At 39.5% G+C, this 72089-nt stretch overlaps 2 protein-coding genes across 2 annotated transcripts; both read left to right on the top strand.

Moving 5' to 3' along the window:
- The first annotated feature begins 8759 nt into the window (after nt 1-8759).
- On the top strand, nt 8760-18246 carry PTGDR (prostaglandin D2 receptor). The gene is made up of 2 exons (XM_033108635.1): nt 8760-10084; nt 16258-18246. The coding sequence occupies exons 1-2, from the start codon at nt 9152-9154 to the stop codon at nt 16492-16494; spliced, it is 1170 nt and encodes a 389-aa protein (XP_032964526.1). The 5' UTR covers nt 8760-9151; the 3' UTR covers nt 16495-18246.
- A 28537-nt stretch (nt 18247-46783) lies between these two features.
- PTGER2 (prostaglandin E receptor 2) lies at nt 46784-60367 on the top strand. Its single transcript, XM_033109692.1, has 2 exons — nt 46784-47832; nt 57963-60367. Exons 1-2 carry the CDS (start codon nt 46990-46992, stop codon nt 58182-58184), a joined length of 1065 nt encoding a protein of 354 aa, XP_032965583.1. The 5' UTR covers nt 46784-46989; the 3' UTR covers nt 58185-60367.
- Nucleotides 60368-72089: the final 11722 nt, after the last annotated feature.

Raw genomic sequence — 72089 nt, 5'->3', positions numbered from 1 at the left:
CCTGCCTCACTGCTGATCTCCGGGTGTGTCTCGGCAGCTGCACCCACCCCACCCTAGGCAAGCCAGGAAGGGTGGGGGCTGGAGATGGAGGGGTCTTCACTCTCCCAGCCCAGCCGTGCGTCGCCCTCTTCCCGCAGGCCAGAAAAGGTGGTGGCTGGGGGTGGAGGCGTCTCTTCTCTCCTAGCGCAGCCAAAATCACGCACACTGCCCAGTCTGCCTGGGTCAGGGCTGCCCGTCAGGCTTCCCAAAGCGTGAGCGTTAGATACCACTTCTCGGTTCAGGGGCCGGTTTAAGTCTCTGGAAGGGCGGGGTAAGATTGGAAGAGCGGGGCGGGGGAGGGGCCTAGGTATGGAGACTGCGCCCCCGTCCGCCGCAGGGCGGGCCGCCTTCCCGGCTGGAGAAATCAGCCGCGGGACGCAGGGAAAGAGCCGCCTCCCGGTCTCTGCGCTCTCCGCTCCGCCTGGGCCCCTGTGCGCGCCCGGCACCGCGGGGCTGCACCGCGGTTTCCAGTCCCAGTCTCTGGAAGGGCGGGGTAGGATTGGGAGAGCAGGGGGGGGGAGGGGCCCAGGTATGGAGACTGCGCCCCCGACCGCCGCAGGGCGCGCCGCCTTCCCGGCGGGAGAAATCAGCCGTGGGAGCAGGGAAAGGGCCTACCCCCGGTCTCTGCGCTCTCCGCTCCGCCTGGGATCCCGCGCCTGCCCGGCTCCGTGGTTTTCGGTCCTCGCCCCCGCCAGCTGAGGCTCCGCTGGGGGCTGGGCTCTCCCGCCGCTGCCGGCCGGGCGCTCCCACGCCGCTTCTCCTCCTCCTCTCCTTGCTCCGTCCAGTTAGCTTACCCCCAAGAATTTCTTAGCTTCAAGCAATCCACGAATCTCTCCACTATATTGTGTGGTGAGCGAAAATTTCCTCGATGGGTTATAGTTCCCGTTTGCAACAAGATCTGGAGGAGAACTCAGAAAGTGCGCCCTGCTGCCGCCATTCCTATGACGTCCACAGCATTATTTTTAATAGCCAAGATATGGAAGCAACCAGGATGTCCATCAATGGATTAATGGGTAAAGAAGAGGTGGTACATAAACACAATGGAATATTACTCAGACATAAAAAAGAATGAAATCTTGCCACATGGATGGACCTAGAGGGTATTGTGCTGAGTAGAGTAAGTCAGACAAAGATAAATGCTATATTATTTCACTTATATGTGGAATCTAAAGAACAAAATAAATGAACAAACAAAACAGAAACAAACTCATAGATATAGAGCACATTTTGATGGTAGCCAGTTAGAAGAAGGGTTGGGGGATAGGTAAAATAGGTGAAGGGATTAAGAAGTACAAATTGGTAGTTACAAAATAGTCATGGAGATATAAAGTATAGCATAAGGAATATACTCAATAACAGTATAATAGCTATGTGTAGTGTCAGGTGGGTACTAGATTTATCAAGTTGATCACCTGGCAAGTTATATAAATGTCTAATCACTATGTTGTATACCTGAAATTAATATAATATTGTATGTCAACTGTAATTGAAAAATAAAAATTGTTTAAAAAATAATTGGATTCATCAAAAAAGTCTATATTTAATAATAATTTTGTTTTTTGTTAAACATGAGCTGTTCAGATATCTAATTCATTCAGAGCAGGACTGAGTGGCAAATGTTACGACAAAGGGGCCAGGATAGAAAATAGATGCTATCTGAAGAGTGACTCGGGCAAATCCCACTCATACGTTCAGTGAACATTTATGAACCTTCTTGGTTTCAAGATGATGGAGCAAAGAGAGTAGAAGACCTAGCAAATAATTAGAACCCCTGCTAAAGCTAGAAATCAGGCTGCCTCATCTAAAATAGTCTTATAATCCTGACCCACAAGATACAAACTTTTTAAAAATATTTCTTTCTTTATTTAAATCACTTTATTTATAGACATCGGGCTCCACAACAACAAAACTGTCATTTAAAAGTAACTCTTGCAGTAAGTTTTGACTAAAAAAAGCAGAACTTGATTTTTCCAAAGCAAATTTGTGATTATATAATATTTTCCATGAGTTAGTAAATTACTGTAAATGATATGACACAGAAAAAGAAAGGCGCTGAACCCTACATTGCATTTTCCCACCATTTATTTTCAGGAAATATTTATAGACAGTGTCTAACATGTATGCTTGCACACTTATAAAAGTTTACACCAGTTTAGAGTAATTTATGAATTTGAGTCATGTTGGTGGTCACTGTCAACAATAATGTTTTTTGCCAAGTACAAAAAAAGTGCAAATGAGGTTTATAAGACATACAGAGGTCACAGTGCCTCACTGCCCAAAACAACAACCCTCCTGTTAGTTTCATTCACTCCGTAGACTCGAAAACAAAGTTCTTCCCAGCATTCCCTACCGTGTTGACTGATGTAGACGATGTTTGCTGTCTAACCTTGATCCACTGGTTAAAAGTGGCATGCCTGTGGATTATCCTTTTTTCAGTTCAGATTACTCTCTAATAGGGAGACATTTATCTGTATGTAAATTCAAGGTGATCACATAAGCATTTGAACCAGATAATTTCTCTTCCTCTCTCTCCAATCTTATTAATAGTAATAATAACAGTTCCTTTGAGGGCACCCAACAGAGTGGGTCACTTGTGTTTGGGGATGAGGGTGAGGAACTTATGGGAAGAATCTGAAGAAAACCATTGCATGATCAGAGAAATGAAATAAAAATCCAAAACTTTGCTGAGGAAAGCTAGATCAAAAATGGTATGTGGGGACAGAGCCAGGAGTGCAGTTTTCAGGCTCTCGCCCTCACGTGGAAAGGTGCTGCTCAGGGAGTAAATGGCCATCAACTGTGATTGGATGGCCATCAGTTGTGGCTAGTTGGCCGGCAGCTGTAACCAGTGAGCTATTGACCACTAATATAACTGCCGTGGCTACGCTAGCAGAAAATGGGGGTAGCAAGAAGATGGTGGCTGAGCTAGCAAGAGCGGATTACAGTTAGCACGGCGGGTTGCAGCTAGCAAGTGAGGTGGGTTGGCAGAGAGAAGTGGACAGCAGGCTGTGGATAGTGTGTCTCCTGCTTCCTATGTCTCCAACCCAGCGACCAGCAAGAATATGGTAGTATGACTCCCCTACCTATGGCTCCGTGGGTGTTCCTTTTTGGCCTCACCATATCCTGCGTTCTTATGCAGGGAGCGGGACTAGAGACCCCAGAAGAGACCCCGCGTGACTCCCTGCATGACAAATGATGCAGCGAGCAGGGTCTCCCGCACGACATGATATAAATAAAAAAGTAGAATTGGGAAGCTGTGACCCAGGCATTGGCCTAACTTGCCTGGAATCACCAGAAAGGTGTTTAGGGAGGCTCCTTTAATCTCAAGGTAAGTACACATGGAGCTGAGGGGCCCACTGCCTCTGGGTCTCAGCTGAGATGCCCCCAGCATTGTCCTAGTAGTGGATGATATAATCTAATGTGCTACCCAGGTCCCCTTCAGGACTAAAAGAGTTATTCCTCCAGCTGTCGGCACACAGCCCTTAGTTGATTTCTCAACAGAAACTTTACAGGCCAGAGGGATTGGTATGAAATATTCAAAGTGATCAAAAGCAAGGACCTGCAACCAAGATTTCTTTACCCAGTAAAGCTATCATTTAGAATTGAAGGACTGATAAAGACCTTCCCAGACAAGAAAAAGCTAAAGGAGGTCATCACCAGTATTACAAGAAATGTTAAAGAGACTTCTAGGAGAAGAAGAAGGAGAAGGAGAAGATTGAAAATATGAATAATAAAATGGCAATAACTACATATCTATCAACAATTATTTTCAAGGTAAATGTATTAAATGCTCTAATCAAAAGGCATAGGGTAGCTGAATAGATAAGAAAAGAAGACCCTTATAAATGCTGCCTGCAAGAGACTCACTTCAGATAAAAAGACACACGTGGAAAAGACATTTCATGGCCAGCCCAGTGGCTCAGGTGGTTGGAGCTCCAAGCTCCTAATGCTGATGGCTGCTGAAATGACATGTGTGTAGACTTGGCCACAATATACGCGACCAGCAGAAATGTGGGGAACTGTCATCTTCCTAACCCTGGTGGTAATTCTGCCTCCCGACTTCTGAGCAAATACAGGAAATCACAGGATCTCGCCTTTCTCACTCTTTTGCTGTCTCTGCTCTTCTCTTTCTCCAAAGCAGAGTCTTACGGAATCCAAAAGACCTGGACGCCATTCTATCCTCATCACTTACTAGTTATGTGAACTTGGAGAGATCACTACCCTGAGTCTCATTTTCCTTATCTGAAAAAAATGGTATGTGAAGAAAGAAAACTTTGCTGGTTCAGTTGGCAGGAATAAAAACATTAGTTAACAGCACTGACGGAGCCGTGCAGAGCTTGTCAGAGCACTATGCTTAACATTCTAGTTCAGTGGTTCTCACCTCAGCTTAAAAATTACTGAAGCCTGGAGGCCACTCACAGAGAATCTGATATAATTGGTTTGGGATGCTGAAGCATCAGAAATGTTTAAAGCTCTCCAGGTGATTCTAAAGTGCAGCCAAAGTTGAGAACCTATTGCTCCATGCAGATTATTTTATTTAAGCCACATAACTATCCTATGAGTTTGGGACAATTATCGGTCCTCCTCCCACCCCCATTTTTACAGACAAGGAAATTGAGGTTTACAAAGGTTAGATGACTGCTCAAGGGTACAGAGCTAGCAAGGGGCAAGGCTGAGATTTGAATTCATATAGCATGACTCCGTCCCATCAGCGTCATCATCACCACACTGCTGAGCAACCTACTGGATGTGAAGAAGCATCTAGCATGGCCTCTAGCATGCAGAAGATGCTCCCAGATTGGTAGTTAATTTTGTTCTTGCTTTGTAATTTTCCTCCTCTCCATTATCTGCTCTTCACAATCCCCAGCCTAAAAATAGTGCTTGGAGTTCAGTAGAAATGAGGGATGGATAAGATTTAGAAGCATAGTCAGGATGGATCCAGGAAAAACTATTCCTTTCTTTTACTCTTCTCCCTTCCTACAATCCGGCCACTTGCTTTCTGTGTAAAATCTTTTTAGTTAATAATTACAGATACCATACTGAAAATATCAGAAATCCAAGAAGAAATATTTCTGCCATCCCCTCTCAAGTTTAAGTCAATGTTTCATTTGCCTATGTCAATCTCTAGGTCTTTTCCATGAGTATATATATGTTATACATTTACATAAATCACAATAGAATTATATATTCAAATTTGTCAGTTCACATTAAGCCATATATATTTTTCCAGGAGATTAGTCTTATAACCAAATTAAGTACAGCTCTGCAGATAATGAAGATAACTTTACCATGTAACTGGGCCCAAGATGTTTTCATTAAGATTCCCTCTTAATCATATGACCCAGCAGTCCCACTTCTGGGTAGCTATCCAAAGAAACCCAAAACACTAATTTGAAAAGATACATGCACCCCTATGTCACTGCAGCACTATTTATAATAGCTAAGATAGATGAATGGATAAAAAAGATGTGATACATACATATAATGGAATATTACTCAGCCATAAAAAAGAATGAAATTACCATTTGCGACAACATGCATGGACCTAAAGGGTATTGTGCTGAATGAAATAAGTCAAGAAAGACAAATACTGTATGATTTCGCTTATATGTGGAATCTAAAAAGCAAAATAAAAGAACAAAGCAGAAACAAACTCATAGATACAGAGAACAAATTGATGATTTCCAGATGAGAGAGGGGTCGGGGGGCTGTGTGAAAAAGGTGAAGGGATTAGGAAGTACAAATTGAGTTACAAAATAGTCTCAGGGATGTAAAGTACAGCACAGAGAATATAGCCAATAACATTGTAGTAACTATGTATGGTGTCAGATGGGTACTAGACTAGTCAGGGGGATCACTTCATAAGTTATATAAATGTCTAAACACTATTCTGTACACCTGAAACTAATATAATACAATAGTACCTCGGTTTTCTAACGTCTCCGTTGACGAACATTTCAGTTTACGAACGCCGTAAACGCTTCGGTTTTTGAACACACCTTGGAAGTCGAACATGTCACGCAGCTTCCGCTGAGTGCAAGATCCTGAGGCCTAGCTGTCAGCTGTTTTCGAACATTTCAGAACTCAAACAGTCTTCTGGAATGAATTAGGTTCAAAAACCGAGGTACCACTGTATTGAGTGTCAACTTTAATTGAAAAATTAAAAAAATTTAAATTAAGTATAAATAAAAGAAAGGGGAAAATATCAACCCACAGTTTTGCCATCCCAATTAAAATAAAAATCCCTCTGAAGAAAAAAACTTAGTCTTGTTACTCTGAAAGCTGATATACAGTGGCACCTGGGTTTTCAAACATCTCCACTGACGGACATTTCAGTTTACGAACGCGTAAATTTTATGGATCTATGGTATCATTAGATAGTAAAATTCATGCTAAATTTGCAGTTTTAGGGGTTGATTTTAAAGGTCTGGAACGGATTAATCCATTTTGCATTACTTTCTATGGGGAAATCATGCCTCGGTTTTGAAAGGTTTCAGAACTCGAATGGTTTTCCGGAACGGATTACGTTCGAAAACTGAGGTACCACTGTAAAATATATAAGCATGTAAAAGTCACATGAAATGACATTTGCCTTCCTTTATTTACTGTATACTCCTCAGTGCCCACACTCCCCACCCCATGCCTGGCACAAAGTAAGAGCTCAAAACACATACTTGATGTATGAACAAATGATACTTTTCTTGGCTGAAAAGTGAAGCTGTAAAATAAGATTTCTTAGGAGGAGGCACACGAGACCCCAAACTTAAGCCTGAGAACAGAGCAGGGTGAACAAGAGCAAAGCAGGCAGGAAAGCAGCCGGAAACCCATGGTAAATGCCAGCTACACTGACCAGGAGGAAACACGTGGTTTCCTGAATTGCACCCGTTCAAGACCACTAACTTTGAAGCATGACATGTATAAACCATGTCAGAGAGCCACAGCTGTCCCTTCAGTCACACTTTGGAGTTATTTTGAAAAAGTTGTTTACAGTCCTGGGCTCCTCTCTCCCTGTGCTGCTCTTAGAAGGAGTATGGAGGTGAGGTATCTGTAACACAAAAATAAGGGTGCAAAGAACTGGTGTAGGTACACTTCAGAGAACACCCCTACAGTGTCCTTAGAGGAAGATTCTTAAGCTAGAGTCTACTGGGCCTTTTCTGGGCACCATAGTGGGACTTCAGGAAATAGTGAACATCCTGTAATTGGTGTAAGTTGTAAGCGTGTGTGTGTGTGTGTGTGTGTGTGTGTGTGTGTGTGTCTGGAGAGATCTCAGATCCTGTGTCTTTTGGTTATAGGGCTTTCTCTTTCTTTCACCTCATTAACTCAAGTGGGATCTTCTGAACCCATCATTATTCATTAGGGGCTGGAGGCGGGGATGAGAGGGAGAAGATAGAAGACAAGGGAACTGTGTGGAAAGCCTTCTTAATTGAGCGAATAGATAGATGTGCACGGATTAGAGAATGCCCAGCATAAGGGCCTATAAATTTTCACTTTTATTATTACTATTACTCTGTAACACTTTGTGCTTTCTCAACTTCACAACACTGTGAGATCAGCATAAGTCCCACATCCTATTTATGAAGAAACAAACTCAGAGGGATTGCAGGGTCACACAGCTCGTGGTAGAGTTCAGAACTATCTAATTCCAAAGCTTGGATTCTTTGTCTCCACCTGGTGGCCAGAACTACTGGCTAGGCTTTCAGTCTGGAGGCAGGCTCTCTGGCTACCCTTAAAGCTTTCACATTCAAAGCTCAAGGATCTTTTTCTCTCCCTGGGTCTATCCATTAGAACAGGTACTCAGCCTAGAAATGAGCTTCTTCAAGCCAAAGCATATTCTATTTGCTCACATACTATTGCCCCAGTCATTGCACTCAAATTCCATGCACAAAGCTATTTTCTATCCCAGGGTATCAAGTGATAATTACAGAAATAAATCAGACTTATCACAATGAACTCCCTTGCCTCTGTGGCACAGCCCAGTCAAAGGTGAGAAGGGAAGAAATGTATTCTAGGAGTCACAAACCTAGAGCGTGAGAACGCTGTAAGTCGAGTCTACTATTTTCTGGCTTCAAAATTTATGCTAAAAACTGCAGTTAAACATCCGCTACTAAAACAGCTGTCGTAAAACTGGTGAGCATCCTGACAATTGCAGTGTACTGAGCACTTCTTATGCGTCTGCACTTTACATGTTATCCCTATGCCTCGAAAGAGCCAGTCGGGTTAGCTAGAGGTTACTTCTTGAGAGGTTAAGCAAGGCCCTCAGGGTCACACAAGCAGTGAGTAGCAGAATTAGGACTTGAGCCCAGGTCTATTTGATGACAACATTAGAGCTCTTAACAACACTCCTCCCACTGTAATTCACGTACCCAGAGCTAACATCTCCCTTGGTTTTCCCCGCAGCCACTTCCCTGAAATCTGGCCAACCTTTTGGGAGGAGAAGCCAACACTGACCGACTCTATAAATATAAGATCCGGGTTTCTGGTCCAGCTTTGCCACTGACTAGCTTTGTCACCTTGGGCAGATCACTTAACCTTCCAAGGTCTCGGGTTTTCTCACCTACGCAATGAAGGTCATTTTTCATTGGTGCACAGATCAAGAAGAGAGTTTGAGCTAAGGCTTAAGTGTTATACAAATGTTAGTTACCTTTATACCCTCCTTAACCTACTAATTCAAAAACTAGGTGGTAAACCTTTCCCAGCCTCTTCAATGCCTTCATCTTCAGCGTTCTTCTTGGACACCACCAGAGTTCCTCCACCACTTCTTTGCACCACCCTCCTCCGTGGTAGCTGCTGCTTCATTTCCCCTCCATTTCAGTAGTTCTGTTGCCTCGCAGAAAGTGCTGAGCCGGGGTGCTCGGACTCTGGCCACTTTCCTTCTTTCTCTCCGACTTTGGGCATGAGGGTCTGCCTCTCCTTAGGACCAGAAGCTTCGGGGTCGAGCTCTTCGCTGGGCTGCTCCGCGCTCCCAGGGCCGGCGCCGGGTGCGCAGCGAGCAGCACGTCCCGCCCCTCCGGGAGGGGTGTGACCTGAGAGTTTAGATAGGAGGTGCCGGCTGTCGGGCACACCCGGCGGCCCGCGGAGCTTCCTCAGCGGCGCAGCCTCTCCGCCCGAGGCGCGCATGGAGCGGCGGGGTTCTCCTCCGCACCCGGACGCCGGCGTCCTGGCCCTCCCGCAGCCTCCACTCTGGCCCACCGCGCCGCCCACCATGATGCCGTCGTTCTACCGCTGCCAAAACAGCACCTCGGTGGAGAAGGGCTACGCGGCGACAATGGGCTGGGTGCTCTTCAGCGCGGGCCTCCTGGGCAACCTGCTGGCTCTGGGGCTGCTGGCGCGCTCGGGGCTGGGGTCGTGCCCGCTGCGCTCACCGCGCCCGCAGCCATCCGTCTTCTACGTGCTGGTGTGCGGGCTGACTGTCACCGACTTGCTGGGCAAGTCCCTGGTGAGCCCCTTCGTGCTGGCGGCCTACTCGCAGAACCGGAGCCTGTGGGGGCTGCTTCCCCCTCCTGGCAGCTCGCTGTGCGAAGCCTTCGCCTTCATCATGTCCTTCTTCGGGCTCGCCTCGACGCTGCAGCTCCTGGCCATGGCCATGGAGTGCTGGCTATCCCTGGGGCACCCCTTCTTTTACCGACAGCACATCACCCTGCGCAGGGGCGCGCTTGTGGCGCCCGTCGTGGGAGCCTTCTGCTTGGCTTTCTGCGCGCTGCCCTTCGCGGGCTTCGGGAAGTTCGTGCAGTACTGCCCCGGCACTTGGTGCTTTATCCAGATGGTCCATGAGGAGCGCTCGCTGTCGGTGCTGGGCTACTCAGTGCTCTACGCCAGCCTCATGGCGGTGTTGGTCCTCGCCATCGTGCTGTGCAATGTGGGCGCCATGCGCAACCTCTACGCGATGCACCGGCGGCTGCAGCGGCTCCCGCGTTCCGGGACCAGGGAGCGTGCGGAGCCCAGCGCCGGCGACAGGAAGGCGACCCCGCAGCCCCTGGAAGAGATGGATCACCTCCTGCTGCTTGCCTTCATGACGATGCTCTTCACCGTGTGCTCCCTGCCTTTAATTGTGAGTCGCCCCTCGCCAAGCCTGCGGGGTACTGGAGCGCATCGGGCAGCGGGTGCCCAGGGGGTGCCCAGCGGGAAGGGTGGGGCGTGTTGGACGTGGCGCAAGAGAAACTGCGCCCAGGGCCTGGAGGGTTTGTTGCTGCGCTCCCCAGATCCGGTTCTTTCCCTTCACAGCCCCAAGAGGTATAACCCAATATGTTGAGCGAGAAAAGGGAAAGTCAGAGAGAGGAAGGGAAAGACAGAGTTCAATGGTGTCTCAACCCCCTCCTCTCTGCTTCCCTCCGTTAAGATTTGTTAGTTTTGCGCCTCAGAACGCTGAGGCGCAGAACTTGGCTCCTCCTTTGCAATATGAGTCCTTTCCTACTTCCCGATGGCTAGTTCTTGTTTTGTTTCATTATACCTGCCCATGATTTTAGTGGGGTCAGAAATGGGTGGATGGCGTCTGGAAGTTCTCCCAGGTGTTGGTGTGGAAAGGGAATAAGGGAAGATGTAATCCTACCAGAGTCATTTGCAGAGGTAAATGACTAAACGCATAGATCTGGTTTTTAAAACCTCGTGCGTAAAAAACTTTGAGGATTCTGGATGCTGTTTCTGGTGCTACTACCGCGAAGGGCAGAGGTAATAAAGGCGGAGAGGCTTTTTGGACAGGCAGATGTGCAAGTACGTTTCAGCCACTGGTGTCGTTTCAATAACTTGTTTTGACAGGTTGGTTTTGTTTCAATGTTGGCAGGCAGGGTGACATGAAAGCCATTATCTCGGGGTTTCAACTTACCTCATGGTTTTGAAGATATTTCCTTGTGGGTTCCCCGCCAAGACACCTACGAGTGTGGCTGAAGTTTGAGAAAACTTTTTTAGTATTACTCCTCTCCCTCTCACCTAACTCCCATCCCTAGTGTAGTTGTTCAACATGAACAACATTTTATAAATTCATTGTCAATTCAATGTCTTTGGAGTCCTGAGACTTCTGTGAATAGGAAAGTTAAGTTTCTTACGGAAACATAGCAATTTTGGATGTTACTGTCAAGGGGGATGAAGGTGAAATATAATGAAATTTTCCTTTAAATGAAAGCCTCAATGTGGGAGGGGGATGAGTGGTCTGTAGTAGCATCATCATGCAGAGTTAGGATCAGAACTCCTCCAAATAAATAAACAAATCTGTATCTATATAAATAGATATGGGTATAGGTATAGATATTTAGCAGTGGTTCTCAAACTTGACCATGCTCAGAATTATCAGCAGGACTTTAAAAAACACAGATGACAGGGCCCCATTCCCCAGAGTTTCTGATTCAGATGATTTTGAAGAATTCTCATTCTTAACAAGTTACCAGCTGACCTGGGGTCACATTTGGAGAACTACACTGTAAAGCAGGAATTGGCCAACCACAGCCCACAGGCCACATCCATCCTGCCTGCTGTTTTTGTACAGCTCTGGAGTTAATAGTTTTCACAAATGAACATTTGCAATCAATGTGATGACAGGACACACAAATTCGGAAGCCAAATTAAGCCAAATATTATCCCATGAAAAAAAATACTTTTATTTTTCTCCTTAGTATTACAAAATTTGTAGTTAATTATGATTATGATTACATTTTTAATCTCATTAATGAAAGTTGTGGAAATGTGTTTTCTCTTATCATATAAGTACCTACTGAATAGTCACTATTTTCCTCTTAGCCCATAAAACCTACAATATTTACTGTCTGGCCGTTTTTACAGAAAATGTCTGCAGTTCCTGCTCTAAAGTAACAGCCTTCTTTACCTATGCTGTGATAGAAGCAGACAAGAGCCAACTGCATGGAAATCATGTCCTGAGTTTGAGTGTTTTTAGTAAGAATAATAAAAAATCACAGTATAATACAGTGGAAAGAACGTTGCATTTAGAGACATCTCTAAGGGGATTTAAATAACTCATATGGGATTACGAATATTGAAGGAAATAATGCATTTGAAAGTGATTCCCTAAAAAAGTTGTAAAGTTCCAAAGATATGCAATGCAAACAGCATTCTTACAGGAACTGTCATTTTCTAGAAAGGATAAGGGCCTCAGCAATAGACATAGATTTTTGATCAGGCTGCATCACTTATTAATGATGATAGTGGCTTATTTACCCTTTCTGACCACAGGTTTCTCATCTGTCAAATGAGGATAACCATACTTGTTCTGTAAGATAGTTATGAAGACTTGAAGTAATATATACATGAAGTTTTTTTTATATATATATATAGAGAGAGAGAGAGAGAGAGAGAGAAAGAGAGAGAGAGAGAGAGAGAGAGAGAGAGAGAGAGAGAGAGAACCTAACCAGGTGCCTGGCCTAAAAAAATGAGTGTCACTACTATCACTAATCATTATTTCCGGTTATTATTGCCGACTGGACATGGAAAATTAATTTAGAAATATGATCTCCAGAGGAGATAGCTTTATATTCTAAGGCAGTGGTTCTCAAACTTGTTTTACTTGAAGAACCCCTTTTTACTCTTAAAAATAATTAAGGACCTAAAAAGCTTTATTATATGCATTATATGTATCAGTATTTATCATATTAGAAATTAAAAATAAGAAAAATTTTAAAATTCTATTCCAAAACAAATTAACAACATGTACTTCTTGTGTTTTTGCAAAGGTGAAAGGGAAACTTTGGGATTTCAAAATGATTGATAAATATCAAACTGAATGATAATAAAGTTATAGAAATAATAGCAGAAAAAACAGAAAAAAAAAGGATATTAAGAGCTCAGAAGTACTGAGAACAGTCTGTGAAAATGCACATACGTATTTCCTGAACCTACTACATTAGAAAAGTCTAGAAAACACAAGAACACACAAGCACATTAGCCATGGTGGTGCTGATGTCATCACGTCACATAGCCTCTGTAAAACTGTTCACTTGTGAGAAGATGAAAGTGAAAAAGGCAAATAACGTCTTTTTTAATGAGTGTAGTTTTGACCCAACAGACACACTGAAAGGGTATTGGAGACCCCCACACTTTGAAAATCACTTTTTTAAGGAATGGATCTAGTGACTGGAAAAAATAAGGCAGTACGTGAAGGGGGAAAGACTTAAAAACAACAACAACAACACCTTACTCATAGTATAAATATTATATTTCGTTAAGCCAGTGGAAAGTTTGTTGCAGTATGATTTTAAAAAATTAACTTTGCTGTAATGCTGAATTAGAGCAAAATACTTAACTAGATTAAGTTTTCAAATTTCCAATTTGATACAGTAGGAAGAAAGTATAGAGAATGTGGGGTGAGCTTCAGAGGCAATTTGAAGCATATTCTCTAATGAAGCACATTCTCTAACATATTTTCATCAAAATTATTCTTACCTTAGGAAACCACAGTTTGCATTGAGGGTTGTTGATAGGGGACTGAGGGTGGACGAGAGAGGGTGTTCATGTATAGATTAAATGTGTTAGTTGAGAGGCCTAGACGCCAGGCAAAGATAAGTATGAGCTTGTGGGATTGCATTTACCAAAATCCATGGAGTCAGAGAAGTGATAGAGGATATCCTACATGTACTGATAACGTGTGTGTGTGTGTGTGTGTGTTTCATTTTGCTGTAGAAAGAATGGGCAGGATGCTCCTGCCAAAGGAGATGGTTACAGGCAAGTAAGGGATGGTAAGCAAAAGATGGGCCCAGGGGACAGGGTCGGAAGTGGATTTAAAGGGCTAGAGCAGGGGACAATGTTTAGCATATTGTGATGGATGGACTGGATAGATGACGGCGTTAGAATCCAGAGAGCCATCTGGAACAAAAATATCCCAGCAAGATCAGTCTCCAGTGAGTGGGCAACAGCATTTTCTCATGGACTCCTAAATCTAACAGAGGGCGTTCTTCTCACAATGATTTTCTTTGTGTAAATGGAACTACTTAAAAAATGCCAGGTACATATTATGAGGTGTGTCGCTTTAGCATCTCTTATGGGAACAGTTTATGAAGTATGTCCTCAAGAATACTATTGATTGACAAAGACCTTTTGAAAGTCTAAATTGTGTTCAAATTGATATTTTGTGAGAATTAATAGAATACGTACTTCGGGTCACTGTCATGAATGAAGTTATGTTGTGTTTTTAGTAAACTCAAAAAATAAAAATAAATTACATTAAATTGAAAGGCCAGGTATAGAGCAATACACTTCTAACACAAATCAAGTGACTTGAAAATACAAATAACCTAGCAATATGCAATAGAATTGACTTGGAGAAATACTGCATAGAAATAAAATGGTTTGTTTTAATTACATAAGTACCATTCAGTTACCCAGATCCCAGCTAATCAAATATTCTGAAATAGCTGGAGTTATATTTTGCTGCACTGCACTTTGAGGAGAAAGGAGCAAATCTAAAGACAAAGTCACATAAAGCTTTGTTTCTTAAACCAGCTTAAGTGCATAACTATTGGCATCATTTATCCATTCAGCACATATCCGTTATCTACAACATTCAAGACACTGTCATTCATTGTAGGGATCTAAAGTGAGAAAAACATCACATCTGCTGAAATACCAGGGGTGGGAGGGAGTTTAGAGAAGGAAAGGAGTCACTCCTAATTGACAAAATAATAATATTTAATTATTGACTTCTTTGATATGGTAGGACCTATGGTCAAGGTTTCACTCATCTTATTCGAATTTCATAACAATCCTGGAAGGTAGGTACAATTCTATAGAGGAGGAAATGGAATAACTTGCCTGAAGTCACACAGTCAATGAGGAGATTCCCTCTAACCCAGATAGTTGGACTCTAAAGCTGATGTGCTTAGTCACTACCATAAAGGGGCTTCCTGAAGGGGGTAACATTTGAGGTCGACCTTGTAAAGAAGTAGGATTTGGGCACACAATCAGTTTCCACATCTGTAAAATGGGGATAATGATCATACTTCATAGGATTTTTGTGAGGATGAAATGAAGTTTTCAAAGTACAATGCTTAGAACAGTGCCTGAAAACATGGGCATTAGTCATTATTATTACTATTAATATTATTAAACAATGATGATGGGAGCGGGCTTCCAGACATGGTATAAGTATATCTTCTTAAGTGCAGTAGATGCGAGTAGCTGAGCCTACTGAAGTGCTCTGCAGAAAAGAGAGTGAAAAGATAAGGAAACAATTATGGGAAAACACATCTCCTCCAGCAGATATTCCTTGATTGCCCTAAATGGGTCTGGTGTGTCCACTTATTCATGTCCCCTCCCACAAATGTTGAGTTTGCATATTCCATCCCATTAGAGTCCATTTTGTCCCATTATGGATTTAGACTCTCAGTAGGCAGAAGGAGTATAATAGCATCAAGAAAAAGTGGCTGGCCTCCAAGGGAGTGGGAGGCAGTGGTGGTGCTTGTCCAGTCAGCAGTGTTGGCTGAATGGCAGGAAAAGCCACGGGACAGGTAGTTTGCAGGGCTCTGAGGAGGCCACAGACACCCCAGGAAGGGTCAGGACAAGGGGAGTCACTGGGCACAAGAAAGTAGGCTTGCATTTCTATGTGTGGTGTTTTTTTTTTCCTAGTCTGAAAAGAGGATGTTGAAAGGTAACCATCTATGCTAAGATGCTAAGAATAAATAACTTACATGAATTGAACTGGTCCTTTTGCAAATCTCCTGTCTTTTCACTGGAGGATTTCTTATCTCTTCACATCGACTAAAAACTTCTGTTTCATTGATGTCTCCATACATGTGACATGTCACAAAAGTGTGACTAATTTCTGAGCTAACTAATCAGAGAGGATAGGAAGCAGGCAGAAGAAAGTAAGGCGAAGTGAAGAGAATATGGAAAAGAATCTCTGTATTTATGGAAGTGGGGTGATGTGGTGACCCTGTTTGTAAAAGATTCAGTGACTGGATTTGTCCCACCTCAGCCCTTCCTCTGCATAGCCTGGCAGGGACCTGGAAATTCCAGGGTTCACAGCAGATAGAACAGCCTCCAGGGACTTAGATGAGGTCTCTCACCTCCACTGAACCTCCCAGGTTGACCCTGTGACTTCCAGGCACCTCGCTTGCACCCATCAGCTGCAGCGGCCTTCGCTGCTTATAAATTTACCAAAACTGAACATTCCAAACTGAGCTGCAATGCTCTTACAGAAAAGTAATGTGTCCTAAGTGAAGTAAGTGAATGTATTGCTGCCACCAACCTTTCGCTATTATAATGGAATGTTTTTCTTTAAAACAGTATCGTGCTTACTATGGAGCATTTAAAGCTGTCGACAAGAAAAATGAAACTTCTGAAGTCGGAGACCTCCGTGCCTTGCGTTTTCTATCTGTGATCTCAATTGTGGACCCTTGGATTTTCATCATTTTCAGAACATCAGTATTTCGGATGTTTTTCCACAAGATTTTTATAAGGCCTCTTATGTATAGAAATTGTCACAGCAATTCCTGCCAAACTGAGATAGAATCCAGGCTATGACAATGTTTTACACTCTCTGGTAAGCTGAGGAATGTATCACACTTGCCGTCAAAGAACCACGACAAAAAAAATCTTACAACTTAAATCCTTAAAAGTTATCTCCCATAACAAAACATCTAAAGGTATTTTCAAAAGTATTTGATATCTTAACTATGTATTGTCACTCTATATCCATGAACCAGTTCAGCAGATTTTTTCATTTCAGGTTATTAATAGCGACTAAAATTTCATGTATTGTAAACAGTGTTATTGGTCTTAAAGAGATGATATTAATTGTTATGACATTTGTACTCGGTGTACCTAATTTTTTATTTAAACCCAATAGAAACATCACTGTCTAGTTACGTGATGGGTGTTAAAATTTCTTACCTAATTCATTTCTAGTGAAACCTGATGTGTTTACTTTGTATCATAATTACCCATTTCATTATTTTCTTTGCCAATTGATGTAAATATGCGTAAATTATAGAGACTCCTCAGAGGAGTGAGGTGGGAAATATAGCCAAATCAGGAGTTCGGAGGGGCCTTTCCACAGCCACCATCTGGAAGGTGTTCACTGCCTCATGTGGAGAGGCAAAGCTATAAATAAGTAGACACAAAGCAAGATGTGACTATGCCCACAACCCAGAGAAGAAAAATTAATTTTTATCTTTTAAATTACAGTTTCTTGTGTATTGAAACAGGAATGTCAGTAGGAATCAAAAGTTTAGAGTGGGCTACAAAATATTGTTTCAATTTTGGCACCTCCATTTCATAAGTTTATCGTGTTAATGAATTCTTTAGGGGAGGGATTTATGCTTCTTTGAAAAACAGTGATGTGTGACTTACCAGAGAGCCGTGTTCACTACCTGTGGTTGTGTGAAGCAGCAGGGCATTCCACACATCAAAAAGCCCAGCCAGGTCTCAGGCAACCTCACCTCAGGGTGGTGGCAATGACCTTAACATCTACCTATTAACAATCATATTCTGCTCTTTGTGTAGGAAGTAAGATTTTACGGAGGTTCCTGAGAGCTATGCACTTTCCAGACAGGCGCAGGATGGGCTCAGATGGAGCACAACTGAGCACTTTAATTGTACATTTAAATGTTTACAAAGCTTAGCAACACTATGATCCAAAGGGAAAAGTGGGGAAAATACAGCTGCAGTTCTTAAAACAAACAAGAGACTCTAAACCCAACTCAAGTAAGAACTTTCACCTTTAGTGAAAGAACAGACTGGGGACATGAGCGGGGGTTTCAGCATCTCTAGAGTCCCTTTATACCCCAATACATGCAGTGGAGAGCCGACTACATTTGAGTAGACCTGAGACCCCCATTCTGCCATCTGTTCCAAAGACAAGAGGATTTGCCTTTTGCCTTATTTCCAATTTAGCAGCAACCCCATTTTTCACCTCTGGTTTATCTCAGTGATTGTATTAACCTGGGTACGTATGTGTGAGGTATTTTTGTATAGCAACACTGTGAAATGGGCAAATTAGAAATATGTGAATTATAAGTTGAGAGTACGATGTGATGAAAAATGCAGTCATTTTCAAAGTTTAACTTTCGTTTGTATATTTATTGTGTAAGTACATGCGTGTTTTATTGTCAGAGGAAGTGCATCTTTGTGCTCTCCTTTTGGGAGGTGTGGTATGATAATTGTCGAGGTAATTTGAAAAGACCCCAGATGAACCAATAAACATAACTTTATAATATTTTGCAGAAGATTTACTTTTCTCCAAATAAAAACAAGAAAAAGTTTTAGTTTTCTTTTTTGAATAAACAGTTTTCAGCAGTATTTCAGTCTCTAACAGTTTAATCATGTGGATTGTCATAGGCTGTTTGATTAGCATTTATATTACTTTAAACAAGTTTGCATAGGTTTATCCAAGGACTTAGTGATCCTTTCTGTTTCATACAAAATGTAGATATGCTATCCTGATGAAATCCATGTTAAGTTAAAAGTCAACTCTTCAATTATCTTCACTGACTTATTCATTAGTTCATTAAATAAGTCTTAATTGACACATACCTTTGCCAGGCAGTTGGTTAGGTACTGAGGAAAAGAATACATAAGACTCAGTGCTGGCCCATAAGCTGCTCATTGTTCAGTGGGGAGACAGGCATGTAAATAGTTACAGTAGAGAATCAAAATTTTAGTAGTTAATGTGCACATGCAATCCTGTTAAAAAAAGAAGCCTGGATTAGGGGTGATCTGTGCGGTTGTCAGAACTGCACCATGAGATACTTAAGTCAAGTATCAAAGATGAGTAGGGATTTTGACTCCAGTTGAAAACTGGACAAAGGATACAAGGAGATGATTTACAGGAAACACATATGGTTAATAAATGTAGAAAATTTCCTGCCTGATTAGAGAAAGGGAAAATTAAAATCAAATTATTAAGGACCAAACAAAAAGATTATGACTCTCAACAGAGTCACCAGTCTCTGTCTCAACCAGTCACCAGTCTCAACAGAGTCACCAGTCACAACCCTGGTGAGTTTGTAAATTTGTTCACCTTTTCTTGATAGCAACCTGAGAGTGCATTGCAAGAGTCTAAAAGTGTTCTTTTCTACTGTTCCAGCAATCCCACTCTGGAATTCACTGCCAGAAAATAATCAGGGGGGCTGGCATAGTTATGTGCAAAACTTTTCTTTGTAACATTATATATAATAATAGCAAAAAAAAAAATGGAAAGGTAACCATCTATATGACCAAAACAAAGATTAAACAAACTCTTCAACTCAATCATATATATATATATATATATATATATATATATATATATATACATACACATATTCATATATATTCATATATATATATATATGAATACATACACACAGGGGGTGCCAAAAATATATATACACATTTTAAGAAAGAACAAAACTATTAAAATTGTAATACTCAATATATACCGATAACAAAAGATGAATACAAGTCATGTTTGATTTCTGCAATTACAAGAGGTGCTCAAAGTGGTTACTATCAGCATCCAGACACTTTTGATTATGGCGAACTACTGTTTGAACAACGTTGTATACGTTTTTGGTACTCCTGAGATATATATATATATATATATATATATATATTATATATAGTATATTATATATAATATATAATATATTATATATAATATATTATATATATTTTTATATAGTATAATATATATATTATATATTATATATAATATATATATACAAACATGAAAATTATGCAGTCATTAAAAGAAGATGTTTTCAAATCATAAAAATTGATAAGAAAGCTTACAAAGTAATACTAGGCAAACAAAGCATGATACAAGCTATTTTAAGATATGATCCATAAATATACATGCATAGAAAATACCTTGAAAAAATAAAGTGTGAACTACAGTTACTTTTTTTAATGGAAATGTTTTCCATAATTCTATGTATTTTCCATGTTTTAAAATAAGTTCATATTGCTTTCACATGAAATTATTTTTTTTACTGAATAAAAATGGACCGGACAAACAAGGGGGAGAGGCATAAATGAAAAGCTTTCTGCCCTAAAGGAATAATATGTGCAAAGCCACAGATGTAAAGGAGGATGGCATGTCCAGGCTTAGTAGCTCCATTTGACTGATTTGGGGAATTATGAGCAAAAGTGGCAGGAAAAGAAGCTGAAAAGAGAGGCAGGTTTCACATTATAAAGGGTGTTGGTACGGCAATTGGAGCTCTGTGAGGCCTGGATACTCACTGGAAACTTTGAAACCAAGATGCAGTCAGAATGGAGTTTGAGGAAGATCATGTTGGTGGCAGGGATTGTGGATGGGGCAACTGGGGGCGCCAGATGTGGAGAGAGTGGGTGTGCTGGGGCCTTGTGCAATTGTGCAGCCTGTGCACTAGACCAGGGTGCTGGCGAAAGAAGTGAGTGGGACTGAAACACAGCCCCAGCCCTGCTTTCCTGGCTGTGGACTATATCAGCTCAGAGGAAAGGGCCCCTTTTTAGGATCTTTCTATATGGAGGGCACACAAAGACACCATATATTAGGCCCAGAAGTGCACTGCTGTAAAGGAGGGAAAGAGGTGAGGGGGGACTGAATTCAAGCAATGGGGAGGGAGAGATGGATTACACAGCTTTTTAGAAGGTAGAGTTGATAGGAAAGATTACAATTTATGACTCAGCCATGCCTTTTCTTCTTTTAGTTGCATATATTTGAGCATTTTCTGCTTCTTAGTTTCAAAATATCCAGGAACAAGTTAGGAAACGGAAAAATTCTGAAAAAAAGTCTCTCTCTCTCTCTCTCTCTCTCTCTCCCTCTCTCTTTCCATTTCCAAAAGATTGGACACTGGATTAGACAAAAAGATTGCAGCATTGAATCCAGTGAAGTTTCTGGGTTATCACAGGACTTTAATTATATACTACCCAGCTAAGTTCATAAAGGGCCAACTATTAGGAATGTTCATTTCATTCCAGAAATCCATCGAAGGCTGATTGGGCCAGGTATGCCTGTAACTTTAGGGGAGAGAAGGCATCCCACAAACACCAAGCACTTAGATGGCCCCAGGACTCACTAGCCAGGCAGCCTCCTTGCTCAGTTAACTGAAGACCTCCACGCCCCATCCAGTGCTTCTCCAAGTGCTTGTTCTGCACTAGCAGCATCAGCAGCCCCTGAAACTTGTTAGAAATATACATTCTCTGGCCCCACCCAGACCTACTGGTTGAGAATCTCTGGGGGTGGGGCCGTAAGCTGTCGTTTAACATGACCTGCAGGTGATTCTCATGCAAGTTAAAGTTTGAGAACCACTGATTCATGCCAAAAAAAAAAAAAAGACAACGAAATAAAATATACAATAAACTTCATTCATAATGTTTCTCTGACCTCTGGTTCTCAGATCTTTTCAGCTTCAGGTTAGCACTCACACCTGACTCCCAATAGCATTTTATCTGTAATGTTCTTAAGGCAGTTCCAGCATTTACATACGGGCCTCCATCACTGATTCTTTCACATGCTCAAAGCACTGATGGCTGGGAGGAGCCTTTGGCCCTTGGAGGGAAAGATGTGCCCTGAGATGTGCTGATTTTTCTTCAGCCTCCTGGAGATGCTTATTGGGCCTCAGCCTGACAGTTGTTCTGTTGTAAAAGAAAACCAACTAAAGGGCATTCCCTCACAAAATCATTATCAGAGATTATGTTTAAAGGTGAGCTTTCATTAGGGATTTAATAATACTTTTTAGCTCTCTATAGAATAGAAATCTCCATTAAAATATGTAAAGCTGTTTTTAAGCTTTTGTTATTTGATCTTTTTACATATTTTAGAAATATATTTCATCTTCCTTTCCAGGCTTTAAAAGATTTGAGGGCCAAGTACTGAACTATTTCTCTCTTTTTTTCTCTAATAACTAACATGTACTGTAGAAGGGCTATAAACACATTATAAATATGTAATGGATAAAATGTTTTCTCTTCCATAATCTTCTAAAACATAAGTATATTCAATAAGAGGCTGCTATAACTTGGTCAGAGATTCCTTTGTATCTGATGAAGAATGTTCTTACTCCAGCATATAAAGATTTTTTTTCTTAGGCCATCCAAAGGTAAAAATAATAAATGCTGGGTGGTGAACACACAATGTGAGATATAGGTAATGTACTACTGAATTGTACACCTGAAATCTATGTAACTTTACTAACAATTGTCGCCCCAATAAACTTTAATTTAAAGAAAAAAATGCAGGAGAAAATATTTTTGTTCCATATTTTTCCTACTGTCATAGAAATTACAGAATTTAACATGTGTTTCAATTTTATCCAGGAAATGGTAATTCATAATTAACAAAATTAACAATATAAAAAGGTTTTTATTAGGCAATTTTAACATTGTAAAAACAACCTTGTTATTTTGGAGCAGTGTTTCATGAGTGAGGCTTGAATTGCCAGTCTGGGTATTCCCAGTACAGCATCTAGGTGGGGGAAAGCTGATTTCATAGGTAAGGGGTGGGACTGGAATTAGGGCTTGCTCTCCCTGCCTTTCCACAATTGCCTAATTCATTGAAATAAATCAGCAGATCTCACCTGATATCACTGAGGTGAACATTTCAATCTTCCAGACATTTTAAAAACTGCAGTTACTCAGGAGTCAGTCCAGTCTTAAAAATATTTGCAATGAAGGTGTTTCGAATCCATTGTGCTCTGGTTACAGAATATATGAACTCAAATACAAGGAAAGGAAGAAATAAACTTGATTTTATTTTCTGTTTGCTACCTAAATGCTAAAACCAGTAAGAACAATAAAGCATAATCAAGTCAAATCTGATAAGAAAGTATATTTTAAGTTCATAGGGCCTTATAATGATTCTTAATTAATAGAAAGTACTTAGAATCCAATTGGAAACACAGGACAAATTAGATGTTAAAAATAATACGATGTAGTGCAAATGTTACCAAGTGCTATAGTATGGGGCATAGATTTTAACATGGCAAAGCACCAAATTAAAGATAATTGATGTTTAAGATTAGTCTAGTAGCTCATTGTATAGACACCTGGGCATAGACAGCTGGGCAAACAATAATGTCTGTAACTTGCCAACATCAATTTCTTATCGGTACAAAATAGATTATAGAAACAGTGCCGTGCAACGAAATTAATAATGAAATGGGGAAAACTTTAATTTCCTCAAATTTAAAAACCACCCAGCGAGTTCTCAATTAGGTTGAAAAGACAAAGAGCAATGATTTACTGATTATAATCGGTAGCACATCCAAAATAAAACAACCCCCCAAAAAGCTACAAAGGAACCAAAGATCCATCCTTCAAATGGGAACAAAAAGTAATATCAGGCAAAGTAGAATTTAAGGCAGTAAGTTTTGCATGGTTAAAAAGTCAGTCTGGGGGGCTTGGGTGGGGTGGGAGATGAGGGTAAGGGGGATTAAATATGTGGTGATGGAAGGAGAACTGACTCTGGGTGGTGAACACACAATGGGATTTATAGATGATGTAATACAGAATTGTACACCTGAAACCTATGTAATTTTACTAACAATTGTCACCCCAATAAATTTTTTTAAAAAGTCAGTCTGTGGCTATAAGATACAATCAGTAGTGAATATCATACAGCATGGACTTATTCTGACCAAATAATAGGGCAATTAAAGTACAAAGGAAAAAGCATGAGAAACATGAGGAATGGAAAAAAACCCCTATTGTCATGGATGGTTTTCATGCCCCATCATCAATCAAAGGTAGATCAAAAAGAGATAAAGACATTTTTAAAAATATATTTTTGTTTTCATATCATTGAGAACTCAGATGGATTTTTACTCAATAGGCAGAGTGTAATGTATTTCAGATGGTCTATTTTTAAGCATAGGCTAAAACACAGATCTGCAATTCACTTTGGCGGCCTTAGAAGCACCTCATGAAAGACATGCAGTGGTCCTCCTGAGCAGCTCAAACAGAGGTTCAACAAGAGGCATGTCTTTAATTATTTTAATTATTATTAGAATCTAGTTTATTAAGCTTTTTTTTATGGTCAAGCTTTTTTATGTCTTGTCTGTGAAGTTTTTTCTAACCTAGAATCATGAAATATTTTTCTATATTATTTTATAAAAGATTTATAGTTTTGTCTTTCATGCTTGGGTTAAAAATCCACCTGTAATTTATTGTGTGTATGGTGGGATGTAGATATCCAATGTTCTATTTTTATCATATAAATAACCAGTTGCCTCCAACTGAACTTTCTGTTGAAAATTTCATCCTTTCCCCATTGATATTAAATATTATCTATCACATATCAAGTTTCCAAATTTGAATGTCTATTTCTTATCCCTCTATTCTATACAATTGGCCTACTGTCTTAGTTACTATAGTTTTACAATAGCTGGCACACTAAACACCTAGTTCCTTACACCTAGTTCTTTTTTCAGGTGGGCCCTGCTAATCTCAGTGCTTTGTGTTTCTGTATAAATTTTAAAATAAGCTTGCCAAGTTTTACCAAAAACAAACAAAAAACCTACTGAGATTTTTACTGGAATTACACTGGATCTATTGATCAATTCGTACATCTCCCAATTTAATTAGGTCTTCTTCAATGTCTCCTTATAAAGATTTCATTTTTTTATTAAAGTATAATATACATATAGGAAAAAATACAAATTATAAGTGGACAGTGGAATGAATTTTCACAAAATAATCACCTAAGTAACCAACACACAGATCAAGAAACAGAGTATCACCAGAATCTCAAAACCCTCTAAATTCCCCTTTAGCTAATTAACCTCTCCCACAAAGGGTAACCACTCTTTTGACTTCTAATATCATATATTAACTTTGTCTGCTCTGGGGCTTCATATAAATAGATTCACACAGTATATGCTACTTGGCTTTTTTTCACTCAGCATTATGCTTACGAAATTCATCCATGTTGTCCAGATAGTTATGTTTTATTTATTCTCATTGCTGTAGTGTGCAGTATTCCACTGCATGAATTTACCACAGTAGATTACTCCATTCTGTTGTAGATGGACATTTGAGTTATTCCTTTTTTTATTTTTCTTTCTTAATTACAGTTGACATTCAATATTATTTTATATTAGTTCCAGGTGTATAGCATAATGGTTAGACATTTATATACTTTACAAAGTAATCACCCTGATTAGTGAGTTATTTCTAATTGGGGCTGTTATAAATAGTAATAAACATTCTCATACACATCTTTTGGGAACATATGCATGCATTTCTCTTATGGATATAGCTGTGAACGTAATTGCTAGGTTATAAGTTTTGTCCTTAGTAAATACTGCCAAGCCATCTACCAAAATGGATTGTGTTCATTTGTACGTCTGCAGCATGCTATGACAGTTGTAGTCAATCCACATGCTCATCAATATTTTATATTGGAATCCAGGATAAAAATGGCAGTGTAAGATGAGCCTCTTGAAATCTCCCCTGGAATTTACAACAAATTGAACAACTATAACTCCACAAAGGACTCCCTGCGCAGCAGACAGGCAAGACTAAGAGGCACACTACTGAAATCATCTAAAGGTGGGCAAATTGTGCAAGCAGGGGGGAGGAGGGAAAGGAGAAGTGAGATGGGGCCATGAGGGCGCAGGACACAGACCTAGCTTGGTGCTCCGAGCTAGCTGCATTCTGGAACTACCGCAGCTGTGGGAGAGGGAAGAATTCAGACTGCCAGGGCTCCACTTATGGCCCACAGGGTTGAGGGTATAGCATATAACACAGCTGAACCCAACACTCACAGCAGAGACCTCGGAGCAAAGACTGAGGGGAGAAGACTGAAAATGGTGGTTTAAGCCCTCAATGCCAAGTAGAGAACGGAAACCTTAGGCACTGAGCCTAGCCGTCCTCTCCCTACCCTCCCAGAGCTCGCACTGCTCCCACCTGCCCAATGCTAGAAGTGGAACAGTAGCAGTGTCAAATAAAAAGAACAGATTATTTGCAGTTCTGAGAACTGTGGTCTGCAGACATGGACTCGCAGCCCAGCTAGTTCTGGCAAAAGGGAGAGAGCCGTGGAAGCAGAATTGGCTGTGGTAGTGGTCTTCGCCATTGCTCTGGGCCACCTCTCAACCCACCCTGCCCCTGTCCACATACATCTGGGTGGATTCCTGAAGGAGTAAACAGAGCTGCTGAAACACATGGGCTCTGAATCTTGTGCAGGAAGAGCTTTGGAACCTTATAAGCTCTTCACATCTCCCATGGAGGTGGTGACCTATGACTCAAGCGAACTGTTCACAGAGGAGAAGCCCACCTTCCAGGGAATCCTCCCATTGTGTGAGAAGCCTGAATAGTGCAGAGAAAATATAACACTACAGTGTGAGAGAGAATAAAAGGCCACAGTTGGAGAGAAAATAAAACATTCTACCAACACCTACTGGAAAACAAAAGAAAGACCTCTTTCTAGTAACCTGTCGAAGTACCCACTCCTGTAGATGTCTAGGAAGAGAAATAATAAATCACTAATTGTCATGAATAACCAAAGCAACAAGACAGCTCAGGAAGAAAATGAAAAGTCTCCATAAAATGAACTTAAAGACATGGAAATATGTTACTTAAATGACAGAGAATTCAAGATTGCAGTTCTTAAAAAACTCAATGAGATGCAAGAAAACACAGACAGGCAGTTTAATGAACTCAGAAATGCAATCAAAGAACAAAATGAACATTTTACCAAAGAGATTGAAATTTTAACAAAGAACCAAATAGAATTTCTGGAGATTAAGAACTCAATAAAAGAAATGAAGAATGAAATAGGCAGCTTAGGTAGTAGAGTTGACCAGATGGAGGAAAGAATCAGTGATATCGAAGATAGAAATCTGGAAATGACACAGATGGAAGAAGAAAGAGACTTGAGACTTAAAAGAAATGAAAGAACTGTACAAGAACTTTCTGACTCCATCAGAAAGAGCAATATAAGAATAATGGACATACCAGATGGAGGAGAAACAGAGAAGGGAACAAAGAGTATATTCAAACAAATAGTCAATGAGAACTTCCCAAACTTGTGGAAAGAACTGGATATTCAAATCCAAGAAGCAAATAGAACACCTAATTACCTCCACCCCAACAGGCATTCTCCAAGGCACATTATATTCAAACTATCAAAAATTAACGACAAAGAAAGAATCCTCAAGGCAGCCAGGGAAAAGAAGACAGTAACCTACAAAGGTAAGCCCATTAGATTTTCATCAGATTTTTCAGCAGAAACTGTACAAGCCAGGAGGGAGTGGAATCAAATATTCAAACTATTGAAAGAGAGAAATTATGAGCTAAGAATAATATATCCAACAAAGATATCCTTTAGATATGAAGGAGGAATAAAGACCTTTCCAGACATACAGAAGCTGAGGAAATTTTCAAACCCACAACCTGCACTACAAGAAATACTGAAGGAGGCTATTCGACCAGCATAAATAGGGATAATTTGTGACAACCAAAACATAAAAGGGGGGAGAGTTAAGGCCTGAACCAGAATATGGGAATGGAGAAAGTAAGCGTGATGAAGAAAATGGAATACTCTAAATATGAAACTTTTTTATATATAAACTTAATGGTAATCACTCAAAAAAAAAAAAAACCCAGAACTGAAATACATAATGTAATAAAAGAAGAAACAGAGGGAAAAATCATAGAATACCACCACACAGAAATAATAGACAACAACAAAAAGGCAAAGAAACAATGGAGACACAGTCTTACCAGAAAATCAAAGATAGAATGATCACATATCAATAATCACCCTAAATGTAAATGGACTGAACTCACCAATAAAAAGGCACAGAGTAGCAGATTGGATCAAAAAACTAAACCCAACCATATGTTGCCTCCAAAAGACACATCTCAGCTACAAGGACAAGCATAGACTCAAAGTGAAAGGGTGGAAATTGACACTCGAAGCAAACGGTATCCAGAGAAAATCAGGTGTCACCATACTGATATCAGATGAAACAGACTTCAGGATAAAAAAGGTAACAAGAGACAAAGATGGACATTTCATATGATAAAGGAGACTATACAACAAGAAGACATAACAGTCATCAGTATTTATGCCCCCAATCAGGGAGCACCGAAATATACCAAGCAACTACTAACAGAACTAAAGGGAGAAATTGACCAAAACACAATTAGAGTAGGGGACCTAACTATATCATTGACAACTATGGATAGATCATCCAAACAGATCTATCTAAAGAAATAGCAGTCCTAAACGACACATTAGATGAAATGGACATAATTGACATTTATAGAGCACTTCATCCTAGAATATCAGATTATACATTTTTTCTAGTGTACATGGAACATTCTCAAGGATAGACCATATATTGGGACATAAAACTAGCCTCAGCAAATTTAAGAAGATAGAAATTATACCAAGCATATTCTCTGATCACAAGGCTTTGAAATTGGATATCAACTGTGAAAATAAAGCAAGAAAAACCATAAATATGTGGAGATTAAACAACATACTTTTAAAGAATGACTGAGTCAAAGAAGAACAAAGAGAAGAGATCAAAAGATACATAGAAACAAATGAGAATGAAAATACATCCTACCAAAATTTTTGGGATGCAGAGAAAGCAGTTTTAAGAGGAAAATTTATATCATCACAAGCCTATCTCAAGAAACAAGAAAAATCCCAGATAAATAACCTCACATTAAACCTTAAAGAACTAGAAAAAGAATAAATGAAACCCAAGATCAGCAGAAGAAAGGAAATAATAAAACTCAGAGCAGAACTAAATGAAACAGAGAAGAAAAACATAGAATAAATTGTGACAAAGAGCTGGTTATTTGAAAAGATTAATAAAATTGACAAACCCTTGGCTATACTCACTAAGATAAAAAGAGAAAAGACACTAATAAACAAAATCAGAAATGAAAGAGGGGAAGTTATCACAGATGCCACGGAAATACAAAGGATCATCCAAGAATACTATGAAAGACTATATGCCACCAAATTCAATAACCTAGAAGAAATGGACAAGTTCTTAGAAACATATAGCCTTCACAGGCTGAATCATGAAGAATTGGAAAATCTAAAAAGACCGATCACTAGTAAGGAAATTGAATCAGTCATCCAAAACCTTCCCAAAAGCAAAAGTACGGGACCAGATGGCTTCACTAGTAAATTCTACCAAAACTTCGAAGAGGATCTAATACCTGTCCTACTCAAACTCTTCCAAAAACTGAAGAAGAGACAATACTCCCTAATTCATTTTATGAGGCCAACATTACCCTGCTACCAAAACCTGGTAAGGATAACACAAAAAAAGCAAACTACAGACCAATATCTCTGATGAATACAGATGCGAAAATCCTAAACAAAATTCTAGCAAATCAAATGCAACAATGCATTAAAAAGACTATTCATCACGACCAAGTGGGGTTCATCCCGGGGCACAAGGATGGTTCAACATCCGTAAATCCATCAATGTGATACACCACATAAATAAAATAAAGGACAAAAATCATACGATTATATCAATTGATGCAGAAAAAGTGTTTGACAAGATACAACATCCATTTATGATTAAAACACTTAATAAAATAGGTATAGGAGGAAAATACCTTAACATAATAAAGGCCATATATAACAAACCTTCAGCTAATCTCATAATTAATGGTGAAAAACTGAAGCCCTTTGCTCTATGTTCAGGAACACGACCGGGCTTTCCCCTATCACCTCTGCTTTTCAACATAGTGTTGGAAGACCTCGCCAGAGCAATCAGGCAAGAGGTGGAAATAAAAGACATCCAAATTGGGAATGAAGAAGTTAAATTCTCACTCTTTGCAGATGACATGATGCTATATATAGAAAATCCTAAAGACTCCACCAAAAAGGTATTAGAAGCAATAAACGAATACAGTAAAGTTGCCGGCTACAAAATCAACGTACAAAAGTCCATTGCATTCCTATATACAAACAATGAAATCTCAGAAAAAGAAATAAAAAAAAAAATTCCTTTTGCAATTGCAACAAAAAGAATAAAATACCTAGGAATAAACTTAACCAAGGGTGAAAGACCCAGATAATTTTTGACAAAGAAGCCAAAAACATACAATGGAGAAAAGACAGCCTCTTCAGTAAATGGTGCTGGAAGAATTGGAAAGCCATGTGCAAAAGAAGGAAACTGGACTTCTACCCAAATTAATTCAAAATGGATCAAAGACCTAAGCATAAGACCTGAAACACTAAACTGCATAGAAGAAAACAAAGGTACTAAACTTATGGACCTTGGGTTCAAAGAGCATTTTATGAATTTGACTCCAAAGGCAAGAGAAGTAAAAGCTAAAATAAATGAATGGGACTATATCAAACTTAAAAGCTTCTGCACAGCAAAAGAAACCATCAACAAAATAAAGAGGCAACCAACTGAATGGGAGAAGATTTTTGCAAACAGTGCCTTCAATATGGGGCTAATATCCAAAATATACAAGGAACTCATACAACTCAACAACAGAAAACAAACAACCCAATTGAAAAATAGGCAGAGGACCTGATGAGACATTTCTCCAAAGAGGACATACAAATGGCAAATAGACATATGAAAAAGTGCTCAATATCACTAATCATCAGAGAAATGCAAATAAAAACCACAATGAGATATCACCTCACCCCGGTTAGAATGGCTACCATCAACAAGACAAATAGTAACAAGTGTTGGAGAGGCTGTGGAGAAAAAGGAACCCTCATACACTGTTGGTGGGAATGCAGACTGGTGCAGCCACTAGGGAAGGCAGTGTGGAGGGTCCTCAAAAAATTACGAATAGAATTATCATGTGACCCAGCAATCCCTCTCTTGGGTATCTACCCCAAAATGTCTGAAAATATTTATCCGTAAAGACATGTGTGCTCCAATGTTCATTGCAGCTTTATTTACGGTGGCCAAGACATGGAAACAACCAAAATGTCCTTCGATAGATGAATGGATAAAGAAAAGTGGTATATACTATTTGGCGGTAAGAAAAGATGAAATAGCACCATTTGTGACAACATGGATGGATCTTGAAATTATAATGCTAAGCGAAATAAGTGAGACAGAAAAAGTAGAGAACCATATGATTTCACTGATATGTGGTATATAAAACTGAAAACAACAAAAGAACAAGACAAGCAAATGAAGGAACAAAAACTCACAGACACAGACAATAGTTTAGGGGTTACCAGAGGGTAAGTGGGGTGAGGGGCTCTAGAAGAGGTTAAACGGGGTATAATATATGGTGATGGAAAGAGAATTGACTCTGGGTGGTGAACACCAGATATAGATAATGTATTACAGAATTGAACACCTGAAATCTATGTAACTTTACTAGCAATTGTCACCCCAATAAACTTTAATTTAAAAAAAAATACTTCACCACATGTTGCTGACGTTAATTAAGTTTCCATCCTGATCAATACTTCTTGTGATTCTAAATACATATCTTTAATGCATGTTATATGAATAAATTTACATCATTTTTCATTTTAAACAAATTAATTATATTGTCTTCCTATTTCAATTTAGCCATTCTGAGACTGTATAGTGGTATCATGTTATGATTTTAATTTGCATAGCCCTGATACGCACCTTTTCATAAGTTTATTGGCCTTTGGATATCTGTGTCTGTGAAGGATACGTTCACGCCTTTTCCCATCTCTCAAAGGTTTTCTGCCTTTTGCTTATTGAGTTTCATCTTCTGAATCTATTAGGTTCTTGAGTTTTGGGCTTTGGGCAGTGTGTGGCAAAATTTTGTACAGTGTGGAAATACTAGTAAATTCAAATCTCCTTGGCTCTTGGAAATTGATATGAGCATTTCATAATGAAGGAAACCTGAAGCCATTGTAGGTGTATTTCTGCTGATTCTGGGTTATGGCACCTCATTTCCTGGTGAGCTTGATATGCTAGCTGCTCATATTTCTGAGATTCTCTGATGCCTAAGATGATGGCACCTTCCTCTGGAGAGGATTTGCACTCACCAGGCAACTAGGTCAGTCCAGGACTACTTTAAACCAATTCACGTCATATGGGACTCTTTGGACCATCCACATGAGGTGAACTGGGGTTACAAACTCACAGGGACTACCAGTATATGGTTATAACTTCCCAGGGGCAGGGTTTTTCTTTTCTTTACTCCCTAGGCACTGTTCAACATCAGAGGATATTATTTTTCATATAGTCTCCTGGGGTGTTGGAGTTAGAGTAAGAATAGATTTATTTTTGGTTCATTCTCAACCTGAGGAAGTAGCCCTTTGGGATCCTAACCTTATGAGTGTAGGTTTCCTATGATACTCTTCATCTTTGCCAGAATTTAGACTTTAATTTCTGAATACGTGGGCCCTGAGAGGACATAAAAACATAAAAACCAAGTTTTCTTAGTTGACAGATGTCCTCAGAGGCCAAAGCAACATCATGTTCTGTTTTCCCTTTAGATTCCCATTTTCATTTAGATTTTGGCCTGATAAATCCTTACTATCTTATCTTTTTCATGCTTTTCAGACTTTTAAAATCTTTGCACATTTTTCAGTTGTTTTCAATTGGAGGATTAGTCTGAATATTCTAGTCTGCTACATTACCCAAAATATGACTTCTTCTAAGTTTTCAGACTATCAAACAACCATGGGAAGGCAAAAAGAGTCTCTTAAATGAAATAACTAAAATTGTTTAGTAAATAATTAAAACAAGATCAGTTAACATACAAAAATATAAGAGCTAGTCAACACTGTATTGTAGAGATAAAATCCATAGCAACAAGTACTTTTAATATTAAGAAAGAGAAAGGGATTACGTTATTTACAGTTTTAGAAAAAGAACACAGATCCTAAGTCAAGTGGGATTTAAAATGATAAAAATAAATAAATGAAAGAATGAGAAAAATATAAGTAAACTAAAAGCTGATTCTTTGAGGGGGAAGAGATAGGAAAGACCAACTTAACTAATTAATTGGGAAAATAACAAAACACAAAATTAAAGATAAAAGGGATGTGACACTGAAGAAAACTTGCAGTTGTAGGAAGATACTAGGCACCAAGAATTTTCAAAGTCTACTCCCCACAACACCAGGGGAGTAAGGCAGGAAATCAAATCAGGAGGGGGTCCAATCCTTTCTCTATCTCAGTCATCCAGAGCAGGTCCATTTATATTGAGACCTAGGCTTGGCAAAAAATTACCACAGAAGAGATAAGCATTACAAATTGTGTCAGGGGTCCCCCAAACCACCCCTTGTTTTGAGGATTCTCTAGAAGGACTCACAAGATTCAGGATATAGTTTTACTCATATAATAATTATATGAGTAAAACTCATAGCTATAATTTATTACAGTCAAAGGATACAAAGCAAAATCAGCAATGGTAAAAGGCTCATGGAGTGAAGTCCGGAGAAAACTGGGCACAAGCTTCCAAGAAGTCCTCTCCAGTGGCGTTGTACAGACGTGCTTAACTCCTCTGGCAAAGAACTGTGACAACACCTCTGAAATGTTGTCCTCCAGGGAAGCTCATTAGGGACTCAGTGTCCAAGGTTTTTATTGGGGGTTAGTTACATAAACAGCCTCTGCCTGGCACATACCAAAATTTCAGACTCCTAGAAGGAAAGCAGGTGTTCAGCATAAACCGTATGGTTTGCACAAACAGTCTAGGCACAGTGAACTACCCTTATCACTTAGGGAACAGTGGAACCCTCCCAAATTACAAGTTCCCAGATGTCAGCCATAGGCCAACTTTGCAAGCAGGCCTTTCTAGGCAGAGAAGTCTCAGGCCTGCTGTGTTAACTCTTTCTCTACACGCAACATTTTGTAAGAAAGAAAAGCATCATTCTTAACTGATAGTAGTATCTAGAAAATCGAAAGGAATAATCTGATAAACTATTAAAATGAACAAGAGTTTATAAATATGGCTTAATATAAAATATACAAAAAATCAGTAACATTGTTGTATACTAACAGCAACCTACACAAAAACAAACCAAAAAATTAGTTCTTATTTACAATAGCAATTAAAACATGTGTAATGCCTGGGAATAATCTTAACAGGATATGTAGTGATGGCATGAAGAAAAAAACACAAATTATATTAAAAATATAAAATACAACATAGAAAAGTAACCAGATGTTTATTCCTCGTTAGGAAGGCTAAATATGAAAATAACTATGTCTAAATTAATTTATAGGTTTAATGTAACCCATTCAAAATCTCTACTCCTTTGAGTTCCTTCTTTAAAAGGAAAACAATTTTGTGCCTGCATTGACAAAATGACTCTGAAGTTCACTTGGAAAATAAAAAGAGAAAAAAATTCTGGGAAAAAAAAATTAATTATGGGAGGATTAGTCCTGTTCTGTTTCAATCATCTTACAAAGATATGGTAATTAAAACAATGTGGTATTTGTACAAAGAAAAGGCTAGATCAATAAAACAGACAAGTCCAAATATAAATCTTACTATACAAATGACAAAGAATGCTCTACAAATCAATGAGGAAGAGAAAGACTAGTCCACATGATAGAGGAATAACGTAGGCCCTAATTTGTTTTTAGAGAAAGGCAAGTATATCATATTCTTTTATTCCTTCCAATGGTCACTATGTGAATGAAACCCAATTAAAGCCAAGATATATTTGACTTTGGAAAGGATTTATCATTATAGTGTTATATGCTACTTCTATTTGTCCAGAAAGTAGCTAAAATAAAAGGGCATATAGGCCTGGGGAAAACATTGCAAAGGATTAATATCTTTGTTATAAAAATAAGGATGTATTTTTATATGAGGCAGAGGTTATAGTAGAACCTAACCTGTCAAAGTCCACGTGGCCGTGGGTAAGTTACTTAGCTTCTCTGAGAATCAGTGTTCTTCCTTGTCAGGATTGTGGCAAGGATTTAAAATATATGTAAAATTCTTTGCACAATATTTGACATATTATGGTTGCTCCACATCTAATAGTACTAACTACTATGTATTAGTACCACTTCTAAGTGGTGGTCATGAGAGTACCATTAAGTAACATTAAGAGTAACATTAAGTCTCAGCAAAACAAATGCATAAAGAATGTGAACAGAGAGTTCCCAAAAGAGGATATAAAATTAATAAACTTGGAAAAGTTTCACCCTCACCAAAAGTCAAAGAAATGCAAATCAAATGAAATAGCATTTTTTGGCGGGTCTAGTAAACTATCAAAACATTTTATAAACAGTAGTACTCAGTGCTGGGAGAGTGTGCTGAAATTGGTATTTTCACACATTACTGAGATTATACAAGTTGGTACAACCCTCTTTGCTCAGTGGATATGGCAATTACACTGATACTACATAGAAAATACTTACAATGAGAGAAAAAAAGCAGGATGCAGTATTTTCTGTGTATTGTATAGTAGATAAAACTGGAAAGACACATTTCAAATTAGAAACAACAATCATTAAAGTGGTATGATTATGGAGAATTACTACTTTTATCATTTAAAAATTACAGATAATTAAAACTATATTTCTCTGATTAGTTCTAAATGGGTTCTTTCTCTTTTAAGTGACAAACAAAATTTAACTTCAAAACTCTTGTCAAAAGCAGACAGACCTGATATTTTTATATTGCTCCTCTAGAGGGAGCACGAGTATTTAAAATACATCATAACCATAACTTGATCTGTTACAGGCACAATAAATAGTCAAGAATTTTAGAGCTACAAGGGACTTCAAAGAAAATCTATTGTGTTTTCTTTAGTCTTAGGGATAAACAGAAAACGATCTCTAGTTATAAATGGTTTAGTTTCTATTATCGGTGCTGGTTTTAAATGACACAAACTTCCTTGTGTTGAGTATATAATCTTTTTGAAAGTTGAAGTTCCCAATGGAGAAGAAAATGGTAAAAGGAAACCAAGGGTGCAAACGATCTCAAAGCCCTAATATTTCTGCCATGGATACAAATAACTATCCCCTGAAATTCTAAAGAAAGTGCTATGGGTCTGTTTAATGTTTTGTTTTGTTTTGTTTTGTTTTTTGATATCCTATTAAGGTTTGGTTCCACAAAGCATCAAGCTAAGGAAAGAATTTGCGGCTTTGGTGTGTGGTTAATGTAACTAGGGGTCTATCCAGGCAGGGCAAGTCTGACTGAGGGTCCACTTAGGGGCTTGAAATGTGTCTGTCCTGCTACGCCAACTGCAAGAGGAGATGCGGTTTATTAGCTTTGGACAGTCCTGAGTTTACATCTGGGCTCAGCTACTCTCTAGCTTTGAGTTCACTCTAAACCTTCTCATCTGTTTGTGAAATTTAAATTTCAAAAACCCCAGTTAAGGTATATAACCTGTTTTTTGTAACCCAGTTTCACCTCAAAGCTACTTGGAACTAAGAACAAAATGAAGACCACAGCTTCTTCAGATTTATCACTCCCCCCCATGTTTATATACCGAGATGGCAACAAAAGATGGGGATGGTAGGAGCCTGAGAACGTTTTTTCTGGTACTTAAACTGAAAGATGAAAACATTCTCAGTTAATATAACAAGTCCTAGTAGCTCCCTGGGCTAAGAAACAGAGGAGCAGCAGGTGGGATTATTTTTCATGGAACCCAGAGGAGGAAATAGCCCATAAAATTCTTCCATTTGGAATGGCTTGCTTAGGAATCTTATTCCCTCTATTGGATGCAGTGATGGATAAAATAAAAGGCGAGGATCCTGGACTTTCATCCCATTTGTGGAACATTTGTCCAAAGAGGGGGTTATTATGCTTTACTGTCTCCCACAGGGGCCTCCTCACTCATCTTTTCACTTTCAACTACCACCTCTTCCTCCTTATTATTATTATTATCTTAAAGAGATGTGTACATTGTAGAAAGTTACAAAAAAAAAAAGAGAAACAAAACTGAAATAACACACCTTATTCCTACCACCAAGAAATTACCATTATTAACAACTTGGTGTATGTTTTCCTGATATTTATGTATGTGTGTGTATGTGTTTTACCAAAATGAGACATTATGCTGTTTTATCTGCTTATTTTACTTAAGATTCTCCAATTTTCCATGTCACTACATTTTCATCGTGTCTATACCTGATATATATTCAAATTCCACAATTTGTTCCCTAAATGCCCTTTACATTTTATTTGTTCAAACCACAACTCAATCCACAACCACGTGTTGCATTTGATTGTGATGTTCCTTAAGTCCCTGATCTAGCCCAGGCCCTCTCCTTTCCTTTAATGAATATCACTTGTTGAGGAGACCCAGTCAGTTGTCACCACTTTCTGAGTTTGTCTGCTTGCCACCTTGTCATGCCATTTGACTTGTTCTTCAACACCTGAAATTTAAATCTGAAAGCTAAAACTAAAGACTTCATAAATTCAAGTTAATTATTGTTTTAGCTAGAACATATCATAGATGATGTTGTACTTCATGTATCAGAGAAGATACGTATTAACTGGTTGCTAAGATTCACTCCTGGGTTAGGGTAATAGCCTGAGACTTTTGTTGAACAATTAATACCCCTTGCCTCCTTGCAACAAGAGGTGATCTCTGTGGTATTACTCTGTGATCTTATAAGAATGTCTACTTCCCACCAATCATCTACTTAAATGTTTTAATGGCAACTGAACACCCTGGTCTAAATCAATAATATTTATAGGGGTGACAGAATGATGATTTTCTAATTCTGTGGTTCCTTCTACATTCTTGGCTAGTATTCTTCTGTAATATAGAAATTTCCTTAATCAATTGGAGCTGTTTGGTTACTCTAATATATATTTCTTACAGTAAACATTGGATAAATGCTTAATTCTTTCTCTTTAGTTACTCATTATCAAAGTAAGAAGTCAATTTATAAGCTATCCCAAATGGTGGTTTATGAGTCCCATTTTGGCTTTTTTAAAAAAATCTTTATATAGGCACATGAATTTTTATAATTCAGCGATTCAAATCCACTAAACCATTATTTTTGATATTCAAATTGTTGCAACTTTGAGCAGTGGCTGGACTCCCTATTTTGACATATTTTTAAACTTAGATTTTACAGATACTGTTTCTTCTTCTGGGCACTATCCTGGTCCTTAATTTATACTTAATATTTTTTGCTAATATTCTTCTTGGTCATTAATACTTTTTATGATATATCTGTGTGTGTGTTGTCTAATATAAACAACTTTCTACCTTTTAATTTTCAAGTTAACAACTCATGACCATAAAAAGTATTTATCACTGGCCTGCCAAATCAACAGTTTGTTATCTGTTTTCTTTCCAATTTTCAAAATTTTATTGGGGTTGTCTGTTTCCTATTGCCTTTGTCTTTGGGGAGAGGTAGGCAGGAGCCAGGGCATGACGCTTCTCATATGCCAAGTTCAAGAATTTAGACTTTAACTGGAAGGCAGTGGGGAGACATTGACCAGTTATAAGCAGGAGAATATCATGATCAGATCTCCTTTTTGGGCTATAATATGGAGAACTGAACAGAGGTAAACAGGACGAGAGGCTGGAAAACCAGTTAGGAAGCCTCGTAAGCTATAGTCATTCAGGTAACCAGATCCAAGAAAGTAGAAGTGGGGATAGAGAGAAGTGGACGGGTCAGAAAAGTGTTCATAAATAATCACCAACAAGATTCGGTGGTTATTTAGATATACAGGCCAAGGGAGAGGGAAGAGTGAAGGAGGACCCCAGGTTTCTGGCTTGAGCAGCTGCATGGGCAATGATGCCATTCACTTCGAGGAAAATGATGAGAAACCAGCTTGAGGGGGACTATAGCATGCTGCCTTTATAAATGCCAAGTTCCACCACAGTTTATCTTAACGTGGATATAAATAACCACACTTTCCCAGCGATTGCACTTTGCTACTCCTGGAGGTGACTACATGCCGTTTCTACTTGAAATCGCCAGCGTGCCTTCTTCCTTCTCTCTTGGACAACCTCCTCACCCTCCACGCCAACTCCACCAACCTACCTACCTCTGCGCCACATACCCTGACTTTCATCAGTTTCAGTGGAAGAAATGTGCCTGCTCCTTTTTACAACACCCCTCTACGTATGCCCTAAATCCTTCTCTTAAAATTTTCAAGGCGTTTGCACCGGCAATTACTGATTTTCTCTTCTGTATCATCTTTTTCTCCCGCTCTAAAATGATTTCCATCTACAAGTATTTGCTATTCCCCATCTTAGAAAGAAAACTTCTCTTGATCCCACCACCCCTCCATCTACCACTGAATTTCTTCGCACCCCTCGTAATTCTCCAAGCTCATCCATATTGTTGTCTTCATTCCTGTTTCCTTTCTCACCTTCTCTCCTCATTCAGTTCTCTCCTCATTCTCTCCCCTAACTCCTCTCTAATCAGGGTTCTGTCCCTACTATGCAACCAAAAGAGCTCTTAGCAAGGTCACCAGTGGTGTACCCCCTGCAAAAGTCAGTGGCCAATTCTTGGCACCATCATATTAGACCTCTCTGCAGCACTGGCCCAGCCCACCACTCCCTCCTTTTCTCATTGAACACATATTTACACTATGCCAGACACACTTCTAATCCTTGGGATATGTCAGTGAATTAAAGAGATAAAGATCCCTTTGTTCTAGGAACCAATATTCTACCAGAGGGAGATAATTAAGCAAAAAACAATAAATAATTAAATTGTGGCATGTTAGAAGGCAATAAGGGCTATGGAAAAGAGAAGACATAGAACTCAGCAATGGCCTTGTGGAACTTCCCTTCAACATACCCTATATGACAACAATATTTAATATAAATTCAAATCATAGGACATGTGTATATATACCCACATAATAAAAATGAATCACATTTTCATCAGCTATCCTTCTTAAGTCAGTACTCCAACCCCCTCCTACTTCCCCTGGATTTGGGGTGAGAACATTGGGAAGAAAAAAATGTGGAAATTCAGGAGAGGGGATAATGGGGATTTGGTATTTCTTACTTTGTGATCCTACGTATGGGTCTTGGGGCAGGTAACAGAAATGGAAAAATAGAAGTGGCTGAACCATCACTGCATAAACCGACTCATTTTTGACCCCTTTTTAAAATTATGTCAAGTGATAGCTACTTTCTGACAGTGAAAAATCAATCAGGAACTCAAAGTATGGTAGCATAGGCAAGGAGTAGAATTTTCTATGAGTAATACGTTTTATTTTAATATCAAAGAAAATAGAGCTGTTATGTTAAATATAATAATTGTAAGAAGTATCGATTTCATAGTAGGGGTGGCAGATTTTTTGCAAAATGGCTGCAGCAAATTCCTCCTTCCCCATGTGCATGCTCCTCCCGTGAGGAGATAAGGTCTATTTCCCAGCCCTTCAAATCCCAACTGAGTTTGGGACTGACTTTGACTAACAGAATGTGGTAAAATGAAGGTGTGAAACTTCCAAATCTCTGCCTAACAGCTTCTACTTTCATCATCCTGTGGAAACACCATGACACCACAGGAGCCAGCTCAGGCTAGCCTGCTGGAAAATGAGACAAGCCCTGCCAACTGAGGCCTCCTAGGCCAACCACTCTGCAATCTAGCCACCAAATGACTTCAGCCACAAGAATGATCCCACACAGACTAGCACAGAACCACCTGACTGAGTCCAGCCCAACATTACTGACCCACTAATCGTGAGAAGATAAAATGACTGCTTTAATCCATTAAATTTTGGAGTTGTTTGTTACACAGAAATATATAACTGATACAACAGGTATTAAATATTTATTATTTATTCAGATGACAACAACACATTGTTTTAAAATTGATCATCGATATTTTAATAAGCCAAATTTTAATAAGTTTAAAAGTTATGAAGAAAAGTTAACAAAGGGAGTATATACTGGAACCTATTTTCTATGAAAAGTCCACTAGCCATATATCTAAGTTTTTTTTATATACATATAGAAATTAAATCATATTATACATAGTGTTCCATGACTCACTTCATTCAACACTGTAGACTTCTACCCATGTCGATGAGTAACAGCTATATTTTTGAATAGTTGCAAAATATTCCATTGAATAGATACATCTAATGTATTATAAAACTCCCTTTTATTGGACATTTAGGTTAGTTCCTAACGCTAACACATAAACAATACTGAAAGGAATTTCCTTATACTTATAACTTTGAGTATTTATCCTTTCAGCCTCTGTTTGTTCATCTGTAAAATAAGGATATCTCTGAGCCTTCCTACAGAATTTAAAAACATGAATGAGATAATGTATATGCAGATTTAACAGTTTAATAGTAAGCCCTTAATAAAGTGCAGTCTTTTATTATTATTATCATCTGATTATGAGCTTCCATAGGACAGGGACAATATTAGCATTACTCAGGACCTCACTCAATAATAAAATTGCTGACTTCTGCTGAGTGCGTACGATGAGCCAGGCCCTGAGTTCAACTACAACCTTTGAGGAAAGTACTGTTATTATCCCCATGTTACAGATGAGGAAACTGAGGCACATAGAAATGAGGTAATTTGCCTAAGGACAGAACTAAAGTGTGAATTCAAAGCAATCTGATTCCAGAACCTATGCCGTTAAAACTATGCTGTGCTGCCTCAGTAAACATATGCCTTAATTAATTGTTGCTGAGTGAATAAATTATTGGCCTATAGATTTCTAAAAGTGCAATTTCTGGGTCTCAGAGCTTACAAATTTTTAAGGCCTTTAACACATATGCAATGTAAGTTATTTGTTATAATTTTAAGTTCCTTAAAAACAGTCTAAAAATATCAATAATATCACAACTATGGAAACAAAAGTGCATAGAAGAAAAATTGAAGGAAACACATCAAAATATTAAGAGTGGCCGTTTTTAATGGATATATTCATGGGTGACTCTTTTTCTTCCTTCTGTTTCCCCAAAATTTCTATAATGTGTTGTTACTTTATACAAACAAGTTGCATAACCATAGCCTTATTTTTGTATTATGTGTGCTTTTCTGCCTTACAGTTCGTTCTGTCCTTTGAAACCTTCAAACCTTTCTCAGGAAAGAGAATTTTCATGATTATAGTGGGTTCTTTGTTCTCTATCAATCTTAAAAAGAAAATTAGAATCACAGGTAATTTGCCTTCCTAACATTATTGGAGTGACTCATTTGATTGAACTCCTGGTCCTAATAAGCAGTGTTGTAGATTTACCTTTCTGATGTTTCCTGTCTGAGGACAAGAGAACTGCTGTACTCTTACACTCATTTGTAAAGCACGTTTTATTGACTGAGGGTTTTGCAAAGACTTTATCAAGTTGTTTCTCAAACAATCCTGTGAGATTGTAACAAATCCCACTAAGCCTTGGATACACACACATGCCTACATGAATGCAAAGGTCACCGGATACTAATTTAACATACTAACCTATGTATTTTTTTGCCCAGTACTTCCTGATACTCCAGACCTTCCCCTGGTTTTAGCAGCAGCTAGGGCATTCTATGCTTACTGTCTTGGAGAAAGGACAATGTAACAGAACATAAGCATCAATTCTTGGCTTATGACTAGAAAGTCGAAGCCTAGAGGAGCACCACATGGAGGAGGTGAGAAAGAGCAAAGTTGTACCACTTTTCTCCCCAACTAGTTCCACAGGCTGTGAAGGAGGGAAAGTGAAATTCAAAAGAACAAGAGAGCTTAGATGTTAACACTGGGGTTTCCTAGATAATATGGCTCTGTACCCCAAATCTCAGAAAGGTTTGAGGGCTCTGAGAGCACAGAAAACCTATAGTTCACTTCTTTGGTAGAAACAGGACAAGCAGTAGGAAACAATAATTCTCTAAGCTTTACGTGATATGGAAAGAGTGAGAATATTTCCCATGAGCACAAAAATAATGATGACATGAAAAGAAAGGCAACCAGATGTGATTAATCTTCAGGTTCACCCTTTCTTCTGCCAACCCCAAGCTGCTGTAAACTTTAGTTCTAGACTTTCCATTTGGTTCTTTTTTTATAGTTTCTATTTCTCTACTAAGATTCTTTACCACTCACAATTCTTTTAATTCTTTGAACATATCTCAAAGTTGGTTTCTATTGCCTGCTTTTTGTTTATTTGTTTTTAACCCTTTGTTGACATTTTCTTACCACCTTTATGAGAGAGGGACTTCCTGGTGATGGTAATATCATCATTGGGTCAAGCAATGACACTAATGGATGACAAGACTCTAATGTCAAAGCAGTCAAGTTAAAGTGGGGCAGGGCATCACCTTGTTAGAAATGGTGCATAATGTGTAATGACTTCCAGTCTTCATATAAGTACGACAGTTTCACCCTTGTGAAAACATACGGGTAGCGTCTCCAATCTTCTTGATCAGTCTCAAACAACTGGCATGACCTGCCCACTCATTAAAGAGTAGAACTGGAAGAGAGTTTAAAACTTTTGCATCTAACTCCCTGCCTTCAGCCAAGTAGATGACCGTTTCTTACAATGATTCATTTTTTTCTAAACAAAAAGCAGCTTTATTGCCTTTCCCAATATAAAGGCAATACATACTTAGAGAAAAAAATCAACCAAAACAGACATGCATAAAGAAAAAAGTACTACCCAGAGAAATTACCATTAATATTTTGCTAGATGCTGTTCTAAGCAAATATTTATGAGTATGCATATAATCTTATATGAATGGAATAGCATACATGCTTTTAACCCAATAGGTAGTAAAAATCATTATCAATAAATATAGATACACATCATCCTTTTTAATGACTGTATATTCCATTGCAAAAGTATATCAAAATGTATTAAACCAGTCCTCTATGGAAGGACATTTAGTTCTAGATTCTTGCAATAATGAACTTTCCTTCTTCTTTCTCGCTCTCTCTCTGTGGGTGTGTGTGTGTAACATCTTTGTGTATTTGTCAGATTAGGTCTCCTGGGGGCAGTAAATTTTAATTATTTCTGGACTGCAGCATATTCAACATTTTAAATAATAAATAAACTACTCCCACCAATAAGGTACCCACTCATATTCCCACCAACAGTGAGCCCATTTCCATCTTTTGTCATGCTGGATATATGCAATCTTTTCAAACTTTACCAATATGTCAGTCAAAAAGTAAAATCTAAATTGTATTGAGTGATTTGCCAGGGAGTTCTAGTGTTGAGGATGGGTACCTTGCCATTCTGTCTTTAAATGGACAGTGTATGCAGTATACAAGGGCCTGGGATATAAATTAGACAGTCTGGCTTCCATACTCCTAGTTTTATTGCACTAACTCTGTGTCTTTGGGTAAGCCACTCAACCTTTCTATACCATAGTTTCTTCAAATGTAAATGAAAACTTGGAATGGGTGTTCCTGAATTCCCTTTCCAGCTACTTTAAGGAGGGGATGGTGGGGAATGAAGTGTGCAGATCTGCAGCAGACACTGTATATTGACTAGCCCAGTGTCATTCCCAGATCCTTCTCCCTTGCCTGACTCTACTCTAGAAGAGGCTGGAAATGCTCAATACCCCCTTTCCCAGCCTCCTTTGAAGCTAAGAGGTAGCCATTTTACCAAGTTCTGGCTAATGAGACAAGACGGAAAGTCTATTGGCGTGCTTCTGGAAAACTTTTTGCTTTCCTAATGAAAGAAACTGGCACAAGAGGAAACAAGCTCACAGGTGCTGTCTTTCCCTCTCCATCTGCCTTCAATGCAGACTTGATGTCTGGATCTGCAGAGCAGTGTGGTGACTTTTACGAAGTTAACATAGCTAAACAGGATCTGTTTTCTAGAATCCTGCATGATTTCACGGTACTGTTGGCCATGAGAGAAATGTTGCATGAAATCTAGAAGGCAGTGGTGAAGCAGCGGCCATGGTTTTCATGCTCTGAAGGACAATGCAGGGCTCCAGGTGTGGTGGTAACTCTAACACATTGTCACTGATCTACTGGCTTACCTTGCTGGCATGAGGCAGCACCCAGACTCCAGCTCCCACCAGATCTCCTCCTCCATCTTTTCCAAGTTTTAAGCCAAGTGTATGTGCAGCTCCCTAAAGGGTGCCAGGTTCTCCTGCAGTAGTACATCTGCATTATCAAGGTCGGAGGTAGTGAGAAACACACAAATCCAATCTGTCTTTGAGGATTCCAGCTTACGAATTCCAGTTTGTCCCCACAGGTTTCAAATCTGTTCCTGCTCTCATCCAAGTCCAGCTTTCTACCCTGAGTGCCTTCTGCGTCACCTTTGGTGACTTCAGGCTCAACATTAGAACCAAAGACAGCAAATAGCCCTGTATAGACTCTTCCACCAGCTCCCATGATTATGTAAGTTCTCAGGTAGCACTGTCCAATAGAACTTCTGTGATGACAGAAGTGTTTTGTATATGAGCTGCCCAACATGCTAACCACATATGGCTAGTGAGCACTTGAGATGTACCCAGTACAACTGAAAATGAAGTTTTTACTCCTCTTTAATTTTAATTCAAATAGCCACATGTGGCTGGTGACTACCACATTGAGCAGCATAGGTCCAGTGCCCAATAATAAATCTCTGATTCTGTATTACTCATAGTGGCTCTGTTTCTCTGGTGGAATCCTGACTGATACAGGCAGCAATTGGTGACTATATGGGGTGGGGAGTGGGAGGGAGGATGTAGACAGAAAGCCCACCTGCTAGGAATGACAGGGCTGGAGGAAAGAGTCCTGCGAGGCCCACCAGTTTGCCACCAATGAACTTCTAATATCAGAAAAATAGACCCCCGTTAGCTCTTCTTGTTGGGAACCCCATCCCCATTCCAATGCCCAGGCCAGAATTATCAAGGTGAGTTAAAACATTCATGGAGAGCAAGCAGGCTCTAGCAAGGTGTGCTCTCCAGTAGGCAATCTTTCCTTTACTCCAACACGATGGATTTTTTTTTCCCCTTTCCAGTTCCCTATGCAGATCTTTCCATGTTCCTTCCCTAAGTGAATATGACCTTCTTCATAGAATATAATTACTCATGCTGTCAGTCACACTGGATTTTTTTTTTTTTAAATACCATCCCATTTTCACCACTCTGCAATTAAGACAGTAAGTGGTAAGCAACCATATTTGTCAGCTACAGTCTCTGAAACTGATCACTTTACCAATAAACTTTACCAGGAATGGGTCTTGCCGGATGGGTCCTACACAGTTAACAGACAGTGGAAAAATTAATGGCTGCACATTTTCTTTCAAGGCTGAGCTTGAGTAGAGAACAACGTACAGTGGTTTGTCCACAAACACCATTATACACAATTACAAGAAACATTCCTTTTTTCCTTTTTTTTTTTTAATTAAAAAGATGGTTGCTTAAACAAGTGGTTATCCGTTACGGTGTTGACATAGGAAAAGGCGAATTGCTGGCAACGGAATCAAAGCAATAGCGCAAGAGGCAGCTCAGTTTGTGTGAGTGGTTTGGTTCCTTGGATGGACAGGCTTGCTTTTCACTTCCTCCCAATTTTGATCCCGCCCTCTTAGTGTACCTTCCTGAGAATGTTAAGAAAAAAACATATTGGTCTTACTGCAAGCCATCTTTGGTGTCTGTTCCCTTCTTTTTCACATCTCACGGGACTGGGTCTTCCTAACTTCTTTGGTGAGTGGCTTCGCTTTCTCGTTGCTCCGTTCCAGCCCTATGCCAGGGCTAAGCACTTTCATAGAGAAGATCAGAAGACTCTAGGAGCATTCCACCCCGGGGGAGCAGAGCAAGGATCACAGCTCCCGCCGGCTGCGAGCAGCTCCCGGACTCCCGCAGCCTGCACGCCTCTGCCCAGCGCCGCGCCCGGCCGGTGCCCGGACCCCTCTCCACTCCCACTCCCTGCCGGCGCGCCCGAGTTACTCGCAGTGCGGCGGGGCTCTCGTGGGCGCTGGCCCCTGGACGGCCGTTACACAGCGCCCAAACACGCTCCGGGGTGGCGTGGAGGAGGGAGTGGCAGCCCCTGGGCGCGTGGTGAGCTGGGGTCGGCGGAGCCACCAGCGCCGCCCGGATGGTGCAGCCCAGCTGCCACTCCGGGAACTGCGGGAGACCGGGGCAGAGCCTGCCCTCGGAGCGCGCTGGGGGCCGGAAGGGGGCTCTTGATTTCGATTCCTCCCCTTTTCCCTCTGGGTCTCGGAGCTTTCACTCTCTCAGACCCTCCTCCTCCCAGGTACAGGCAGGGAGAGGAGGATACATCTCTCCTCCCGGCACCCGACCATGGGCAATACCTCCAGTGACTACCTGCCGGAGCACTGCGAGACTCAACAGTGGCTCCCCTCGGGCGAAAGCCCAGCCATCAGCTCTGTGATGTTCTCTGCCGGGGTGCTGGGGAATCTCATCGCACTGGCACTGCTGGCGCGCCGCTGGCGCGGGGACACAGGACCTAGCGCCAGCCGCGGGAACTCCATCTCCTTGTTCCACGTGCTGGTGACCGAGCTGGTGTTCACCGACCTGCTTGGGACCTGCCTCATCAGCCCCGTGGTGCTGGTTTCGTATGCGCGGAACCAGACCCTGGTGGCACTGGCGCCTGAGAGCCGCGTGTGCACCTACTTCGCCTTTGCCATGACCTTCTTCAGCCTGGCCACGATGCTCATGCTCTTCGCCATGGCCCTGGAGCGCTACCTGTCCATCGGGCACCCCTACTTCTACCAGCGCCACGTCACGCGCCGCAGCGGCCTGGCCGTGCTGCCCGCCATCTACACCATCTCCCTGGTCTTTTGCTCCTTGCCACTGCTGAAGTACGGGCAGTACGTCCAGTACTGCCCCGGGACGTGGTGCTTCATTCGACACGGGGAGACCGCGTACCTGCAGCTTTACGCCACCCTGCTGCTGCTCCTCATCGTTGCCGTGCTCGCTTGCAACTTCAGTGTCATTGTCAACCTCATCCGCATGTACCGCCGGGGCCGGAGAAGCCGCTGTGGACCCTCCTTGGGCAGCGGCCGCGGCGGCCCTGGGAGCCGCAGGAGATGGGAAAGGGTGTCCATGGCAGAGGAGACAGACCACCTCATTCTCTTGGCTATCATGACCATCACCTTCGCTATCTGTTCCCTACCTTTCACGGTAAGTCACTCACTCCACTTGCACAGCCCAGCTCTGCGCAGCTTTCCTACCCTCTCCCCTCTCACTTCTACCCTTTCTGTTGACACACGATCTTTTGCAAGTTGTAAAAATCTGTCCTAATGTGTAAAGGTCTGTAGACTTCCCCTCTCCCGTCTCACCTTTACCCCACTTCCTTCCTCCCCTAACCCTGGCCTGTGGGCGTCTCTAGGCTAATGTTTCTCATACAGTGAGTAGTAGTACAGGCCTTCGGACAGGGAGCCACTAAGCCAGCCAAACTCCCCATCCTAGAGTCAAAAGCCCCTTACAGTGTCCCTCTCCCACCTCCTCTACCTGAGGAGGGGGCAGCCCCTTCCACTTCTGGATGGTTATCAGCTACAGTCTGACTTCCTGGAGTTGTAGTTTGCCTCCTGGTACCCACCACTCACTGGTGCTGGTTCACCATACTTTGCCTGCTGTTTCTCCCAGGGCAAAATGTGATACTCAATCCACAGCATTTGAGCCACCATTGAGAATGGTACCAGGTGATAAGGGCCCCTGTTGCAGAACATTAGAGCATTCATTATTTGTCCCAGACGTTCAACAAACACCCAGTTGACAGGTTTCCCAATTTACATGTTGGGAGCATAACTCTTTGAAGGCATGAAAACTCCTAATACATCTGTAATGATAATTAGAGGAATAGATGATTGCTTAGAGGAACGCGTTGCTAAGCTTTTGAGATACCTCTAGAGGAAGCATTTGTACTCTCTTACAAAATACCTTCTTGATGTCACTGTCAGAAATATATACAGGTATCCTTCAGCTTACAATTGTGCACTTTATGAGCATGAAGCCACACCAGGAATGGCTGGTCCATCTCAGGGATGGGACAGTTAGGCTTGCCCAGCTCTTGCCGTGACTCAGCAGGCCAGAGCCTGCCAGGATAACTGAAGGACAAGAGCCTAGTTACCGAGATGGGTGCTGTCCTGGTTTGGGGCAACCTCAGCTGCTAGTTACAGTGCTGTGAGTTTGAGCCTCCTAAGGTGTACAGAGTGTGGGATGTATCTGAGCATGGGCTCATCTCTTACAGAGAAATGGGAACTGGGAGTTCTGGAAGCCCCACTTTCTGATCTTCAGAAGAACAAGAAGTAAGCAGTTTGGCAGTGACACCACTTGCCACAATCTTGGAGAAAAGAAAGAGATGGACAGTGCCTGCCATTAGCAGGTCTGACCTATAGAAGCTGAGGAAGTAACTTTATCCTACTTCCCATCACCATCGCTGTTTTTGATTATTTTCATATGCTCATCATCAGGGTGGGAAAGGACACAGGATCCTAAAAGCCGGGATATGACCCTCCCTCCCAAATTAACTCCTCCCTACCCCCTTATTTTCAGCTATGTTCACTTCTTCCTGGACCCCACTGTCCTCACACTTCTGCCCCACCCTCTGTCAGGGCAGAAGCTGGTCTGAGTTAGTAAGTTACACTCTGGGAGAAATGAGATGGAGTATGTAAAAGGTACCCTGTTTTACATCGGACCATGAGAGGTTGCCTCTCCCATTCCACCCAGAGCCGGGGAGTTTGTGCAACAGAAATGCTACGATGTAGAAGCCAACGTGGCTTCTATGCATTTGTTTTGTTTAACTGGAGAATGGACTCTTTCAATTTTGTCAGGAGCTAAATCAACTTTTTGGGGTCAGGACTAGGATACAGAACAAGTATCTATGAGGGAAAGCATTTCAAGTTCCACTAAACAAGTTAGAATTCAACTTGGGAGTCATAAACCATTTCTGAATTGGGGAGTGCCTGTCTTGGCCTGGTGGGCAGTAGGCTATCAGTTCTTGGAGTTTTATCTATCATTTGTGAGTGTGTATACAAAAATATCCCACAAAAATATCCAGCTAAAATAGCCTGGGAATGGGCTCAGAGGTGATCATACACACTTGTGAAAAGAACTGTTATTCCCTTTCTGACGCCCGTTAGAGGAGAGTAGGGGGAGAAAGGCTTCCCTTTGAGCGTGACTGACATACTGCATAAATTGTATTTCTTTTTAATAAAAGCAGTGATTTTCAATAGATTCTTTTGTTTCCAAATAAATTTGCCTTTTACCATGAGGAGTCCATCAATGCTATATGTTTATTTTCGAATATATGTATATTTCATATATTTGAATATACCGTGTTTCCCCGAAAATAAGACCTAGCCGGACAATCAGCTCTAATGCGTCTTTTGGAGCAAAAATTAGTATAAGACCCAGTATTATATTATATTATATTATATTATATTATATTATATTATATTATATTATATTATATTATATTATATTATATTCCCGGTCTTATATTATAGTAAAATAAGACCGGGTCTTATATTAATTTTTGCTCCAAAAGATGCATTAGAACTGATTGTCTGGCTAGGTCTTATTTTTGGGGGAAACACAGTATATAGTTTTCCCCTTCATTTAATATTACGCCAGGGCAGCTCCATAGTTGCTACATTGGAGGGCCTTAGAGCTGGAAGTCTGGTTAGAAGGAGTGTGTGTGTTTGTGTGTGTGGTGGGGGGGAGGGGCGGGCGCGGGTAGAGGTTTGTTTTGCTTTGAAGCTATGTTTTTTATTTAGATTGTCTGTTTATGGCATAGAGGAGCTAGATTATTTTGTCAATAGATTCTTGGCACTTGTTAATGACTTTCATTTATGTGGTACTTTAAACCTTATGAAATGCTGCAGTATCCCTATTTAAGTTATTTCTTGGAGGGCTTATCTGATAATTCAAAACTCATGGCTACTGTTTGGTGCATACATTCTGCTATTTCAAAACACTTGTCATGTGCCCCTGGGGAGAGGGCACTATTCTCCCATGTCCTTTTAGTTTATTGACCCACACTAAAACTGAGGTCAGAAATGGCCTACAGGAGTCTTTCACCTGAGGCAGGAATCATTTACACATGTCCTAACTAGGGACACCGTCAGACAAGGCAAAGACTGCGGTTGCCTTCAGAAACTCTCCTGTTCCTCTAACAGAGCACATGCAATCCAACAGAAATACAGCGTGAGCCCCAAATGCAAGCCACATAACGACTTTAAAATTTTCTAGTAGCCATACAACAAAAACTAAAAAGAAACAGATGAAATTAATTTTAATCAGTATGTTTTATTTAACTCAACTTATCTAAAATATTATTAATCTAAAATATAACCAATGTAAAAATTAATGAACTATTCTAACTAATTTTCTTCCTTGTGTCCCAGAAAATACGAGCAATTTACCCTATCTCTGCCTGTTCCTGCCACAGCTGCTTTCTATGTCCCTTAGAAGTGACCCAGCAAGGAGGAGGCTTCACAGTTGTGTTACCCAATGGGACACCAACTTATTCCAGCACTTCAGGAGTGGGAGTAGGAAGGGAGTGGGGATTTAGGAAAGCTGGAACTAGTAATGTCATTGTCTCAGTGTGGGCAGGTTAGAATTACTGCTTCCTCCAAGAATCCCAGTGTAGGACTTCTAAAGTTTGGGAAGTGAAACTATCAAAATGGAAGATACCCAGCGCTCTGTAGTGAAGTCAAGTTCAACCTCAAATATCATATTGTTAACATTAAAATGACTAACTTTTTTAAGTGCCAATTTTTATATACACTAATCCATTATCTTCACAACAATCTGTAAAACAGATAGTATTATTACACCCATTTTACAGATGAGGCAAACAACTTACCCTGGGTGCCACATCCGGTGAGTGTTGGAGCCAGGATTCAAAGCCAGGCAGTTTAAGCACAGAGACTATGCTTTTAACAACAATACCACTGGAGAGTAAGTACTCATTTCTCATATGAGAAAATTAATCCAAGATTTCATAAGAGAATTCTGAAGATGTTATAAATATCTGGACCACTTGGCCTCTTAATTCCAACTTGTTAGCTTTAAAAATAAAGTGGCAAAGACCTTTTTCTCCATATCAGATCACGGGGTCTAAGCTGGGGCCAAGTTTTCAATTCCTTTTTTCTTCTCCACAGACTTGTGAATTAAAAGGCTGAGACTGAGATTTAAGGAGATTGGCTAATGTAAATGCTGCTCTAAATTAAGAAATAATCAAATTACCCCTCACGTAAAATCTTCCATTGGTACCATAAACCATTTCTTAAGTGATTTTTTAAAAAAGGCATGTGTTGTTTAGGAAATGTCGTTATTTTGGCAGTCCAATATGAAGCCATGCATGAGACCAACAACATATTCCAAACTGTTTATGCTCTAAAGGGATAGTGTGTAAATTAATAAATTCCTCCTTATGTTAATCAGCTGTTGTCATCATTTCACAGAGATAAATAGAAACTTACTTTCTTCTTGAAATGGAACAGAACACAGGAAATATATCAGACCTCCATTCTTGCTTCAGATTCTGTTTGTGTCTTCATTTCCACCCCACATCAAGCCACTTTCTCACTACTTCACTAATAATTGTGGATAGCTTCTGGTCATTTTAAACTGTTTTCCACATGCCATTAGGATAAAGTGCTTATGTATTTTATTCAGTTCTAAAATTTCAAGAGTGAACTTTGACTCATTCTAAAAATATCTTCGTCTTTAGAAACTCTTTAGGGCTATAATTTCTAGGTAAATCTGATTAGTGGAAATCTGATCTTTGCAAACAGAACAAACTCAAGTAAACATACTGGAGTTTCCTGTTCATTTCTGGTACTCTTTATGACATGAATGGGGATTATAAAACAGATATGAAATAGGTCAGTTACATACGAGCACATGGAAAAATGTCACAATTCTAGCAGGGATGAAAGGGATATCCAGACATCTTTATGCATAATCACAATGAACTTCACTTGGCGATATTTTAAGTTAATATTCATGTACTATTGGAAGGGCCTTATCATTCATGCATCATTAGTGATGTATTTGCGGATTGTTGAAATAATTTTAACACACATTACTTTTCAAGAGAAAATTTCTTTATATGACTGTTGTCACTTGATACCGTTCTTTTTGGCCATTGGATATTATGAAATGGTGCTTATGACTAATGACACAATTACACCGCGTGTTTAAAATTTAGACAGCAAGAACCCTAGTCCTTTTCCCAAAAGAGAAGTTGTACATTATGTCTCTACCCTTGATGGAGCTTATCCTCACTGCTGTTTCAGATAATCAAAAACATCTTTCAGGGATGGTGTATTTCTTTGGGGCATGTCAAGAGCCTATCACAGTATCAAGTTGACAAAAAGAAAAAGAATAGAAATAGTGAGTGATTGTCTCTGGAGACATAGTGTTTCAGGAAGGCAATCACTCAAAAAGTCTCTTTCCACCTACAGGCTTATGATGCAGTTAATTTGCAACGTGGCCTGCTTTGTTTCCATGGCTTCTCCTGCTTTCTATTTTGAAGTTTCTGACTACTACTCCTCATCCTTAGCTTGAGCTCACCTCCGTTGTGCCTCAATTTATATCAGCAAGGTGTACCAAACTTCATTTTTCTCAGAATATTTTGCTGCCTAAAATTGCCCTCCTCTCACAGAAAACTAGACTTAAGACTTTTGTAGTTGGGACATATGTGTGATGGAACGGACCAAGGACAGGGAAAGTGCATTTGGGGAAGTCTGACACTTCCTCTAGACCAGGGTTACTAACCTGCACTCCTCGGACAGTGCTGGATCACTTCAAAATCATCTGCAAAACCTTGTGCTTATCTGAGTTCTGGGTAGAGGGTTCATACTGGTGTCCAACATTTTCTTGAAACCATTACCCTAGCATATACAGGCCGAGGGTGCTATACCTTAACACTAACTCTCTAAACCTTAACATTAACTCTCTTTTGTGTCCTGCTCTGGGATCACCTGGACCACAAGGCAGGGGACACTCTTTAGTACTGGAGCCACATCCACGCCCCCATCTTTCCTTTTGAAGCGAAATGGGCTACCACAAAGCACCTGTGATCTGGGGGAAGGAGTTTCTTTTTTTTAAGGAGGGACAGCTCACAGTGGCCCATACGGGGATCGAACCGGCAATCTTGGTGCTAACCGGCCACCCCGGAAGGGGTTTCTTTAAAACATCAAATACCTAGAAAATAATCTCTCATGAAATGATTTTTTTAAAGAATGGATTTTGCAAAGCCTATAGTTAGGACACCTTAATGAGTTTCACAAGCTAAACATATAGCAATCTCTGCCTGCAACTTAGCTGTGCAAAATGGAGGGAAGAAAAGCCCCAAAGAAAGACGAATAGCTACTTAGATATAGCCATGGTTCTTAAATCTATAAACAGGAACAGTGATACCCAAAAATCTTTATGACATCTTTGAAAAGAAGTCTCCTAAAACCCATAATTCAGTCAGTCCGTGGTGAATTTTACATGAGACTTTACATTACAGGCTTTTTATATAGCTGGCAATAGAGTCGTAGCTAAAAGGAACGTTTGGGTCACACTTGAGATGATAGCTAATCTTCTAAACCTTGGTTTCCTCCTTAGTAAAATGGGAATAACAATATTTTGCAGGTTCATGTAAGGATTAAACAGAATAAGACTTAGAAATTGCTTAGCACCATGCCTGGCACACACAGGTATCCAGTAAATATTACCTGCTATCTCTGTAGGATTCAATTTCCAAGGGAAAATCAATTGAGGGTTAATGGTCAGGAATTCTGGAAGCTCAAAGTCATTTGTTTGAATGGCCAGGCCTAAGTGGGTCTTTTGTTTTTATTTCAGGTGTTGGGTAGAGTTCTAAAGTAGTGGTTCTCAGCCTTGGATGTACATTAGAATCCCATGTGTTGGGTGGGTGGGTGGGGGGTGCTTTTTAAAAACCACAATACAGCCAGATTTAATTAATCTGAGTCTCTGAGGGAGGGAGCAAACCATCAGTATATTTGTAACACTCCTCGGGTGATTTCAATAAGCAGCCAGATAAAGTTCTCGTTTGCCTTAAAATTCCGAACCCACTACATGGTTGTATTTATGGTAGGTAAATAGCTCAAACAAACAATACCCGGTCAGTGCCAAGATGAAGTTTTCCATGGGAGGCTCCAAAGATTCTATAAAAAACACTAATTTTCATCTGTGCCGCTTTGTAGGTATTACAAGCTTTATATTCTTAGTAAAACCCAGTAGAGAGAGCCTGTCCTAAGGAATTAAAACTCCCTTAACTCATTTAGATTAGTGCTTAGTACTTTTTTATAGCAAATTTATTAGTAGTATGTTCAAAAACATACATAAATTGACCAGCCTCTGAAGCAGAATATCACTGAAACACTCTTAATTAATTGACTTATAGTCAATGTGTCAGCCTTTAATTAAAATCCAGGATCAGCTGCAGGGAAAGGGGAATGTGGAATTATTATTTAATGGGTAGAGTTTCAGTTTGAGAAGATGTGAAGAGTTCTGGAAATGGATGATGGTGATGGTTGCTGTTCTTTGTTCTTTTATGTGATGGTCAGTCAGGTGTGGTCACAAAAGGAAACAAGAGAGGCTCAGGAAAACAAAGTGTATCATACTCACAGGTCCTAGAAACAGGAAGGACTTCACAACACTCTAGGTCACATGGGAAAGTACTAGTGCATGTCAGGAGGCAGAAGGAACAGGAGCTGGAGAGAGCCTGGGTCATGACCTTTACTGGAGTTTCCAGGCAAAGGCAAGGCAGGGGACGGTGAACAGCTTAGGGCTGGCTAATGGGAATCATTTCAGTAGGCTCTAAGCCGTAGGAGCGGTCCCTACATGCCTGGTACTGGGACCTGGGATGATTAAGGCAGAGGAATAAATATTGCCTCCAGGGGTAGCGGGGCTCTGGATTGGTTAGTTTGCCTATCAAAGGATTGCTCCCTGGTGAGCCCTTGGCTACCTCTAAGAATTGGCTAGCCCTGAAGGGGCCATCTCTTCCCAGCCAGAAAGGTGTTTACGATGTCAAAATATCATACTATACAGGACATTTGAAAATTATAAACAACCCAGCTGCACAACAATGTGAATGGACTTAATGACATTGAATTGTACACTTGAAAATGGTTAAAATGGTAACTTTTATGTTATATATGTTTAACAATAAAAGAAACAAACTAGGGTCCACAAGATTAAAAATGGTGAACTCCAGGCAAAAGACAAGAACCAAAGAAAAAAAAGTGGGGAGGTAGGAGAAGACAAAACTTACCTCAAGAATTTCAAGGGTTGCTGAAATATATGTCTCTTCCAATTATAGAAGAAGAAATTGTCTCTACAAAATATTGTAGATTGCAAATTTTAAGCATTTCTGAAAATTACCCAGCAAATTGGGTGAAATGGAAAGGAAACAAATAGTACAGAATTGCTTCATTCTCTAAACCATTTTCACTTCTCATTGCTCTTTCACACTCCAAAGAGATCAGGAACTGAAAACCTGACTCATCTTCATGTGTGAGGCTGGGCCATTAGAAATCTGAGCCCTCTTTACAATGCCCATTTGGCTAGCCAATTCAGTGTTAACATATTCTGTGGCAAAACTAGGTCATAAAATCAGCTACAGACTTTTTCTACAACGGAGTTCTTGGGTGTGTGTGTGTGTGTGTGTGTGTGTGTGTGTGTGTGTTGTGATGAATATATTTTAATCTATCAGATTTATATATACTCTTATCCTGAATTTCTAAACTTGAAAATCACTCCTTAAATGTACCATATAAGTCCTGCATATTTCTCATCCAGAGTAGTTTAGCTGCCAAGGAAATTATTGCTCCATTGCATATCTTCACCTTACTTTCCTCTTCTCCCTATCATCATGGAAATCCACCATCAATTCTTCTTTTTCCTTACTCATCTGCCAAGTCTTTTCTCCATTCCCTATGCCAAGATTCTCTGGCATAAACACCTGTGGCTGCCAAACCTTCCTGCTATTGTCCTAACATAAGCAGCTCGAAGATGACTAGTCTTCTCCTTCCCCACAATTTGCTTTGTATATTCAGTTGCCAGATGCCTGCAGAGTAAGTACCAGGAGAGAAGAAAATAAAACATTCCTTCTTCTGGTGAAGGAGGGTGGAGGAAAGAAGGAATAGCTTTCTAACTCATGGGCTACCCTTGTTAAGGAAGTCCCTGGAGTCTTATAAAGAAGTGGTTTTAAATGACTGGTGTGATTTACATCTGATTTCCTCTTTTCTGCAAGTTGTGTGGAAATGTTTGATCTTTACTGAGCATGTACCACTTCATTCCTTTTAATCTAACCAAAAAGTTGTGTGGCTCCCTAAACATCTAAGGAGTCAGATGAGAACTGGTAAACTAGTTTGAAAACATTGGCTAGCATGTAAAGATGTGTCAGCTTTCCAGTGTTTAGGAAATTGCTCTGAAGACCTTTGCTCTATTATAGAGGAACCGGATGTAGCACATGGTGAGCACGGCCCTGGTGTCAAGGGAGTTGGAATTGGTGTCTTGACTCTACCATTAAATAGCCCTGGGAACTGGACAAGTCACCAAACTTCTGTGCACCTCAGTGTCCCCATTGGTAAAATAGAGATAGTAACTAACATTGGGCGGCACTTACTAAGTGAGGACTCTTTTAAGTAGCTCACACGCATTCCTTCCTATCATCCTCTCAACGATCCTAATAAGTAGGTATTGTTGTTATTATCATGTCTATTTTAACGATGTAGAAACTGAGGCACAAAGAGGTTGGTTTTCTTAACCTATGGTCCCAAAGCTACTGCGTTTCCCCGAAAATAAGACCTAACCAGAAAATAAGCCCTCGCATGATTTTTCAGAATGACATCCCCTGAACATAAGCCCTAAATTAATATAAGCAAAAATTAATATAAGACCCAGTCTTATTTTCGGGGAAACATGGTATATATGGAGTCCGGATTCAAACCTAGGCAGTCCAATGGCCAGCACCCATGCTCTGTTGTGTACCCTGTCTCACTGACTTGTGATAATTAAATCAGATTAAGTATTCGGTAGTCTATGTAACATGTTGTTATTAACTTTCCTGAGGTTCATTTCCTCATCTGCCAAAAGGAGACAATACTGATGCTTCCGAGTTTTTTGTAAGGAATAAACATATGGAAGAAGAGTGAGATTTTGCTACCCACCTTTCATCACCACTATCACACACCAAAGCATGTTTTGCTTTTAAATTACATATGGTCTAAGCCTGTCCATTGCTTTAATGTAAAACTAACATCACTTTTCCCTTTTGCTTCTTACAGATTTTTGCATATATGAATGAAACCTCTTCCCGAAAAGCAAAGTGGGACCTCCAAGCTCTTAGATTTTTATCAATTAATTCAATAATCGACCCTTGGGTCTTTGCCATCCTTAGGCCCTCTGTTCTGAGACTAATGCGTTCAGTCCTCTGTTGTCGGATTTCATTAAGAACACAAGATTCAACACAAACTTCCTGTTCTGCCCGGTCAAATGCCAGTAAATAGACTGACCTTTGTGGAAAGCAGCTAAAATGTGCTCATTAGCCAGCATCTGGAAGATCATTTTGAAATGGTTCCTTGGAGAAATGAGAAAAGTTGGTTTATAAACAAAATGAAGCTAACCTAATAAAACAGAGTAAACACACATTTTAGCAATAGTTTGGGCTACACACGTGCTGACAAGACACTTCATGGAAGGTGTCAGAAGGATCTATAAAACCTATCCTCAATAAGCACGTCACATGGCTTTCAGAAGAACAACCAACTGCATTTAAGATCCAGTTGCCTTTTGATTTAAGCTTTCCTGTTGAATGAGAAAGCATATGGTTTTGTAATTTGTTTAAAACCCTAAATAGTTACTGTGTGTTTTCTATTTTAATCTTCTGTGTTACTACTGTTATGATCATACAGCGTACAGTCAGACCAGATGAAACTTCATATATATTCTCTAGGAAGTTGGTATGTAGAAACAACAAACCTGGTGTTTTGTGACTGCTTAACAAACTCTGTCTTTGGACAATGAGTTTGAAAATCGTAATCACTTTGTATTACAATGTTTGTGTGTGTGGGAGTACTCTCTTGTCACTATTACTCATACTAAATGGTATTCTCGTTAGTATTACTTGTGGAACAGTAGGCTCAGTTAGTTAATGTACTAGTCCTCCAGAAGCTATGTGTCAAAGTGTCTGGTTATTTATTTTGTAATGTCCATCATGCTAATAGTAATCAAGAAAACTTTAGGAATTTTCCTCTCAACAAGAAATAACAGGCTATAGAGAAAGTTAATTCTCGTTATTTCTCTTCATTCTATTTCCAGGGGAGGCTGTACGAAGGTCGGACGATTAAGTTCGCGAACTTCCCACCGTGTACGTGCATAGTGGAAAGTTCGCGAACTCAATTGTCCAACTTTTTCATATGTGGCTATGTCTGAAGCCACATATTAGGATTAAAAACTGAAAAATCTGGTCAATTGTTCAGATACACTGGAACTCTTTTAATGCTGATGTGAGGCAATGAATAATATCTACTTTATAAGATTACTGTGTTGTAGCAAAATTCATCTGTCTGTATTTTTCCCAGGAAACATGATTTGACTCATACTACATAGGAAATCATGTAACATGAGTCATACCTTAATATATTTCTAAATCTAAATGTTTGACATGCCGTAAACTCAGCATCAAAATATTTCAGTGAATTTGCACTGTTTAATCATATCTTAGTTACTGTGTAAACTCATCTGAAATGTTACAACAATAAAGTATAAAACAAAAATTTGAAAATAGTATAGTATTTGATGAATTTCTCCAAATAACGTTTTATAGTTAGTGTAGATATAATATTTTTCCAATGAGATAAAAGTGGCAATTTATATTTAATTTGGCAGGTTTTTAAACTATGGTTGCATTATAGTTTAAAGTATTCAATATAGTACTTGGTAAGAGGATTTTTTTCCTTACAAAACTATGTTTAAAATAGTAGAACTATGTTATTTTTTTTTCAGTATTATTACAAGATAGCTATGATAGAAAAAAATTAAGAGATGTTAGTTTTTTTCCAAAATCTCATTGAGTTGCTTACATAAAAACATTTCCTATAAGTCGTTCAATCACTTAGAGTTTTTCCAAACCATTCTAGGCATCAGTGTATTTTGACACAATCTATGTCAAATCAGCTCTTATTTTAAAAAGAGTAAATAAGTGGTTTGCTTTTCTACTAATTTAGATAAACGAGGCAAAATTAACTTAAATGAAATCTGGACATGTAAATAAATCTTCCCTCTCCACCAAATATTCTAAAGTTAAGAAATTGGTCTAAATAGGACTAATTAGGCTGGCTCAGGGGTAATTCCTAAACATAAAATTCTGAAGCTAATTTGAATCTGGAAGATTGATTTCTTTTATCAGTTGCCTTTTTTTTTTCCCAATTGAAAATGTTAACTATAATCCTTCACCCCACTTCATCACCCCACAAAGTTCTGGAATAATGCCTGATAACTTTAAAAAGTCAAACTTGGACATAATATCACTACTGGGAACAAAATGATTCACTCTGGGGCTCCAACATGTAACTGTTTAAGCCATTTATTTAAGAAATAGTAGATTCCTAGGGCTTTGCTTCTTAGTTTCCTACTGTTCCTTGCACTTTGTTAAATGACTAAATCCTGTTATTTCATTTGCACTGATATATATATAGATATATATATACACGTATATATATATAGATATATATATACACATATATATGTATATGTATATATGTATATATATATACACACACATATATATGTATATACGTGTGTGTGTGTGTGTGTGTGTGTATATATATATATATATATGTATATATATATATATATGTATATATATATACATATATATATATATATACACACACACACACACACACACAGATGGATAGATAGAAGGAATTGAGAGTAAAAATCCCATGTAGTAGTCAGTCGTCTACCAATAATGGTAATTTAAAGATAACAGAAAAAATTACTAGGATTAGAGATGTAAATATTTTCTTTCTAAAAATCCCATCTCATCAGACATACTTGTTTAAGTTTACTGAGTCATTTTCAAGTTAAATAAAAAACACAGAACTTAGCTCGGTGTATTAGTGAACTGAATTATAATGAAAGAAGACCTAGATTTCATTCTTTGCCCCCAACAGCCAGTGGAATGAAAAGGGAGAAAGAAACAATAATATTGTGTTTCCCGAAAATAAGATCTAACTGGACAGTCATCTCTAATGCGTCTTTTGGAGCAAAAATTAATATAAAACCCATCTTATTTTACTATAAGACCGGGTTTTTATAATATAATATAATATAATACCCAATCTTATATTAATTTTTGCTCCAAAAGTCACATTAGAGCTGATTGTCTGGCTAGGTCTTATTTTTGGGGAAACAGGGTAGATATTCACCACAAAATGCCAGCAGTAACTTTACATGTCCAGAAATGGGATGGGCCAAAGCAGTTTGTTCTGAGCTGAATTATTACTGGATGGTTCACTGTGGCCCTTGGTCATCTTTCTCAAGAGAGTACTGGGAAATTCTAGTACTAAACTGTGGCCTTGAATCTCCAAAGATCTGAGAGTGACCTGAGTTTGCTTAGATTCTATAGAAAGCCTCCAAAAGACCTGAACTGAAAGTGGTTTGGACCCATGACAACCTAGAGCCAGATCAACACTCTAGAAACAGCACCAGTGCAAAACCACCATGCTTGCAGAGGCTGCAAGCCCTGAGCAATGGGGAAGGCAAATCCCATCCACATCATTACATTCGCAGTGTAATTCGGTTCAGCTTTTGGCACCTTTGTCTGCTCACAGCAGCGCAAATTGCAAGGGCTGTCCTAATGCTACTATAACGTCAGCTCTGATTTGAACCCAGTAAAAACATATTCAGGTTTAGAATTTGATAACTTTGAAAGGCAGGGAAGACAATTACCTTGCCCTGAAGCAGAGCTTTATTTATTTCACCTTGCCGGATCTAATGGGTTGAGCCAAATCTAATAGTTTTCTGAATTTCAGAAGATTTTGAGCTGTTCACAGATAGAGAAGCAGTCTTGTCTGCAAATGAGCGATTTATATGTGGACTTAGAATGCCTCCTCATGCAGAAGGTGTTGCAACTTGAATATTTGATGATTATCTTCTGTCTTTATCAAACACTTAACTCCATTGGATTCCCTTTCTGAGTACACTTTTATAACATACCTCCAATCACTAACACCATTATTAGTGATTTTTTTAAAATTTACAGAGCATTTTGATCACCTGAAATAAACTATGAAAATAAATGTTATTTTAGCAATTCAGAAAAGCTATGTATAGTCATCTAATTTATACATGGGATCAAGGCCATGCATCGGGCATTAATTTTTATTTCAGAAAGTTACTCCCCCCCCCTTTTTTTTTCCTGGTAGATTTTGTGATTTTTTTTTTATTGTAAGTAAATTTTCTTGAATTATATTTTTTTATTTTCTATAAAATATATGTACTATTAAAGGTCAGTTTGGATGGTTGAATTCTGTGATTTATGTGTTTCATTTTTTTAAAATCTGCCGAGAGTCAAATATAACAGTAAGGATTCCAGCAGAAAGAAATCACACACTCAAAAAGGTGAGGACTGTTGAATGAAAGGAATATGTACAGAGGGGTAGACAAGGTTTAGGGAATCAACAAGGGATGGTGAAGGATCCCTTGGAAGCTGTTACCACTCCTAGGCTGCAAGGAACAAGGGTATAGCAGTCACTGGAAATGAGTGACAGCTGTAGGAGATGCCACCCAGCAGGAACTATGGCCTTGCAGGAACTGTGGCCTCACATAGGGAAGCATAGCTGCTTGCAAACCACAGGGAGGGGGTGGATGGAGGTTCTCCCCTCCTACTTTCTACTCTTCTGCCTGTTCCTCCCATTGCCGAACCCGACTGTAATCCAGAGAGTAAGTAACCCGGGTGATGCAGTCCATGAAGCCTGGAGTACAGGTGGAGAATAGAGGGGCAAATGGAGAATATCCAGGACAAGCAGATTAAAATATATTCTTTTTTATTTTAATTATACCAACACAAAAATTGAAACCACAAAGTGGGCTGTCTTTCTGCCTTCTACTCCAAATTGATATCCTCTAGCAAGCTTGGGGAATAAGAATCAGCCCCATCTGATTGGAAATAGGTAAAATACTGTTGACTGGACAAAATAATTCTCCAGGTAGTCCACCACAAGAGGGTTTATTCAGGAAAGAAGAAACAAAACTGGGTGTGCAGGGGTCAGTGAGTTGTTCACTAAGGACACCCTCATACGATACCTTTATGATTATGCTGCTGGTCTCACCGCCGGAGACCATACAGCACTTGGTTTCTCATTAATCACATTGCCTATCAACTCTTGGATTGGTACACTAGGAGGGGAACTTTGAGTTTATCTGCTGATCCTGGCCTTTGTGTTAATAACTTGAGGTGATGTGGAATTAGATGCCAGTGCCTGAGTCCAGAGAACAGCTTTTTCCTTGAAAATGGAACACACTGCTTTTAGTTAACAAATGATATTTCTGCTAGAATTAACTGGCCAGTACTGATCTCAGTCCTAAGAATGTGCCTGATATGTCATGATAAATGAAACATTTAAAAATTGCAACAGCTGCACAATTAGACCTATGAAGAGAGTTGACTATCTTGCAGCTCTTAGAGAACTTCTCAACACGTCCACCCTGTAAAGAGCTCAAAGGAACAAGCCAAAAAGCTGTAGACCTTTGAAAACTCAACATTAACTTTTTATGTTTTTAAAAACAAATGTCCACATGTTACTTGTAAAATGAAAGGCATGATAACCAAAACACTGTGAACTGCATACTGTGGTGTACTACTCTTTGACCTGTAAAAATAAATCTTTCTGGTATTAGAAAGCATTCAGAGAAACGAAGAGCACGCTTAACTATAAACTAGAGATTTTTATTCTCTTTAATACCTATTATGGTGATTGGGGAAACACTAGCTCAGATGGCCACATCTTTCCATGAAATGCTAATTTGGAAAACTAAGGACGGAGGAGAGTCAGACTCCTGTCTTTCTACAGATATCGTCTGTGTTCTCAATTAGTTATAGTGAACCACAATGGTAGCAAAGAAATACTAAGTAAGGAAACAAGTATCCTGCGTTATCAGTATTAAAGGCTTTTTAAAAAATAAGGTCTTGCCTTTAGTTTATGTACTTGAGCATGTTAGAATACTACTGTTCGTAATCCTTTGTGATAGAAATTTTGAATTAAGAGACAAATCACATGGGTAAAAGTGATAACTTTATTTTTAAACCGACACACCGAAAGGTAAAGGAAGTATGGTGAAAGTGAGGTTGGAATGCAGACATCCGATCAGTGAGATCTTCTCTCTCCATGATGTGTCTCCATTCCCTAGCTCTCCTCTCCCATCTCTCTTCTCCACTCAACTCCAGCCACCCAGCCCGATGTACTGTACCTAGAACATATCAGCTTTCATCTCAGGGTCATTGCCCTGGTTGGTCTCTACCTGGAATAAACACTTTTCTCCCAGACAGTCATGGCTCACTTCTTCATTTCCTACCTCCTTCAAAATTTTGCTCCAGTGATGCTTTTTCACATACCACCTTTCCTAAAGGAGCACCCCCCTTCCCCATTCCCTTCACCCTACTCTATCATTTTCCAGTATGAATGACATGAAACATACCACAAGGTTGATGTGTTTATTACATTCACAGTCTACCTCCTTGCACTAGAATGTGAGTGCCGGGAGAGAGCGATTATTGTCTGTTTTGTGTTGATACCTAACGTTATCGTGTCTTGCAATTGCCAGATGTCCCATATACTTGGAATTGTGTCTTATGGATTTCAGGGCCTTCTTCTTTTTTTTTTTTTCCCCCACTTTCTCAGTATATTATTCTTAGGACATTTTCTAAATGATCCCATATTACATTTTAGTGTTTTATATATAAACATCTAATCCTCAAAACAACACTGTCAGGCCAATATTGTCCCCATTTTACAGATGACAAAACATATGTTCAAAGTTAAGGAATTAGCTCAAGATCATACAGTTTTTAGGGGAGAGTGAAATAAAATTAAACCATTTTCTGATTTCAAGCCCAGGGATCCAGTCCCCTTCTACTGATCCCACAGAATGGACATCTATAATGGCCCTCTAGTTCTGACTATTGTCCAGAATAAAAACTCCATGGGTATGGACTTTGACTGTCTTTATCACAACCATATTTGCAGTACCTAAGATAGTATCTGGTATATAGTAGGTGCTTATAAATATTTGTTGAATGAATGAGTGAACAAATCAATGAAAGGAAATTATCAAGGATACCATCTCTATTCATCTCTGAACGACTTAAAATAGTTCATCTTCTTGCTCCTCTTTCTTTTCCCCTCCTCTCTGAACAACTCGATCCTAACCCCATTTGGTGAGGCAGAGGAAGGTAGGCTGTTGCAGGTGGCGGGGTGTGAGTCCAAGCAGGGAGAGGATGTATCTATACGGGGGTGGTGCTGTGTGGCTTGTGGAGCCCTAGTGGACTGAGGACAGAGTCCCTACAGAAAGGCAGCCTGGAGTAGGCATCAAAGCTCAAAGTGGGTGAGGAGTTTACCCACACAGGGGGCGTGACCCAGAGTGGGGAGTCAGAACCAAAGGGGGTGGGTAATGGTGACCTGGCATCAGGGTATATGAGCCCAAACAGAATGAGGAGTAAGAGAGAGTCTATTCAGAGGAGCAGCCTTGCATGGGTTACCAGCGCCCATGGGAAATGAGGAGGCTGTCGACACAAGTGGTGAAATGGTAGAGGATCAGAACCTGAGTGGGAGAGAAGGATATCTTTGCAAGCAGATGGCCCATGGACAGGGTTTAGGCGCCTGAGCAGGATGAGAAGAGCATGCCCTTGTGGGGATGGCCTGGCATGGGCTGGCAGAGCCCAAACAAACCGAGGATGGTTTAGTCAGGGACTCAGATTGGAGAGTGAGAGCTTGAGGAGGACAGTGGAGGCGTGGGGAAGGGATGGGAGAAGACTGGTTACATACTGAAGGATTTATCAAACAAGCAAATGTATTAAGGATAATGGAAAGGTTTGTCACTGTTAGAGAAATATAAAAAGAAAAAAAAGAGAGACGGGGATTAGCAACCCCCTTCCCCGCCCAATAACAATGGGCACACCAGCACACAGATCTTGATTTCTAAATGCCATTTTTCTTCAAAAGGAACCAGGGCTCCTTGGGGGAAATGTCTGATTTCAGGCCTGGGGCAGAGAAAGTATAAGATGAACCAGGAACATCTTATGGTACAAGAAAATAAGTAAGTGTCCAAGGAATGAGGCGGCCGTAGCAGGATAGTTCTGTGGTTTCAAAGTACCTTCTGACAAAACAATTATTAATTACAGTGAGCAATCCCGACAGACCTTAATGTAATCAGAGGATCAAAGTAAGCCTCATTAGTAATGGAACCAGTTTAAATTGTGAGCAGAATAGGCTGCAATAGGAACATAGGGACACTTCTGAGATATTTCTTACTGTCAAAGCTTCATAACCTGAACGTTATCATGAGGAAACACCAGACTAACCCAAATTGAAGGATATTCTACAAAATGGTTGGCCTGTAATCTTCGAAAGAGTCAAGGTCATGAAAGTCAAGGAAAGAGTAAGGTATGCTGTACACCTGAAACTAATATAATAGTGTATGTCAACTATAATTAAAAATAATTATTTTTTAAAAAAAGAGTGAGGGACTGTTCCAGATTGAAGGAAACTAAAAGGACAGACAACTAATTACAATGTGTGATTCTGAACTAGATGTTATTCCTATAAAGGGCACTACTGGCACAACTAGCAAAATGCAACTAGGTTTTGAGGAATGGATAATAGTAACACATCCATATTAACTTCTAGATTTTTGGTTACTACATTGTGATTATGTAAGAGACTGTCTTTAGAAACATACACCGAAGTACCGAGGGGGTGACGATGCTTCACTTTGAAACCTAACCTCAAATATAATAATTCAAGGGAAAAAAGTTATGTGTACTGTACTTCCAATGTTTCTGTGATTGTTTCTGTGAGTTCTCTGTTTATGATTGCTTCAACATTTAAAAAGTTGAAAAATGAAACAGCAGGCACACTCACTGCTAGAGGAAAAAAACAAACAAAAAAATTCTTACTTTTTGTACAGAGGGAGAAATTGACAAAGTCAACTAATATCAGAATCTAATTTCTATCCCTCCGATCGTTGTGGTCCATAAAGCTGCTTTTTATATAAGCTGTTAGCTTAATGTTTCCAACCTGTTCACCAACAAGTTAAGTGTTAAGATGATGCTAATGGTTTGCCTTAAAGAGTTTATATACTTATCATCATGTTCCCGTTGGGAAACAAGAACTCAAACGCATTTACAACTATGAACTGCTATTTAAATTTACATGAGTAATTTTTTGGAGGGAAAGTGCAGTGCTCTCAGCATTTACTTAATGATAACATTAGACATTATAGGAGAAAATGATTGCCCAAAAGAAAACATGGTTTATTGACCATTGGCCCAGCCCCATACAATAATTTACAGCTTCATCAGAATCATGAGTTCATTTTCACCTGTAGAAAGCCCTACTTCAGCCTTCTTGTTTCTCAGCTTGACTTGCACAATACAATAAGCTTTTGAATGTCACAGATGGAAATTAATTATTCTTCAGGATGAATTTCCATAAAACCTATTCCTCATAGAAACCCGTCTGCTCACCTTTCCTGTCAATCATAAATCTATGCTCAAAAGCAAAGAAGGCCTGTGTTTACTCTGGAGATGTGTAATAGGATACCCAGGTGTGGGAGCTGGTTGTCAGGAAATTAGTCCTCAGTCCTGCCTCATTCCGTGTGGTGCTCCTATCCTCCCCAGCCCATCTTCCACACCTGCTGCCCGTGGCATCAGCCTTGGAGGCAGATTAGGACACTGGTTGGTATAAAGTTTGGACTTTGAAGTTACACAAACCTCATTTCAAACCCTGCCTTTGCCATTTACTGTGTAACCTTGAGCAAGTGGCTTTGACTTTCTAAGCCTATTTTCTCATCACTATCATGAAGGTAGTAGTTGTCTACCTTTGAAAGAATCAAATGATATGTCGTATGAAATACTTAAAACAATGTTTGACATGTGGTACATGTTTTTAAAATTGCTGATTGTTATTATCATTACTGATTTTTTAACTGAAAATTTGATCGTGTTATTAGGATCCTATATTTATAGTAAATTGACTTCCACACTTCTACTGTTCAAACCTTTCCGACCATTAGAGGCACACAAACACACAGAGACCACCACAACCAGCAGCAACAACAATACCACAAGAATTATCATATTTGTGTCTGTTTAATGACTTTGGCAGATGTTACCAGTAAGTCTGAGGGTGACTGGGGATGCCCAGGAGCCCACTGATGTCAGAGGTGATACAGCTGATTGAATCTACATCTGTGTTCACAGCCAGGAGTCACCAAAGAAGTAGTGACAGGAGCAGTTGCCCCACCCATCTCCATACCATCCGGAGACATTTGTAGTCATTTATGGATGTCTTCTCCCAGGGGACAGTCTCATTGCTCATTCTCTCATTTCATTCAGGTCTCCGCTCAAACCCCAAAACCCCAAAGTAGCCTTCACTACATAACTCATAACACATATTTATAAAAGCATACGTTTTTGTATTATTGTTTTGTCTATTTTCAAAATTGAAGTTTTTCTTCTTATGAAATAGGTTTCCAGGAATAGAACCCCACTCTATAAAATTGTACCTATAGGACCTGGGAGTCCAACCTGTGACTAATGTCCAGAACCAATTCATTCCTAAGTCATCAGTTTCCCTAAATCATTGGCTCCCTATCGTCCCCAGGGAAAGAGCAAGGCTCCTTAGCAGACAAGCAAGGGGGAACTGGGTCTGCTCACTTTCTCCTCTCATTTCACTGCTGAGATACTTCCGGTTTCACCTCTCCATCCTTGGCTCCTGCTGCCCCTCTGTCCATCTGCTTCCTGTCCTGATATTTACCTATCCATTGTTAAATGTCTGAGTAAGATATTCCTGACCTCTTCTTCCTACCATGTCATCAATGAAAATCCCACGAATTCAACGTTGTGATTAATAATATGTTTATAATCCTTTGCTAAAACTGATTAGAGCTACGAAAACTAACTAAGCCCAGGCTTTTTCTCCAAAACTACATGTACCTCTAAAGGCATACCTTTAAAATGTTTTCTTTTAATTTACTAAAAGGAATTCATCCAATTTCATATCAACCATAACTTCTGAGATCCTAATTATGATAATATAATGTGCACCTCACTAATACCTGTAGAATTGTACCATGATCCAAATCTATAAAAGAAGCTGAATACAGATAGAAAAATATACCCCAGACTAGCTGCTTTTCCCCTGCAGATAGTCTTACTAACAGTACTCAACTTTTAAGAAAACAAAAACAAAAACAAAAAACACCTAACACTGATTCGGTCAGATATATTGCTGTGAATTCATCATCTTTTAACACAGCAAGAATGTTAAATAAAGTAGCCCAGTTTGGTAAATCAAAGCATTTACATATTCCAGGGAGATTTTTCAGAGTATAAATTATATCTCAGAAATAATGGTATTATACTAAAATACATTATTTTATATTATGTTTTCTCAGGGGACAATATAAAATAAAAATGATATTTGGTAAATATTTGCACTTCCTATGCCAAAGAACAATACACCAGGGGTTAAACGTAGAAGTTGTAGTTAGAGTTTCCTAAAAATTCCAGATAAAGTCTCAAAATAATGACATAAATAATAAACTAGACCAGATACCATATTTTTTTAAAAAACTTTTTAGCAGGTTTCTACTTTAAATATTTTTTCAAAAGTTTTGTTTTGTATCCAGACTATTTATTTTGAGTGAAGAATGTTTAACCAAGAATCAGGACCAACATGGGTATCTAGCTTTAGCTGAAAAATGAACATAGAAGAGAAATTAGCAAATACACACATAAGAAGAGAACTTGTATTATTTTTGTGAAGAGATCATTATGACTGCATATCTTGTTTTCAAACATTAGTAAACAAAAGTGTTCATTGAAAGGATTCTTCTCCAAAAATGCAAATGCTGATTAAGAGGATTCTTCTTTGGACTTTTATTTGGAAAGTCTTTTGAAAATCAAACATATTCATGGAAATATGTTTTTATTTTTTGTATCTTAGGTGCTCCCTAAAAGGATTTGAGGAAAGTTACAATGGTAAATCACATATACAACATAACAATTATGTATGATTATATATACATATATAATCATATATATGATATATATGATAAAAATTATATAATGTATGATTATATCTGTATCATACATAATTGTACATATATATGAACAAAAATGAAAAGAAATCTTCTCTTTCCCTAATATCATATTGCCTGTCTTTTGTGTTGATGATGTGACAGACAGTTGTTATCTAATATAAATAAGGAAAGAATAAAACACAACTGTAAACAATGAGGGACTCTGGAAAATATAATGGACAATGTTCAGTGTTGGTACAAAAGAAGTATTTTTCAACTAAAGCCTTAATAGACTTCATGAAAAATTTTGAAATTTGACCCCGTGAAAGTATTCTGTATATAGTCAAGATGATCTGATCTACATAAGACACTTCCTGACTATCTAGTAACAAAATTATGGTGGCTTTCTATTGTGTCAATGTAGTTAAGCTACAACTATGTTTCCCAGAGTTCCCTTCTCTCCATGGTTCTGGTTTCAGGTAGGCCACAAGAGAAATTTTTGACAGATTTGGAAGGCAGAAGTGAAGCAGCAGCCGTGTTTAAGCTTAGAGTGTTGGTGTTGGGTCAGGTACCACTGAGCTCATGCACATTGTTGTGGATTTGCCGGCTCACTTTGTTGGCATGGGAAGGTAGTGGCTTGGCCCCCAGTTTCCCACCTCCTTCCACACCCCCTTGGAAAAGTAGCTGGACCCACTTCACCTCCAACAGGGGCTTGCTTTTCTCCTTCAGTTTGTTCCAATCCTGGGCCAAGTTTATGTGCTGCTCCAAGAGTGCACTAGGTTTTCTGCAGGTCAGTCACATCATTGAGCAGGTGGCAGGAGCCTGATAAAAGATATTCTAGATATCTAGCCTAGATTCCTTAGACTGATAAGAGATCCTTTAAAAAAACTAAGAGTGTTGGGTGGCCTGATGGCTCAGTTGGTTCAAGAGTGAGCTCTGAACAACAGGGTTGCCAGTTCGATTCCCACATGGGCCAGAGCTCTCAATAACAGGTTGCCAGTTCAATTCCCACATGGTCCAGTGAGCTGCGCCCTCCACAACTAAATTGAAGACAAGCTGCCCCTGAGCTGCTGGAGGGGCAGCCAGCCGGCTGTCTCAGTTGGTTAGAGCGTGAGGTCTCAACAACAATGTTGCCAGTTCAATTCCCGCATGGGATAGTGGGCTGTGCCCCTTGCAACTAAGACTGAAAATGGCAACTGGACTTGGAGCTGAGCTGCGCTCTCCACAACTAGATTGAAGGACAACGACTTGGAGCTGATGGGCCCTAGATGGGCCCTAGAGAGGCACGCTCTTCCCCAATATAATTTAAGAAGAAAAAATACTGTTACTAAAATTTATTTGGCTTTTTGCTTCCTTTGGGGGTATTTTTAGTTTCATACCATAAAGAGGGTTTCTAAGGATGAGCTTACCAACTTTTACAATAAGGCTGCCTTTTGGACCAAGGAAAACACATGGTACAGAGATGGAAGCTCATTCTAGAAAGATCTTTGTATAACTGACAGTGTAAAATAGGGAGCTAGTCTCCATGGTTTGGATAGGCTATCTCAGAATAGTATGGGTTGCTTCATTATTAAATGCTGGGGGAAAAAATACATATAATTACAAAGCCAGCTGACCAAAACAAGGAGGAAATACTTTTACTGCTCTATTCTATTGGCTTGGAAATGCTAACCCATACAGTTAGACAAGAAATAGAAACAAGAAGTATGAGGACTAGAAAGGAAGACACATTGTTTGTAAATAATGATTGTTTATGTGGAAAATTTAATAGGCACTTTAGGCAAATATTAGAATAATTTTTTTTTAAAGTTCAACAATTTTACTGAAAAGAAGATCAACTGGAAAAACCTACAGTGTTCCTATACACAATACGATTGTGAAACTCAATGAGAAAATATAATTTTTAAAAATTATGTTCCATGAACATCAAACTCTACAATGCACCTCAGAATAAAATCTCTCGAAAGACGTGAAAGAGTTTTATGGAGAAAATTATAATATTTCATTAGAAGACATAAAAGACTGACTAAATGTACAGACATATTATGCGCATGAATGAGAAGACTTAATAATGTACAGATATCAATTCTCACCAAATTTATTAA

Source organism: Rhinolophus ferrumequinum, chromosome 6 (genome assembly GCF_004115265.2).
Source record: "Rhinolophus ferrumequinum isolate MPI-CBG mRhiFer1 chromosome 6, mRhiFer1_v1.p, whole genome shotgun sequence".
Classification (NCBI taxonomy): domain Eukaryota; kingdom Metazoa; phylum Chordata; class Mammalia; order Chiroptera; family Rhinolophidae; genus Rhinolophus; species Rhinolophus ferrumequinum.
The sequence above is the reverse complement of the archived record's forward strand: the minus strand, read 5'-3'. Positions and strand labels throughout refer to the sequence as shown.

Excerpts from the sequence above, each read along its gene's own strand:
- PTGDR (XM_033108635.1), top strand. The coding sequence starts at position 9,152 with ATGGAGCGGCGGGGTTCTCCTCCGCACCCGGACGCCGGCGTCCTGGCC. Across the intron at positions 10,085-16,257 it reads TGTGCTCCCTGCCTTTAATT|TATCGTGCTTACTATGGAGC; the intron begins GTGAGTCGCCCC and ends TCTTTAAAACAG.
- PTGER2 (XM_033109692.1), top strand. The coding sequence starts at position 46,990 with ATGGGCAATACCTCCAGTGACTACCTGCCGGAGCACTGCGAGACTCAA. Across the intron at positions 47,833-57,962 it reads TCTGTTCCCTACCTTTCACG|ATTTTTGCATATATGAATGA; the intron begins GTAAGTCACTCA and ends TGCTTCTTACAG.